General features: G+C 31.6%; 3 protein-coding genes across 4 annotated transcripts; all 3 read right to left on the bottom strand.

Annotated features, from left to right (window-relative positions):
- Nucleotides 1–14937: 14937 nt before the first annotated feature.
- LOC112714712 (U-box domain-containing protein 8) lies at nt 14938–16794 on the bottom strand. Its single transcript, XM_025766373.3, has one exon. The coding sequence runs from the start codon at nt 16448–16450 to the stop codon at nt 15320–15322; it is 1131 nt and encodes a 376-aa protein (XP_025622158.1). The 5' UTR covers nt 16451–16794; the 3' UTR covers nt 14938–15319.
- Nucleotides 16795–25743: 8949 nt separating this feature from the next.
- On the bottom strand, nt 25744–29338 carry LOC112714711 (G-type lectin S-receptor-like serine/threonine-protein kinase At4g27290). The gene is made up of 7 exons (XM_025766370.3): nt 27726–29338; nt 27502–27624; nt 27241–27401; nt 26934–27144; nt 26593–26830; nt 26347–26497; nt 25744–26251 (listed from the first exon to the last, which is right to left on the bottom strand). Exons 1-7 carry the CDS (start codon nt 29026–29028, stop codon nt 25943–25945), a joined length of 2496 nt encoding a protein of 831 aa, XP_025622155.1. The 5' UTR covers nt 29029–29338; the 3' UTR covers nt 25744–25942.
- Nucleotides 29339–32655: 3317 nt separating this feature from the next.
- Nucleotides 32656–36156, bottom strand: LOC112714708 (receptor-like serine/threonine-protein kinase SD1-8). 2 transcript variants are annotated; one of them, XM_025766367.3, is made up of 7 exons: nt 34683–36156; nt 34449–34577; nt 34151–34275; nt 33855–34065; nt 33494–33731; nt 33256–33403; nt 32656–33146 (listed from the first exon to the last, which is right to left on the bottom strand). In XM_025766367.3, exons 1-7 carry the CDS (start codon nt 35959–35961, stop codon nt 32841–32843), a joined length of 2436 nt encoding a protein of 811 aa, XP_025622152.1. In that variant the 5' UTR covers nt 35962–36156; the 3' UTR covers nt 32656–32840. The 2 variants fall into 2 exon arrangements, with proteins under 2 accessions (XP_025622152.1, XP_072060553.1); XM_072204452.1 differs by lacking the exons at nt 33256–33403; nt 33494–33731 and having other exon boundaries at nt 32958–33146; nt 34683–36129.
- Between the last annotated feature and the right edge of the window lie 22917 nt (nt 36157–59073).

Genomic DNA, 59073 nt, shown 5'->3' with positions numbered 1-59073 from the left:
GGGTGGCCTGGGCTGTTACAGATGGTATCAGAGTCGGAACCCGGATCGATGTGCCAGCGAGGGCGCTGAACTCCTTTAGGGGGTGGATTGTAAGGTCCCACATCGGTTGGAGAGGGGAACGAAGCATGCCTTATAAGGGTGTGGATACCTCTCCCTAGCATGACGCGTTTTGAAGAGTGAGTGTGTGGGGTTTCGGCTAACATCCCTATCGTCAAAGACAAAACCGTGAGGCCTTGTGTGACAAAGTGGACAATATCGTGCTAGCGGGTGGTCTGGACTGTTACACACATGGCTTCAAACCATATAGATAGAGCTTCATAGAAAGCCTCCCAACCTCCAAATATTTTTTCGACTGACTTCTACTTTGTCAACCATGCTTTGCGATAACTTATAATATAATTAAACTTTGATTGAACTTCAACGATGACAGATTTTACCTTTATGGATGGTTCAGCCTTTACCAATGGCGTAATGGCTTCTACAATTGTGATTAAATTCAGCTTGAAAGGGTCTTAAGAAATACTAGATCTAGTACAAGTGTCACTACCATTATATCTCCTAATCTCCCAACAATACTTTCTTTGGATCATACTAACCCTAATCAGCCAATCATAACTTGTTCGTACCGTGTATATTTGGCATAGAATGTTTGGGGTTTTGATTCATACACCCAATAATTTACACCTCTTCGAATAGCATAATCTTTATTTGTCGCAATCACAGATTTGCAAAAACTAAATTCCATTCCCACAACGAATTTACCATCTGCCACAACTAAAGGCTCTGCTACAACAATATCATGACATAAGTTCACAAAAATACATATACAAGTATATATAATAAATACATAAAATTTCATTAAACAAATTATACATATATAAATTTATAATAAAATATTAATATAAAAATACATTAATATATCCATGCACGTAAATATATAATTTTTATGTTAACAAAAGAATATAAATTATATTGCATCGATAACCGTATAATATAATGTAAGAATGTTATATACGATTATATAATAATATCAATATATTATATAAATTTAAATAAATATATACATAAATTTTAAATTTAGACATACATAAATAAATATATAAATATTCATAATATAAATTATATAAACATGTAATTCTTAAATACAATTTAACTTTAATATATATATATAATTTAAATACATACAATTTATACACATCAGGATAATAATAATCATACTAATTGTCTTCAATAATAAATATATAATAGTGCAATTTATATTTTAATTCTACAAATATAGTTAAACATCACTAATTGCATACAGAACTTAATAATATACTATTTAACATTAAATTTAACTATTTATATCATAAAGCTACTATATAGTTATCTAAATTATATACATGCATTAAAGTATTTAGGACATTTTAGTGCATACATAGCTTCTAGATCTAATGTGCGCATAAATTAAAAGATGGACCTTTCAACAATTGCTGGTTTGCTAGTGCATTTGTCACTTCCGTCACATCTGTCTCTATAGTGTCATCAGTTTCATCATCGTTTTCGTTTGGCTCAACAACCTTATAATTGCTTTCGAACTCATTCTCATTGTCACTGTTGTAATCTCTCCATTCGATATTTCGATCGACTTCAGATTACTGGAACTTAATGTACAACTCGATAAATGACACTCATTATCGACTTTCGTTGTAGACTGAAAACATCTCTTGCATGGTGCCTTCATCCATTACATACTTCATTTGGAAATGAACGAACCCACCAAACATTGATACAGGATACCGGTATAAAATACTCAATACCATCTTCGATATATGCATATCTATTCTTTCGCAAATAACACTTTTTAGTTCTTCAAATGGTATTGTAAAAGAAATAATAACATCACATGGGTTCTCGCATACAAAACTTACTCTCTCGGATGTTTATAATCATATCTGATCATGATAATATAATTTTAACATAACTTTATCTTCTATTTTTTTTAAAACAATGTCTGTTCTCTCAGCATTAGTTCAAAGTTGAAAAAATGAAAAAGAAACAAAGTGAACACAGTCTTAGAATGAAAAAGAAGAAAAAAATAAATTGAAGAAGACGAAATTTGCACAAGTGAAATGCGGAATATATATATATATATATATATATATATATATATATATATATATATATATATTACAAATCTGACCCGATTTTCAATTTTAATGAATTAAATTTTTTTAAAATTCAAAAAACCGACCCACAGATTTCAATTTTACATTTTATGAAAATTTTTTAATCCAAAACTTACCCTCCAATTTGCTCTTTCTAAAAAAAAATCGGACTCCACACAAATTGGAGGCACCGAAATGTCCATTTCCTAATTTGAATTTTACAATATTGAAATCTGACCCTAAATTTTCTAACTTCCTATAAAACTGAGGCTTCGATTTATATTTTTCAATTTAAAAAAAAAAATCAACTCCATATCTTTCAAAAACACACCAGCTCTCTATATTCAAGCATAATACGTATTTCAAATTCATAACTAAATAAATGAGCCAAGTCATATCTCTTGAAAGTTAGGCTTGGTTTGATAAATAAAAATATTTATGTGTTTATATTTGTAATTTTTAAAAATTAAAATTATTTTTAGAAGTATTTAAAAAAATTAAAATTAATTTATATTTATTAAAATTAAAAAATCTAATATAATTTTATATATTAATTAATATCTAAATTTTATTTTTATATTAATATCTATTATAATTTTAAATTTTAAAAATTATTTTACTAAATACACTTATTGTTATTTATGCTTATTAAAACTAATTTAATTTAATTTATCAAAAACACATATGTTACAAACTTTAAAAAGCTATTTTTAAAAAAGTAATTTTTATAAGTTATTTTTAAAAGATAAAAACTTTATAAAATTAAGTAAAAATTATTAGGCAGAGGTATGCAAATGTATCTATGTTTTAATAGATACAAATATGAATAACACAAATACGTAGTCAATTTTAGGGTGTTTTTGTGACATATAATTCTAGCTATGATATGAACCAAAAGAGTGTATAACTAATATATAGTTGATGTCATGGAAGAACATCTCGAAAACTGAACATTTAGGAAATTATATTTTAGATTAATATTATATATCTAAGTATCTATGTTAATTAAATTTAATTAAGTTGCTCTAACATCAATAAAAGTTATTTATGAGTAGTATTCTGATGGTGTTGAAATTGCAAATTACTTGCCTCAACAAATGCATGCATTAGAGAGTCCACTAATCTACTTGAATTTCTTTAATCCATAAACCACATTCTAAAATATAAATATTTGGAAAGAAAATGAGAAAAAAGAAATGACAAGGAAAATGTATCTAAATTTTTAAACCATAAGAGCCAGTTCAAACAGGAAAGATTTACAAAACGGTTTACTTCCTAATATTTTGGAATTTATTTTCTTATAGAAAAGAATGATCATAAACAAATATCCACTCATGAAATTTTAAGATATAATAAAATTTGAATTAAATTAAAATAGTTATATTTTTTAGTTTAAGAAAAATATTTAAAAATCATCAGAATTTATTATTTTTTTCTATCATTTTTAATCATTAACTTAATTTTTTTAGTTTAATAATTCAACAATATAGTTAATGAATAGTCAAAAATAATAAATTTTAATAAATTTTTTTAACATTTTTCATAGTTTAATTTTAATATACTGAAGTATAAAAAATAATTTTTTTATTAATATAATATTATATAATTAGATATATGTGTAAAATTTTACGTGATAAAATTGTATTAAAAGTATATTTTTTTAAAAGTTTAAATTTATTGGTCAGTTGCTAAATATTAGGGTTTAGGGTTTAATTCTTAATTCATCCTAAATAAATAACCCACAAGATCAAGCACTCCCTTATCTTAAAAGCCTTGAAATTACTGGAAAACATGAGGACGAGCGAAGAGCTTTTCATGAGGCGGTAACCACTCCCGTTGGTGGTCACCATCACGATCACCACCTGAAACTGAAACTGAATCGGGATCAAGCAAGAGGAGCCAGCTTAGAATGACGAATTCTAACGAGGTAGAGAATCACAGAAACAGCGTCGGCGTCGCCACAAAACAAACGAAGAAGATCAACAGAGAGGAGAAAGGCAATTCCTCCTCGATTTCCTCGTTCGTGTGCGAAATCTGCATTGTCACTAAAACCGAAGCGGAATCTTTCACCATAAGTGGTTGCACACACTCGTATTGTACGGATTGCGTGGTGAAGTACGTTTGTTCTAAGCTCGACGACAACGTGATCAATATCCGGTGTCCGGTGCCGCGGTGCCGTGGTCTATTGGAAACCAATGGTTGCCGCGAGATTCTGCCAAAGTCGGTATTGCATCGGTGGGAGAAGTCATTGCGTGAAGCTGCTGTTCTTGAGAGTGAGAGCAAGAGATTCCTGTATTCCTGCGTCACGTGCACGGATGAAGACGTGATGATGAAGTTAGCGGAGAGGAACGGGTGGAAGAGGTGCCCAAAGTGCAGGTTCTACGTTGAGAAGGATCCTTTGACGTGCAATAAAATACTTTGCAGGTGTGGTGAAGTCTTCTGCTACGGCTGTGGCAGTTCCACCTGTGTCACTACTGGATTCGGCCATCCCTGCCGTCCCGCCTGCCGTCTTCCATCATGGGCTATTGGTCTGTCAATTCTATTTGGATTTATCATTCCTTACCTATGTTCGGATGAAAATCACCAATGATATCTTTGCCGTTAGCAACTCATACAAGTATAAAACAAGTGATTTTGGTTAGCTAAGCGAGGACAATTTGTCTAAATAAAATGGTTGGGAGAAATTTTTACTCAAATGCAACAATTGCAATTCCTTTATTTATGTGTCTTAATTTATTATTATGTAAACCATTATTATGTAAACTATGGTAAGTTACCACGTTTTAGTTTTTTACACATAAATCGTAGTAGGTAAATGAGACAAAATGAGCATAAACAGCAGGAAGTATGAATAACGTGGGTGGAGTAATATAAATACAAAATTCACCTATCACATTAACTAAATTTATTTATTTACATAAAATTTGTTTATAGACTTAAGCAAACTTGTTTACATTTTAATACGATTTGAATTGTATTAGTATATTTTTATAAATTTTAATCAATTTAATTTTATTTACATAATTAGATTTTTAAATTATAAAATTTGTATTAATTTGTATTTGTATTAGACTTAAGCACCCAGGTTCCTCCCACCATCCCAACGCCAAACACAAAGTCCCAGAGCAGAGATCCCAGAGCACAACGAAGTCCCAGAACAGAGATCCCCCACCATCGGTGCACCACGAAGACGAAGCCGTCGCACAACAGGCCAGCACAGCACCACGCTAGTGAGACGCCACCACCCAGTAACATTTTTGGGTTCTGGCCACGATCAACAGTTCAACATTGCACCTCCCAGTCTCCCACCCAGCCACAGATTCAAGTCAATATGGAGTCAGGTAATGTTTACCAATTGCTATTTAGTGTTTACTGATGCATTGTTGCTATTTGCTGTTTGTCAGGTAGTGTTGGTAACTTGTATTGATGAATTAATTTATTGTTGGTATTGTTGCTGGTTGCTGTTTATTGTTCAGTTTATTGAAACCACTTTATTGTTCGTTTTATTATTCATATTATTGTTCAGTTTATGGTTAGTAATTTGCTATTGCTAGTTATTGATTTACTGTTCAATTTATTGAGATCAGTTTATTGTTCAGTTTATGTTTAGTTTATTCTTGGTAATTTGGTATTGCTGGTTATTGATTTATTGTTCAGTTTATTACTGGTCAGTTTATTGTTTAGTTTTTTGTTGATAATTTGGTATTTCTCGTTATTGATTTATTGTTCAGTTTATTGAGATCAGTTTTTTGTGTAGTTTATGTTCAGTTTATTCTTGGTAATTTGGTATTGCTGATTATTGATTTATTATTCAGTTTATTGCTGGTTTTTAATTTATTTGTTGTTGTGTTTCTGTCCTTGATTCATTGTATTTGTTTATGTAGTTTGACGTCAATTCAAGTGAGAATATGGGCGACACCGGATTGCCGCCATTTCCTCTTCCGAATGAATTAACAAGCATCAGATCTCCGACTGCATTGCCTACTGTGCCAGCTCCTCATTGAAACACAAGAAAGCTTGCTAGTAGAGGTCGAGGGAAAAAGCGGACTATTGAAGAAGTTCCCGTTGATGACTCCGCTGAAACTGAGGCCGACGAAGGTAAGAGAAAACCTTGTAGACCTAGGTCTTGGACATGGGATCACTTTACTAAAGATGAAAATAGTAATCCACAATATCGTAGAGCTAAATGTAATTGGTGTGGGGCTAGTTATGCTTATGATACACTTAAAAATGGCACTAGTAACATGAAAAATCACTTGTTGTCGCAATGCAAAAAATTTCTGAAGGAGGCATTAGATCCTACCCAAAAGATTCTTTGTTTTCAAGATGTGTTAAAAGATGATAGAAAAGGGATAGGTAGTTCACTTTCTGCCGTGTCATTTGATGTTGATCGTTGTAGACAAGCGCTTGTTAGAATGATTATTGTGGATGAATTGCCTTTTTCGCATGTTGAGGGGGAGGGTTTTCATTATTATATGAGTTGTTTGCAACCCAAGTTTCCAATTTCTGGAAAGCTCACAGTTGCTAGGGATTGTTGGAAGCTTTATTTGAATGAAAAAATTAAGTTGAAGTCTGTTTTCTCTCAACTAAATCAAAATATTTGTTTGACAACTGATTGTTGGTCATCTGTGCAAAACTTTAACTATCTTTGCCTTACTACTCATTATATTGATGCTAATTAGAAATTGCAAAAAAGAATCTTGAATTTTTGTGCTATCAAGAATCACAAGGGGAAAACAATTGGTAGAAACATTGAAAGATGTTTGTTGAGTTGGGGGATATCCCGGATTTTTTCTATCACTGTTGATGCTCATTACATTAATGCATGAGTCAATTTTAAAGATTAGAAATGTAGTTCGACATGTGCGTGCATCACTGGGTCGTACTGAGAGGTTTAAAACTATAATTAAGGAAGCTAGAATTCTGGAAAAAGGCACTGTCCATTTAAATGTTCCTACCAGATGGAACTCTACCCTTTTAATGCTTGAAAGTGCTTTGAAGTTTTAAAAGGCATTTAAACGATTGGGAGAGAGAGATTCTGAATATGCTATGATGGCTGGTGGGATTCCTAGGTCTGAGAATTGGGAGAATGCAAGGCATTTTGTCAAGTTTTTAAAAATATTTTATGATGTAACTAACATAATTTCTGGTTCAACGTTTGTGACATCTTCTCAATACTTTAATGACTTTTGTAAAATATTGTCTACACTTGAGCATTGGATGGAAAGCTTAGATACGGTGCTTTCAGGCATGACTGAGAAAATGAAGTCTAAGTATGATAAGTATTGGGAAAATATAAAAAATACAAACATGATGATTTTTATTGCAGTGGTTCTTGATCCTAGGTATAAGCTTCAATTGATTAAGTGGAGTTTTGAAAAGTTGTATGAAAAAGAAGATGCCAAATTTTTGACTTCAAAAGTGAAGGAGACGCTTTTCATGGTGTTTGATATTTATAGGCTGTTTGGTGGTAACTATCAAAGATCTACTCGGCAAGATCCTCCTGAAATTGGCACACAAGAGCTTGAGGCACATGAAACTTCTTTTGCTATGGAATTTGAGAAGGAAATACAATTCATTGAGAGTGTTAACAAGAATGAGGTAGAGTTATATCTTATATGGAGGCATTAGAGAAGAGTGGCGTCTAATTTGACATTCTAAATTGGTGGAAAGTGAATTCTACTAAATATCCAATTCTTGGACAGATTACAAGAGACGTCTTAGTCATGCCGGTTTCCAAAGTTGCTTCAGAATTATTATTTAGTACTGGAGGAAGGGTGTTGAATAATTATAGAAGTTCTCTAACTCCAATGACAGTTGAAGCGTTAATTTGTACACAAAATTGGCTTCGAAACTCTCCAAAACTTATCCTTGAGGAACTCATCGAGGAATTGGAGAAATTAAAATTAGGTATGGTTAAATTTCTACTTATAATTTTTTTTATTTTAATCTAGTTTTTATTAATATATATTATTTATTATGATTGTTTCTTGTTTTATATATTTTGTAGAAGTTGCACCCACATTTGATCCTAATGAAGAAGATTCTGGTGTTGAGTCTGATTGAGTATATCTTATCGTATGAATTGTTTTCTTTAGATTATTATTATTATTATTATTATTATTATTATTATTATTATTATTATTATTATTATTATTATTATTATTATTATTATTATTATTATAAGCATTATTGTTGTTGTTCTTATTATGTAACTGTTTTTTTTTTATTTCAGGTTGGTTTGCATTAAGAAATTTAGCTGTTTTGTGGGAGAAGACACCATAATTTTTCTATCTTTTAATGACAATTTATTTTTATTTTCAGTTGTGTTGATTTTTAAACTATTAAACTTCTTTAATTGTCGTATTTGAATTCTTTTTGTTGTTAAATTTTATTAGATAAAGACTTTGTTAGCCATTGTGTATTTGTATTTGTCGATTTCAATGTTATGACTTTGTGAAATAGTATGGTAGTATTTTTTTTGAGTTAATTGAAAAAACCGAACAAACTGAACCAAATCAAACCGATTTTAATTGGTTTGGTTTGGTTCGGATGGCTTTGATAAAAAACCGAACCAAACCGAACCGCAGTTTAATTAAACGATCGGATCGGATGACTTTTCCCTCAAAAAATGAACCAAACCGCATTGCGAATACCTCTTCTGAGAATTAAGTTGCCTGTTTCAGCGTGGGAGGCATGCTACTTTGCATGCTGCAGCACTTATACACATTAGACCAACAAGTTATCTTAAATCCTTTCCATTACAACTAGTTTGCGGTCAGGAGCCAAATATTTCTTATCTTAGAATATTTGGATATGCGGTTTATGTTCCAATTATTCCACCACAACGCACAAAGATGGGACCTCAAAGAAAATTGGGGATATATGTTAGTTATGAATCTCCGTCAATTATAAAATATCTTTAAACCACAACGAGTGATTTATTTAAAGCAAGATTTTCTGATTGTCACTTTAATGAAACATTTTTTCATAATTAGGAGGAAAAAATAAATAGTTAGAAAAAGAGATTACTTGAAACACATTATCTTTATTCCATTTAGATTTCGCACTAGACAATGTGAACTAAAATTACAAAAGTTAATTCATATGCAAAATGTTGCAAATCAATTGCCAGATGTATTTATTAACCTAAAAATAGTAACTAAATCTCACATTCCACCTGCAAATGCACCAAAAGTGTCTCAGAAGGACAAATTGTTAGTGCAAATAAAAACAAATTAAATGTGGATAAAGATTCATTTTGACCTTGTGAAAGTAACGAAGAGCTTCTTGGTCATGAAGTACCTTATCTTAGTGCTATTGGTGCACTAATGTATCTTGCTAATAATACAAGACCAGATATAGCATTTTCAGTAAACTTGTTATTGACATTTAGTTCTTGTCCAACTAAAAGACATTGGAATGGTGTCAAACATATATTAAGATACCTTCAAAGATCTATTGATAAGGGTTTATTTTACTTTAATGAACAATATTTCAATTAGTTGGATATGCACATGCAGGTTTTCTTTCTGATATCGATCCGCATAAAGGCAGGTCACAAATAGATTATATATTCACAAGTGGAGGAATAACTATATCTTGGCGATCAACGAAGCAAACTATAGCTGTAATCTCCTCAAATCATGCAGAAATATTGACAATTCATGAAGTAACTCGAGAATGTATTTGGCTTAGGTCAATCACTCAACGTGTTCAAGATATGTGTAGTTTACCGATGAAGAAAATACCTACAGTTATATACGAAGATAACTCTACTTGCATACATCAACTAAAGGAATGATATATCAAACGAGATAGAACAAAACATATCTCACCAAAACTCTTCTACTCTCATGATCTCCAACAAAGTGGTGATAAGCAAATTTGTTCTAATGATAATTTAGCATATTTGTTCACAAAGCACTACCTACCTCAACATTTAAAAAGCTAGTATACAAGATTGTAATACGCCAACTAAGAGATATCAAGTGATATAATTATTAAGGGGAATAATATGAGCTGTATTCTTTTCTTTAATCGTGATTTTTATCCTATTAAATTTTTTTGGTAAAATTTTTAATGAGGCAGTTACTTAACGTATAACCACTAGAAACATCTAAAAGAATGTGTTATAAATATATCATTTTTTTGGTAAGCAACTCTAGGAATTGAATGAATTTAAAAATGGATTCTTAGTTCCTCAAGAATATGAATGCAGCATACCGTAGAATTACTTAGAGTAGAGTCTATCCTATTATAGATATTTAATCTCCCTTTGAATTTTAAAATTCTAATATCTTATCATAAGTTATATCTCCTGGAAGATAGGCTTGGTTTGATAAATAAAATTTTTTTATGTGTTTATATTTGTAATTTTTAAAAATTAAAATTGTTATTAAAAATATTTAAAAAAAAATTGAAATAATTTTATATTTATTAAAATTAAAAATATAATATAATCTTATATATTAATTAATATCTAAATTTTATTTTTATATTAATATTTATTATAATATTTTTAAATTTTAAAAATTATTTTACTAAATGTACTTGTTGTTATTTATGCTTATTAAAAACTAATTTAATTTAATTTATCAAACACAAACACAGATGTTACAAATTTTAAAAAGCTAACTTTTAAAAATTAATTTTAATAAGTTAGTTTTGAAAGATAAAAGCTTTATAAAATTAAGTAAAAATTATTAGGTAGAGGTATGCAAATGTATCTATGTTTTAATAGATACAATTATACAAATATGAATAACACAAATACGTAGCCAATTTTAGAGTGTTTTGTGACATATAATTCTAGCTATAGTTGATGTCATGGAAGAACATTTCGAAAACTGAACATTTAGGAAATTATATTTTAGATTAATGTTACACATCTAAGTGTTTATGTTAATTAAGTTTAATTAAATTGGTCTAATATCAATAGAAATTATTTATAAGTAATATTATTTTAATTTTTATTGTTTAATTTAGTTAAAGTTGATTTATATATTAATATCTATTTTTGAGCTGTGGGAATAAATGATCAACATGTGAGAGATTGTATGTTTGGTTAGCTAAAATGGTAAATATCTAATTTTTTAACTAAGATTTTTAGTTCGAGTATTCAAAATAATCAAAATATTATTTTTTTAATATTATATATAATGAAGGACATTTAAATCTGTAAATCAAACACTTGCCATATTTCTTTTTATATAAACATTATTGCAAATGAAAACAACTAATTGTAGATTTTTTTATTAACAAATAAATATGTTCAAATAATATGATGCAAGTATTTTGTAAAATAAGTAGTAATAAAAAATAAAAAAATCTAGTGGGCCAACACTTTTATTAAAATCTAACTAGCACTTAATAAGCAAAAGAAAAGTGAGTCTCACACTATTAGATGAAATCTCACACCATTAAAAATATCAATGATAACTAATTGACGACTACAAATCACAAAATTTGCTGGCCCTAAAACTCCTTGTAAAAAATACATGTGAGAAGTCTCCGGCCCAAGACACTTTCATTGGAAACATAGATATGTTAATTGTGCATATTTTAAAGAAATTGTCAGTTCAGAGTATCCTAATCCTAACCAGTAACCATTCTTGTAAACAGCTCTCCTTGAGTTCACATGCGCAAAATTTGAATAACTCAAAGTCAAAACATTCTTTCTTCAACTCACCAAAACAGTTATTTATTTATTAGCTGGCCTCTGCCTCATTTAGCTCATGTCATTTTAGGAATCTTGCAGTGAATTAGTAATGATAATTAGAATTTGGAAATGGTATCAAAATTAAAAGCGTTTGGAAACAATTTCAAAATTTGAGATGGAAACATGCAACATGGCATGGGAATGGGAATGGAATAAATTTATAAAAGATAGTTCCCATGGCCTTTATTTTCCTGTATGTTTTTCTCTGTTTGAAAAGGAAAAAAAAAAGGTAAAGAGAATCTCATAGCTCCCAATCAGTAGTATTAACAAAACTTTCTGGAAACAACAAATATTTGTCATACACAAAAGAGGAGAAAAAGAGTAAAGAGACAGGTGGCTTTTGACAATTGGAGATAAGTCTTTTGAAAAGAGATAGAACTTCCCCTCCGTCTATTCCATTTCACAATTACGTGTTATAAAACTACTACATTTTGCTTATTTTCCCAACTCTTTTACATTTCATTTCAAATATAATTCACATCTTATGTTGATTTATTTACCAAACAACATAATAAAGAACACGACTGTGGAGTATGGCGTACGAATCTGGCATCAATTTTTTATTTTGAAGGGAACACATCTCAAATTACTTTATGAAAATTATACCGCAGTAAGAAAATTATACTAATTGCGTGGGGTGCAATAGTGCATCACACCGTAACTACATCCTTATACTGTTATACATATTTTTCTTTTACCAGCATCTTTTGGTTAATATTAAATGCTAAACTCTGTTAATTGCATTTCCATAGAAGATTATTTAATTAGAAACAAAAGTGAAAAAAAAATATTAGTAACACCTAATAAACATATATTGGCCAAGAAAGAAAGGATACCAAAGACATCAAAGATCAAGATAATGTTTTAATGTTAAAATAAAATACGAGGAACACGGGTGAGCGCACGGTTTGGCAGAACTTAGATTTGTCAGAGAAAACTTTGTAAGCAAATAATAATAATAATAATAATAATAATAATAATAATAATAATAATAATAATAATAATAATAATAATCACAACCATAATCCACCAGGAGTAGCTGTTTACGTAAACGAATTGAAATGTAGTTATTATTGAATATTAGGACTCGATTGTAATTTTTAATCTTTATTTTGCAAGACTACCAATACAAAACAAATCCAAGTCAACTTTAGTCACATGAGGCGGCTCTTTTCTAATAAAATATGTCTAATCCCTATCAGCTTCATTGCAATCTTCAATGGGTAAGGAATCAACCAACAATTAAAAAATAAATAAGTTAAATGCTTCAAGGAGGAAAAAAGATTGTAGGAACAGAATCAAATATATGAAGAAAGGTACCAGATAACTGAAAAGGTACGTGTTGACCAAACCAGTCTCGTGACATGTTTTAAACTAATCACGAAAGCATTAGATAATATGAACCACAAAGCAACCTTAACAAAATCAAGTGTATATGCATGTGTGTCGTTATGTTCTTCACATTTTGACATTAAAAACAACCAGTAAGGCAAATTTTGTGGAGGGTGCACCTAATTAACTGCTTCCAAATACCACATAACTAAACAAAAACACGAAAAACAATGCTATCTACGTTGTCAGAGATGTTCCTCATAGGGAAACAAACTCAAGTACTGGTGGGAATGTTCATATACTTGACTACTTTACCTTTTTTCTTTTTTTTTTCCCCCAAAAAAAATTAAGGCAGGCACATGCCTATTCACACTCAAGAGGCACACACGACACAAATTGGAATCCCTCATCAAAAGCAGCATCCATAGTAAGAAAAAGTACAAGGGGATCAAAGCAAAATTCAGGATGCAATTTTCTACCAAATTTGACAAGCATGGCCAGAGTGAATTTAACTTTTATTCAATTTAAACCACAAGACATATAAGCCTCCATAGGTTTTGCTATATTCTGAAGACCTGAACGCATTCTAGAAATTCAGTTAGAAGGAGGAATAAGTATACTGGTGAAACCTTAACATTAAAATAGAGAGAGCATCCACATTCCACAGCTTATCAGAAACTGGAATTGGACCATACATATTTATTCTGATTAGCAGTATATAGCATTTACTACATGTCATGTGCACATAGCACTCATAATAAAAGATGGAAGCCCAGGTGAGTTCACTTCAACGGCCAAAAAAGAAAAAGGTGGTTGTGCTAATACTATAGTGAGTAATGTTCACGTACAAGCCAATTATTCATAGCACTTGCCTTACTTGTAGACAAATCATTTATTGGAAGTAGAAAATGACAAAGGCCAACTTAATTGTAAGGATAAAGCCATCTCAATGCTATTGTTATTGATGCCAACTACCTATCCACATACATAAAGAAATGAAGCAGTACTAAACTACTACTCACGTAATGCAGGGTGATGTACTGCTGTACCCCAAAATTTGTAATTACATATCCTGTGATCATTTCAGAAAAAGTAGGGAATTGCTTCACAGACCAAACCATTCGTCCATCCCCACCCCATATCGAAAGCAGAGAGTCAAACAGATAACAACCAAAAAGTCATAACCCTAAGATTAAAAAGAGACACCAAAGGCCAAGCCCAGAAGTTTAGATGCATGTCTAGTTGTCTACAAAATCCTATGCATTAAATAGCTTGAATTAAAAAAAAACGAAGATTTTGATAGAAATTTAAAGTTAGACAGTTGAGACAGAACCAATTAAGCAGAAAGAGAGTTGATAAAAGTTTGATCTAAAATTCACTATCCCATCTAACTTCAGTGCAAAACAACTCCCGCATGTGCGGCTCCAAATCATACAAGAGTCAAAGACTAGTCCAGAGGATGAACGATATAGAAAGAACAAAATTTCATTTTGGTAGCTTTTATCAGCATAACAGAATATATAGGCATTTTAAATTACAGAATTCTGTATAAAACCGCTCAAAATATTCAATTATTCAAATTTTGGCAGGAAAAAGGGGGCATCCAATTTCATCCTTTTCATTTAATTTTACAGAGTAACAGAGTTAACATAACAGGATGATAAAATGTAGCCAAAACAAGAGTACAAATCAAATTGTCAACCCAGTATAGCAGAGTTAGCTGAACCCCAAGAGAAATTTCCAAAACAGTTCCACATTACATTTCAACTATCAAAGGACCAAATTATAAACTTTCTCCCTATAAAATCTAAGTAACAAGAGGAGAGCTAGCCTCTCCCACCTTTTTTTTTTCTTTCATTATTTCAATGTACACAACATACAAAAGAACCCTATGACATTTTTCTAAAAAAAAAATTGATCTTGATTTTGTACAGGAGGCAAGTACCCAACAATATAGAATCTTTTTTCCTTCAAAAAAAGAAAAAAAAAACAGAAAAATAAAAAAGAGAGAAGAAGAAACCCAAACTCACCTCCATAGAGGACAACAAATCTCCTTAACTTAAATTTCTGATCAAAACTGACTTTTTGTTTTTCTTTTTCATTCCCAAATCCACATTGATCAGCTGATCCTATTGTTGCCACGCAGATTCTGAAGCAAAGCGGAAGCATTCCTTCTCACTTTCTCGTTATCATCTTCCAGAAAGCCAAGACATGTTTCCAAAAGGCCTTCTCTGATGGCTTCCATAGAAGCAACTTCACTGCCACAACACAACGAGTTAAGAGCCAAGAGAGCATACTGAACCCCTCTTGAGCTTCCATTCCTCAGAACCCGACTCAGAATCTGAACGCATCCATGGAACCTCTCCATCTGTTCCCTCCCTTCCTTACACTTTGCAAGAACTCCAACAACCTCAACGGCCCTTTCCAAGCCGCAATCCACGCTCCGAAGAAGAACAGGCACCGCGCCGCACTCCACCGCCCTCCGCCGGTTGTCCGGGAAGGAGCAGAGAGCATAGAGCGCCGTCGCGGCTTCCTTCTTCTCTCTCCCCTTTCCGTCCCTTACGAGTGCCACGAGTGACTCGATCGCGTGAGGGTACGCGCCGATTGTGGCCTTGTTGACCTCCACGACGGCCAGGCTTGTGAGTGTTGTGGCTGCGAGCGCGCGGCAGTCCGGGGATGGATTTCCGGCAGCCGTTCCGGAGATGACGGCGACGAGGCGGGCAACGACTCCCTCGGCGACGAGTCCAACCTTGTTGTGGTCGTCGAGGCTGAGAATGAGAAGCAAAGAGAGAGCGTTCTCGCGGAGGGAACCGTGGTCGTGGGAGTCGACGCAGGAGAGTAGCGGCGGGACGATTCCCGAGTCGGTAAGACGGCGGCGGAAGAGCGAATCGCGCTTGGCGAGTCGAGTGAGTTGGTGGAGCGAGTCAAGCTTGGAGGAAGAAGAGGAAGCGGAGGAGGTGAGGGAAGAGATTAGGGTTTCGGGTTGGGGGTGGGGAGGTGAGGGATTGGGAATTGGAGTTGGAGTGAGAGGGGTAAAGTTGGAAATGAGGCTGCGGAGGGCGTGGTTGGGGATGAGGGAGGCATGATCGGGGAGGGGCAGTTTGGTAATTGGGCAGGTGCGGTGGCCTGCATCGAGCCAGCGCTGTATGGAGGAGCGGTCGAATGTGTGGCCGGAGGAGAGTATGACTGGGTCGGACATTATTTCGAGTGAAATCGGACACTTGAAGTGTTCTGGTAGCTGAGCCGCCATTCCCTTACTCTCCTCTCTCTCTTTCTTTCTTTCTGACAGTGATGAATGGCGGAAACAAGAGAGTGAGTGAGGGGTTTATGGGGGTTTTTGCTTTGGAGGAGGAGGCTGCTCTGCTTTCCTTTCCTCTGCTTTCTTTTCCTTTACTATGCTAATTGTTATTCCCCTTCCTTCCTTTGCCACTGCTACGCTTTTGGAAATTTTTTATTATTTATTACAACAAAATATTGAAATCGCGATTCTGATTCCTCTTCTGGGGGCTCTCAACCCTCTCAAAATACATTTATACCCTCCCCGAGTGACCCACTTCTTCATTCTTTTCTTCTTTTTAAATGTCATTTTCTTTGAGTTCTGAATTTTATTCTCAGCATTCGTCATTACATATCAAAGTCTACATTATTCAAATAATAAATTACTTGTATTGTTTTATTTTGAAAATTTTAAGTGTCACAATACTTGTCTTAGGTATCTCATTTATTTGTATTTGTTTTGGAATTTATTGTTTTTTAGGAAACAGAATTTTATTATTAGTTAAACAGATTGATATTCTAATTCTATATCTGAATTTTATTTTGTCATATAACTAAAACTAGTTGTTAGTAAAACTCTTGTTTAATATAAAAAATGGCAAAATGCAAGAGAAGTTCTATTTTCACACATTGATCGTGAGTTTTAGGAGTGTAAGCAAATTAAATTGGATTTGATATAGACAAAGTTTTTTATATTAAAAATATGGGATCAGATAGAATATTTATATTTTGTTTTGAATTCAATTCACAAATTTGTGGACTAGATCAAATTAGATATTAGATATTACTGATAAAAAAATTCAAAAATATTCTTAAAAAATTGAAAAATTAAAAAATTTGATTCTTTTATATTTATTTATTTTTAAAATATTATTAAATAATAGAAATAAAACAACTAAACATATAAGAATAATAATAATAGAAATTAAACAACTAAATATATTATAATTTTTTTATTTTTTATTTGGATATGAAAATCAGATTAATAGATACATATTTGATAAAAAAAAATACTAGATGATCATAAAAATTTATTATTTTTTGTCATTAATTAGCCATCGTCAATATTTAAAAATATAAACTAAAGCATATTATTAGATTATTGAACTAAAAAAATGGATTGATGACTAAAAATGATGACAAAAAAAATAAATTTTAATAATTCTCTAACATTTTTTAAATTTATTCAAATTTACTATCCATCCTATTTATATGAAAATCAATTAAATCTCGTAGACTTGTGGGTAGAATCATAACGGTAAATTTTATATTAGATACTAATAAATATAAAAAAATTTTGTGATTCGGATTTGAATTTGCATACTCCTAGACCCTAGTAAGTTTAATTATTCTTTTAGTTTGAAGTCTCACTCCTAATCTATTAAATAGAAAGTTAAACTCAATTATAATTGATAACAAAATTGGAATAAAAATTCATTTAAACTCATTTTCTTTTGATGCCAGCAATGTGGTATTTAATTTTTGTAATTTTTTAAGTTTATGTTAATTAGCATTTTCAATATTTATTTATTAGGTGATGAATGTAAAAAATAAACTAAATTAAATTAAAATTCGATATATTGTTATGGTAAACCATGTTTAAATATTTTGTACAGACATTTATCTATATATTGTTATTATATTATATTAATAATACAACAATGTTAGTGGGCATAAACCCCATTATTTTTCCGCTTTTGATTTTTTATATGGAGGAGAGAATGTAGTAATACAACAATGTGGAGAAGAGAGATATTTTACATATATATGGTATTAGCAGAAAACGGACCCTCCGTTTTCAGTTTGAAAAAAATAAAAAAAGTTAAAATTACAATACGGACGGTCCGATTTGTAATTTCAAAAATAAAAAAAATTTAATGTTGAAATCGGACCGTCCGATTTTCATTTCAACAAATTAAAAAAAAATAAAAAATACAAATCGGACCCTCCGATTTCGTGTTTATTTTATTCTTCAAGCAAATCGGACCCTCCGATTTGTAGTTTATTTTTTTATCAAACAAATCGGACCGTCCGATTTGAATAAAACACCATATAAAAAAAACACCTAATTTTCCCATAACAATGTATTACACCTATATTTAGCCAATATAAAAAAAAATTAGCCTTATTTTTCCTCTATTCGAAAAGCAAAATGAAAGAAATGCATGCAAAATGATTTACTATATGGTGTTGTTTTTTTTTTACCAAAAATAGAAAATTCGAACTGACAACTTCTTAATTAAATATGGAAAGACTATGTCATTTGAGTTATTACTCATTAGCTACTATATGGTGTTGTTGTTATATTAATTGTTGGTTTTGTATGTATTTTATGAATAAATATAAATTATTTACAAAATCTAGAATTTACATAATAAATGGAGAACAAATTTATATTGGAATTATTTTTAAGACAATCAGGTAATTTTGTTTTTCAAATGATTTATATAAGTAAATTACTCAAAATTATATCAGCTCATCTTTAGAGGGACTTTTATTTCATTTAAAAATCATGTATTTATTATTTGTAATAACTTCAAAATTAGATGTATGTTAATTTACTTTGTGTCAATTATGACATTCAATTGTAAATTATGAAAGGATGTGACAAGGAAAGCATGATGTTAATTAACTACAAATTTTCGCAGGCCTCTACCAAAACGTAGTTATAAATCCAATAAACAAATTTTAATGGTAGAGTGTTCGTTCACAATTTCAACCATTCAATAGCATTATCAAAACAAAAAGTCTATGGGCATTTTTGGACATACAATAATATTTTATGAGTTGTTGTGAGGTGAGAGTTTATTTTACATTAATTTTGAGTTGAGTCTGACAATATATCTTTGTATATTGAATATATTTCTTGTCCAAATTTTGTTTTGGTTCTGTATTAGTATAAATAATTAAATATTAATATTAATGATCACCCTATTTTTATTTTTTGGAGAGAGAATAATATAAATATTAAGTCATATATTACCAAATCTATTTATAAAAATATGTGAAAATTTAGGTGCAGTTGACTTCATGTAAAGTTAATAATTAAGAATCGTTAAATTATTTGACTAATTTGATTAAATTTTCATCTAACAGCTCTCAACAATCAACTTCACTTAAAGTTAATTATACCTAAATTTTTACAATAAAAATATTTATCTTTAAAAAATATTACACTATTAAATATGTCTGAAACGAACAGTAGAACTGTAAATATAAAGATAAGAGTCAAGGATCAAGACTGAAAACTACAGTAAAACTATTGCCTTTATTCTAAGATGAATATTATGGTGCTTATTACTTTATACTTAAATTATTATAAAAAATAAATAAATAATATTTAATAAATTTGATATGATTTACTTTTTTTTATTTTAAATATTTTATTTTTTATTTTAAAAAAAATTAGACAATTTAAATATTATAATAAAGACACCATAAAATTCACCTACTTCTAAATGCTATCATCTTCTGTGTCGGTTACTTTCCGCAGAAAATGAGAGGGAAAGACGAAAGATATATGGAGATAGAGTGGTGTTTGTTTTCATTAACTTTTTACCTTGTTAACAACAACACTACCAAAAGTCATCTACGTTCACAAGTAATCGCAACTTTAAACAATTAATCCGGCATCATCATATAATAATAAAGTATATAGATAAGGGGTATATATATGTATTCATATTTAATTAAATATATATGAATAATAAGCAGTTATTATCATTTATAGTTGATATTAAAAACTGTTAAATAATAATAAAATACTAGCGGGGCAAAATAAAATATAAGAATAGAAAAGGAATATGGGATATATTAGAGATGCCATTATTCTAAGGCAACATGTCTAGAGAGAGGACAAAGGGATTTTATTTGATGCGGAAAAAATGAAGCCGACCCCCCCGCCCCCTCTAAAAAAAATGTTGGAAAGTATGTTTCTACTAATAATGTATGATTGCATCAGGTATCAAATAAGAAAGCATGGCGTTAATATTATCGTTGAGAACGAATGTGTGTTAATCTTGAAAATGACACATGAATGTCTTCCCAGCATCCAAGTGCCTACCAAGTTTGTCATCTCCAATCTCATGTCAATTTTTTGTTTCTTGTTACAATTTGTGATCTTGATTGTTATATGCACGGGACTGTCTATTATATGATTGAACATCATCATGATGATAAGTGCAGTGTGCATGTTTTCCCGCCACTGTTTTTTTTATGTTTTTCACCGTATTCTCCAATCCAGTAGAACTATGATTAATACGTCGCAAATTCGAGTTTTATTTAATGGTTTGTTGCTGACTAATAAATTATTGCATGCACAAGACGATATTCGAATCCTATAATATTTACTTAAGCGGATTAATGAGTTAATTTCTAAATCAACCCAATTTAATTCCCGGGCCACTGATGTTAGTTTCATGGATTTGATCCATTCTTATTTCATCTTCTACCCTACTTCCAAAGCTAAGCCTAATTAACAAAAGAGTTTTTAAATTTCATTTTTTGCCTCATTCATATTCATACTTTTTTCTCATCAATCTTCTTGTCTCTATCACCATGCTTTAATTTGTTGGAGATGACTCTACCAAAACCAAAATCGAAAGAGATTTATATCTCAAACATTTGGAAATTCAATCACACAAATGCAAGTTATGTAAGAAGATTCGTTTTTATTTCTTTTATCCAATATCTCAGTTGTTATAATTTTACTACCAAAATATGATATCTTGATTTTATTTCGATTTTTAGATTAATTCTTTAAATTCAGATAATGCGAAGCGAATTGAATTAAAAAAACTCTAAAAGAAAAGAATGGTTCAAAAATTTTATTTTAAAGAAAGATAATTGCGCTTATATTTATCATTGTAGGAATTGGGTTTAAGCCCCTTCTCATCAATGGACTCCTGACGTATATGAAAGAGTGCGGTTCGTTCGATAAATTCTTACTTCTCTATCTATTTCTGAGGAAGATAGAAAATAAATTAAATTTAAAAAGTAAATTTTAGTATTTATACAAAAAAATAGATAGCTATATTTTGTTTAGATTAATTTGTCATTGGTAATTTGAACAGAGCAGTGAAACATAAAAAAACAATCAATTTATGCTAGAGTAATAAATTAGCTTCTATTTTGTCATGTAATTTATAAAATTGTATTTAATAAGCCATTCTATATTAAGTATTAACAGATTTTTTTCCCTTTTCATTCTCATGTATTATAGATGAACACACTAAATAATGTTAACAAAAAAAAAAATTAAGTAATGTTAACCAATGACATAATATTAGCAAATTCACGATACGTTATAGATTAATGTTACATGACATATCAGTTAATAGTAACTTATTAAAAAAAATATTGATTAATTAAGAATTGATCGATTAAATACTAATACAAAATACAATTTTAAGAACTAAATTAATACTTTAAAATATTTGGAAACTAAATTATAATAACAGCGCTTTACAGTTTAATTTCTTTACCCTTTAATTTGATGTTTTCAAATGGTTGAAGTCTATAACAAAACTTTTTTCATGCACAAATTACCGGAGAAAAAACCACGGCCGTTGTCAAATGACAACCAGAGAATATCACTATGTGAAAATTGTTACAACACATAGACTTCTTTCTCTCACCGGCACCCCAGTACACCCACACTCTTTCAAAGCAAATATCTAACTACACCTCACAACACTCTCTAATCAAAGAGTACAGAGGAAAAGAAAAATCAGATACAAGCTTAAAGTGTTTCTGACTGGTGCAAAAACAAATGAAGAACTTAGCCTCATATTTATAGCCTAGGCCACCCACTCCATTTGCTATCCTAAGCAATGTGGGACTAATTCAACCAAATCCTAACAATCTCCACCTTGATTGAAATAGTCACACATCTTCAGCTTCCATTGTCAACACCGACAATTCTTTGCTGCCATTGTCTATACCGACAATCATAGTTCAGAGAACTATCATACTCCACCATGAAAGTATACTCACTTGGAATTAGACCACTCCAAGCATTTCGCCTTGGTACAGATCGAAACCTTGCTGAAAATTCATGGTGCAACTTCCAAATTGGCTTTTCCTGGAAGTTCTTCAGCCATCGACCTAACTCCGCCACACACCTTGCATCTCAACGCCAACCAATGCCCGTGTGCAATTGTGGACCTGATTGCCACAACTCATCCTTATCCATGGCAGTGCGGTAATACCATGAGGATACTTCTTGTCTTCTAGAGAACATCATCTTCTCTCATAGAGAGAGCAACCAGAGATCTTCTCCTTCAACGCCTTGTGCAAACCTGATTGTATCAACACATCCTTGACTTGTACTTGCCACAAGCCAAAATTGATTCTTCCATCAAATTTCTCTATTTCAAGCTTCACAGCACTTGAATATCCTGACATTGTTGCAACCGTATACTGGAATATTATAACTCAACTGTAGACCGTGCACTAGGAAGGGTCCCCAGGAAAGAGAGGTGGGTCACAATGGACACACTTAAATACCAAGTCTTTCCTTAGCCAGAACCTTTTCCAAACTGCACTCTCACAGAGTCACACTGCCTTCCAGCAACAACAACAGCAACCAAAGATCAACCTCAAGCCACAGGACAAAATTCTTTTCTGATGTGGAAGGTCAGACTAGGCTGCAACCACAGAGCATACTAAGAATAAATCCCACCGAACCGAAGCTCTGATACCACTTGTTGGGAATAAGACACAATTCCCCCTTGAGAAAACACCTTTGACAGAGAAATAAAATAGACACAATCACAACACAAGAATTTAACGTGGAAACTCCAATTACCGGAGAAAAAACCACGGCCGTTGTCAAATGACAACCAGAGAATATCACTATGTGAAAATTGTTACAACACATAGACTTCTTTCTCTCACCGGCACCCCAGTACACCCACACTCTTTCAAAGCAAATATCTAACTACACCTCACAACACTCTCTAATCAAAGAGTACAGAGGAAAAGAAAAATCAGATACAAGCTTAAAGTGTTTCTGACTGGTGCAAAAACAAATGAAGAACTTAGCCTCATATTTATAGCCTAGGCCACCCACTCCATTTGCTATCCTAAGCAATGTGGGACTAATTCAACCAAATCCTAACAGTGCTTAGGACCTACATATCCAATTATCCATCTACTATTAACACTGTAGAGATTTGTTAGAGTAGTTTTTTGGTGCATTGAACAGAGTCATGCATGCTTGTATTGTCTCAGTTTTAAAAGGGTGAAAATTAGACTTGATGGGTCTCCGTTTAACAACGACTCAATGATTATGTTATGGGTATATTAAAATTAGTTATTATTATAAAATATATATTAGAATATGTTCCGTTAAAAGATATTTTTTTTAAATTATAGTTCGGAAACGCGCTTACTTAGCAGACTTTTTCTAACTCAAAAGGTGAAAATTAGACTTGATGCGTTGGCGTCTCTTTTGCATGTTCCACGTCAAGATCGTCCAAGTTTCGAGGATCACCTTCCGAGTTAGAAGAGGTCTGTTGAGGAAGCGCATTTCCTAACTATAATTCGAAAGAAATATCCTTTAACGGGACAGAATATAAATATGTATTAAAAATAAATTAAATCATATATGTATTTACACACAAATATATTGATGTCTGATTTTAGTAGTTAATTTTGATGTATGAATAACATTTTTATTATTTTACCAATTCATGCGTAGGATAGGAGTAGGAGGCAAGGTCTGAGCACTTTGTTAATTTGTTTAGCTACCCTCATGATTATAAAGTATAAACCATAATAACAATGATGTTCACACATGACCAACTTGTTCAAAGTTCTCCTATTCTCGATTAATACAAGTAGAAAAGTGTTGGATGAACATTATGTTGAAGCAATAATAATTATTGGTGAGAAGGGGGGAAAGGAACTCAGCCTCACCGGACCCTCCTAGAAAAGAAACAAAAGGGAAGGAAGAAACACAAGATGCATCCGTACAATCATTGAGTGACAGCTGTCAGCTGTATGTGCAAGAAAATGATGGACTTTTCAAACTGTTGCGACGGAAAGAGTGTGCATTTGTGTTTTGATCATTGAATGGATGAGAATGGCCCTCAAATCTCTGCCTCAAACACCCCTATGCTAGCTTAATTAATCAGCACACCACGTACTACGTACAAGGAAATATTCAATAATGTGGGGTTTTGCTTTGTTTGTATTTGTCACAAAAGACGGCAACGTGATTCATGAGAAGGCCAAAGTGCCACGTGTTCACCCCTTGGACTCTGTTTATACCATAATTTTTCCTTTTTATTATCTTGTGTATAAAAATATAATAACATGTATAATAATATCTTGTATATTTTTATTTAGTTAGAGAATTGGTCAAATTCTTCAGAAGAAAGTTCATTATGTTAGCTTGGTACAATGATTATAATTGTGATGAGTGCTTTAGGAAAATACATGCAGGTTACTTGACCTTTTATTACCCTGAAATTTCATTTATCTTCTGTACTTTGATGCTACATACCCTATTTGTAATTAAGATGTTTTTGTGTTATGGAAGCGTCACAGCAGTATCTCTGTTCTTCTGATCTCTATCTGAAAATAGGGCCCTTGGGTCTCAATCGCCAATGAGGATGGCATTTCAACATAAACTTTCACTAATAATAGAAGAATTAATTAATATATTTATGTACAAATCCAAATTCCAACATTGTGTACCTAATTTATTCAATTAGTCTGCTATATAATGGCTTTTGATTTGAGTGATGAAGGTGCTTGCAGCCTTGCAGGTCACTTCATAATCATATAGCTCATAGTTACCGACTCCGTTGACTTTCATCTTAATTAATTTTGTCACAAGATATTATTTTCTTGTGATTTTTTTCTTTTTTTTTGTGATTTTCTTGGTTAATTCTCAGTACTAAAACCTTGGGCATATTATATTACTCAATTTAAGCCCAAATTCTAAGCCCTGACTTGTAATAGGCCCAGTGGCCCTCCGAGCTGCTGTATGTGGTCAACCCAAATTTTTTTCACCAAATAAAAAAAAAAAGTCCCAGTTTAGACTTTAGAGTTTTTAAATTATATTTACGGGTTGTTACAGTATTTAATTTATTAGTCTACTTAAATAAGTATTAAGAGTTCAAATATCAATTTGTGCATGAAATAATTCATTGACCAATAACAAACGGTTAAATAAAAGCTCTAATCTGCGACGGATTAATCTTTGTTTTGGTGAGTCGAGGGATACCATGAAAAAAAATCTATTTACATTCACTAAAATGGAGATTCAAAGATATTATATGATAGATTAAAATAAGATTTTAGTTAATAGTCTTTTTTCCTATTGCTGTAAGTTGTAACTACTCTTCCAGAATGTGCATAGAACAAAAAGAGGCTAAGCATGATTCTCATCATTTAATTTGGAATAAGAAAACACAATTTCTTGCATGCAGATTCATATGAATGCTGAGGGAAATTCTTAACGACCCTCTACCAAGGTGACATTGATGTGATTGGAACTAGAGTTGAGTCTAGCAAGTGAAGTTGAATCTGTCTCTGAAAAAAATCTCTCTGAATATAATCCTGGTCTTCCAGGTTGTGGCAGCACTGCACTCTCACTATCCAACATCACAAGAACTAGTGACATTGTTGGCCTGTCTTCTGGGCGGTGTTGAACGCATGAGAGTCCCACTTGTATACACCTTAGAGCTTCAGAGCTAGGAAACTCATTCTCAAGTAAACCATCCATCAGCTCTAATGCTTTACCTTCATTCCAGAGCTTCCATGCCTACCACATTAGTCAGGTTTTGTTTTGAAATACATAGATATTAAGGAAAAGAACCAAATAGATATAAGTTCATATATGTTCACTTTCATACTCACATGGCCTAAAAGATTGAGTTTGTGATCTGGGTGCAAGAATCCTTTGTTTCTCTTGCCGCTCAATATTTCCAACAGTAAAACACCAAAGCTAAAGACATCTGATTTAAAAGAGAATTGACCGTCTATTGCATACTCCGGCGACATATAACCGCTGCAATAGTTGAAAAAGATATATAAACTATTTTAGTGATCAAGTTCAAGAGGGGGAAAAAATGTGAAGATTAAGTCACTAGTCTTTGTGCATACTAGGTTCCAACCACTCTCTTGGTCATTGCTTCAGTCTGATCTCCACCAAACATTCTAGCCATTCCAAAGTCAGAAATCTTTGGATTCATGTTAATATCTAAAAGAACATTACTTGCTTTTAGGTCTCTATGGACTATTCTTAGCCTTGAATCTCTATGAAGGTAGAGAAGCCCTCTCGCGATACCAATGATGATGTCTAGCCTCTTTTGCCAATTGAGGACAGGACGCTTGGTTTCATCTGTCACAGAATGTTCCATAAATTACAAGGTATTTTATTATGTCAAATAATGTTTGTGCCTCTCTATATATAAATATGATTGCAGAGTAATTGAGAAACCAACCAAATAATAATGAGTCCAAGCTTTTGTTTGGCATGTATTCATAGATCAACATCTTGTCTTCTCCATGAATGCAGCAACCAAGAAGCTTTACAAGATTTCGGTGCTGAAGTTGGGAGATCAAAATCACCTCATTCTTGAACTCCTGCAGACCTTGTCCAGAAGTTTCCAAGAGTTTCTTCACTGCTATTTCTTGTCCTGATGGAAGTTCACCCTGAAAGTTCCAACTCATATAATGCATTGTTTGAAAAATAAAATCCTTCATAATTGAGGGCAAAGATCAGTGGTGGTAGTAGTACTAGTAATTTACCTTGTATACAAGACCAAATCCACCTTCTCCAATCTTCTTGTAAACAGAGAAATTCATAGTTGCAGCTTCAATGATGGCAATCTCAAATAATGGGAGTTCATATTCATTCCTCTCACTCCTACTACCTCTTCCATCATTAAATTGAAGGTCCTCTTTTTCAACTGCTAACACCACCAACAAGCCAATTATTAATTTCTATTACTAATTAAAATAATGAAAACAAACAACTATAAAAGGTATTACAAGAGATCTTATGTATACCTCCATTTCTTTGCCATGTCTTAATTATGAACCACAAAGCTAAAACAACAATTGTTGAAGTTAAGGATACTGCCACAGGAAGCAGTATGAATATCTTCTTTTTGTTTCTACCAGCATTTGAATCTAATATCACAAATAAACACATATTAAGAAAGAAAGAAAAGAAAAGAAAATCATGATTCATGAGTTAACTGATTTATTGAGAAAGAAGGGAGTTAATATACCTAGTTGTGAAGCTGAAACTCTGACATAGAGATCTTGACCATACACAGGAGCCTCTCTAATATCAAACAAATCTCCAAACCAAGTAACACATCCTTTGCCACTTGCATTCACATCTAATTTAGCATAAGCTACACAAGAACAATTCTTCAAGCATTCTGCCTCACAGTGATTAATGCTAATGCTATAGTTTGCATGAAACTCTGCAGAATCTGGTAGTTTCAACCCTGTAAGCTTCTCAAATGAGTCTCCTCCACTTTTGCAACCCTTTGAATCCTCCCTCACACATCCACTTGACCAATCTTGAGCTTTTCTAGGCTCAAAACCCTTCAAACACTTGCAACTAGGGGAAGAGCTCTTAACAATGCTGCAACTTCCATAAGCACCACAAAGGGCATAATCATCACAATGGTCCCCTTGGACTGAGAACTCAGAAACCCAGCTTGACTTGTGATCATTCCAAGAGAAATGGCGAATGGAACCGGATGGCGTAAGCACGAACCTCGAGATCATGTTGTCCTTAGCCTCATATGAGTAAGAAACTTCATCAGAATCAAAAACAAATACTGCTTTGAAAACCGGGTTTGAACTGAGAACTGGATCACCTTTGAACTGTTGCCCATACCATGGTCCACTTCTGAAGATTTTCTTGTTCCTCTTGTTTAGAAAAAGCTGAGGAATTCCACGAGGGTCAACACTGTAGGTGTAGTCACCATTAGAAGGATCATCATAGCTCTTCCAAGAACTCAAATGTCGGTTCAAGCCGGTTTTGAATCTCCAACCAAGTCTCATCCCTGGCACCAATGTGTCACATGGATAATCAAAACTCTGCCATATATATTTCTCAGAGCTTCTTCCATCAATATCTTTAAGAACAAGATTTCCAGTGTCTAGAAGCTGTGCCACTGGATTTCTTGCAGGTCTAGAAGAATTTGAAGACCAAATAACATTTCCTTTGTGGCTGTGAACTATGAGTTTCCCATCATTGCTGAATGTTAAGGATCCATCATCACCAAAATCATGAGCAAGTGGATTGTCTCTGTTTGCAACCCAAATAACAGTTTTCTTAGGAACATTTTTGTACCATATCCCAAGATATCTACGAGTGGAGTTGCTACCAAGATTAAAGAAACCTAGTTCAAAATTCTGGGAAGGTGAGACTAGTGTTTTGTTGCCAGTGATGGTTTGTGGTGGACTTAAGGTATCATATGCTTCCAAAAATGTTGCAAAAATGGCTATGAAGAAGTAGCAAAAAGTGACAAGAAATGAAAATGAAAGGCTCAAGTGTGTTCTTCTTCTCTCCATTGAGTTTTACTACTGATAGTTCTTCATAATACTACTTCAGAAGTTTAATTAAAAAGATAAAATGCATGCTAGCTGTTAAGTTTGTTGTTCCCAAAATCCAAAGTTTGATGACTATAATTGACACAATAAATTAAGCCAAAAAATTGTGCAATTTGGAGTAGGTGTAACTTAGGGACCCCTTGTTTTTCCTTTGACAATTCAGTAATTCACTCATGAAATATTGAAATATACAACATATACTGTTTTGTTTCTCTTATTTCAGTGTGACTGTATTTGTTGAAACTGAAAATTCATCTGATCAACACTGACTGAAATACTAGGTGTGGGAATTTGATTTGATAACGTTTTTTTTTTTTAAATAATAACTCTTTATTTAACTGTTTATAAATGTGGTTAGACAATAACCATACTGATCTTTTCAGTAAACTTCAGCAAATGAATAGGTAACTGAAATTAACAACTTGGTGAAATAATGTTAGAAGTCAATTATATGTTAACTTTTCATCTATTGTCAACTTTAGGTCATCAGCCTTAAGAAAACTATGTTTTATTGGTGGGATAACTGTGACTTTAATAATACTAGAGAGTTATATTATATTTATTTATTTTATATGAATTATTGTGCTAATTTTTCAATTTCTAACTATTATATTAAAGTTTAATAGAATACATATTTTTATTGAATACTATATAATTAATAAAATCACTGTAATATTCTATATAAAATGAGCACATTAAATATTTGTGAAGAATGAATTAAAGACATTGAAGCTAAATGGAGAAGTAGGAAATAAGAAACATGGTTTGAAATTTCTGACCACTAAGACAAAACCACCTTATTGGAGGCATTACAGCTTTCTAATCATAATCTAATCAGTAATTAATCACTGTGCATGAGGAAATATTACAATATTGTAACATCACATGCCCACTGAGAGTGACAGCAAGAAGAAACATGGTCAATAAGAGTGGTGGATGATGTTGACACTTTGCAATTGCTTTTTACCTAACTCTTAAAGCAAAGGCAATGATAGAATGTTTAAAGTCTCGATATCACATTCTACGCTCCTATGTTTTTGAAGTTTCAACTCTCTCTGCACTATCTATAATCTAGACTTCTAGTAACATTAATAGGTGGAGACTGGAGACATAAACCTAAGAAACATTGGAACATTGTATCCCTATTTCTTCGTTTTCCTAAGAGATGATCACATGAAGTACATTGGTGACAGCTTATAATTTTGGAAGAGTTTCAAGTGAGAACGCAGTGTTTTAATTGTTTTAACCAGTTAAAATAACTGAATGCTTTTGGTACATTTAAAATTTTTTCTATAATTTTTTTTCGGACAAAGATATATGTATCTTAAGAGTTTCAAAGGTCATCGGGTCAATTATATTAAGAGTGGACAATTTTGACTAGTATATTTTTTTTTTTACTAATATGTTATATGTGATCTGAAATACTTTTTGGTATTGGGCCATTAATATCCATAAAGGCTCAATACATGAAACCTGAGGTGAAATAGAAGAAAAATAAAAGAAATTGTCTGAATAAAATACCTGTCAGAATTACCAATCAGATAAATAAAAGATTGCTAAAGAAAGGGCCAGATGAAGAGATAAAAAAAAGTGGCTTTTATCATGAAATTTTTACTCTCCTGTTTGTTAGAGCTTGTAGTGCTGTTGCGGAAGTCACTACCAAAGGAGAGGAACTACTGCCACCGTTATTTTGCTGTGTCCTTCACCGTGGACACTGGAGACGGTCACTAAAGCTGCTGATGTTCCATCCTCTTGTTTCTTTTGGTAAAACTAATTTTGTTTTGTTTTGTCTTGTCTTGCAGTAAAATTATACTATTGACTTTATCCTATCCTATTTGATGTTTTTTTCTGTCTTTGCTCAATTTTAAACTATAGTAAAATGTTGGATTGGCTACTATTGTTATCGTTGTTGTCCCATGTTGTTATTACTACGGCTGTTGTTAATGTTACTACAGTGACAATTATTGTTGTTATTGTCCCTGTTTAAAATTTGTGCTCTTTTCATTCTACCAACCATCCTCACTTTTTAATTCCATACTCAGGATTTGGTCTTTTGAGATCATATTGTGAGGAGATTTTATATTTATACCGTTTAACTTTTTAGTTTATACTATTCGAAATTTTTAATTATATTTACAAAATTATTATTGAAAATTTTTGATTTGATTAGAATAATTGATTTATTATAGTTGAATAATTATTTTTATAAAGCTCATACTTTACAAATTTTATATGAGACTATATATATATATATATATATATATATATATATATATATATGATGAAACTTATATTATTTTAGAATATTTGGTTTTACTCAAATATATATTTTTAAATTATTGAAGTATTTGTTGGTACTCGTTTATTTAAAAATTGTGAAATATGTTTAAATTTTTTTATTGAAAAAGTATAATTGGAAAAGATTTCTAATGAGAAAGTATTATTTCATTTGAGTCGATATCTTATATATAAAAAGATTTGTTGTATTTGAAATTATATATTTTGAATTGGTTTGGGAGGCTCGTATTAGAAAATCGTAGTTAACGGTGGTTATGACTTAATTTATATGCATCTAACTGAGATTTCAGCTAGCAAGCGGGATGTTGCTAGCCTAATGTATAAGTCACACATTAGATCTGTTATTCTGCTAGGATACATAAAAAAAAATTACCTATAGAGATGGAGCCACCCATGTGTGGACTTTTGATTTGATTTCTGTATGAGGACTCTCTTATTGATTCACTTATTATTATTAATTATTATTTTCTAATTAAAATTACTTTGATAATAATGTTTATATAGTCTCATGTCGATTATGGATGCATTGTCTAGTCACTGAGTTACAAAATTCACTCCTTTTTTTTTAAATATATTTTTCAAAAACAAATGCTTGACTATGTCAGACATTCTATTTAAGAATAACGATCTGCAATGAGTATCTATTCTTTGTCGAGTTTCTAGATGAATATGCTCCATATGTCATAAGCAAGATCTAACCGTTCTTAATTATTTTAAGAGGAGTGCTAGAGAGCCAACAAATTTTGTGATTTGTAACCATCAATTAGCCATTATGGGTTGTTTTAATGGTGTGAGATTACTTTTCTTTTGATGGCTTAAATGCTAACAAGATTTTAATAAACGTGCTGGTTCTAAACTTTCTGTTATTTTAATTTTTGTTAAAAATATATAATTATTTATTTTAAAATTTGTAAAATATTTATAACTTTTTTATTTAATTTATATTTAAATATATTAGGCTTGCTATATAATTATTTTTTTAGCACCGGTCATGACTCATTTTAGTTCATGACAAAGACCAAACAAAAAAAAGCAAAGCCATAAAATTTGCTTGAATGTTTATAGTTACTAGGTTGCCTCCTTATACACTGAGGCCTTTAAATGTAACATTTTAAAAGAATATAGTATTTATATAATTTTTGATGAAATAAATATTAGTTTCTATTTAATTCATAAACTCTGCAACTGTTAGACAATAAACACAATCACACAACTATATTGCAGTGAAAAAAAAAATAAAGGAAGTTTGCAATAAATATTTGTTAAAATGTGTGGATGACATGCATATAATTTGAACTAAGGAGAATATTCAATTTTTTTTTCCTATCAATGAATTCATTTCATGTATATTACATCAAAATAATATCAAAGTAGATTTAAAAGCAGCCACAATTATAAAAAAGACAAAAAGGAATTTAAAAAAATCATTCTTTTAAGAATACAAAAATATATTGTATGAATTTAAATTTCTTTTACTACCTAGCATTTAGTAATGTAACACTAACTTGATTTACACTCTCTGTTTTATCTTGATTTCTTGAAGATGTTTCTGCATGATTCCTTCTTAGAAAAAATCCAGGATTTTTTGGACATGGCATTAATGCAGCTTCACTACTCAACATTAAAATCACTGAAGACATTGTTGGTCTATCTTCTGCACATTCTTGAACACATAAGAGACCAACATGTATGCATCTTAAAACTTCTGATTCTGTATATGAATTGCCCATGGATGAATCAACCAATGTCAATATAGTTCCTTCATGCCAACGTCTCCAAACCTACAAGAACATACAATGTAATAAACTAATAATTGGAATATATGAGCTAGAATGTTTATTTTTGTTTAATAAGAAGTACTCAAATAAAGGAAGAAATTTTTTCACTTACATTTTCCAGAAGATTCAATTTGTCGTTATCACCGGAAAATCTATTTCTTTTTCCAGTTATAATTTCCAATACCATGACTCCAAAGCTATAAACATCAGATTTTATTGAAAAGTTTCCATCCATAATATATTCAGGAGACATATAACCACTACAAAATAAAAAAGTGCCTAAGTTAAAATTGAAGACATCATATCGAATTTAAGAAAAAAGTTAAAAAAAATTATCAGAGTATACTCACTATGTTCCAACAACTCTTGCTGTTTTTTCTTGTATTTGATCTTTGTCAAAAACTCTGGCCATTCCAAAGTCTGATATCTTTGGATTCATTTCAATATCTAATAATATATTGCTTATCTTGAGATCTCTATGAATAATTCGAAATCTTGAATCTTGATGCAAATAAAGAAGTCCTCTAGCTATTCCATATATAATATTATAGCGCCTCTCCCAATTAAGCAAGAGATTTTTTGATTTGTCTGTAACATCAGTTATTATTAATACGTATAGACTAATTAAGTTTAACAAGCAAAGTAAGTATATATGATAATTAAATAAATTAATGCATAAACATACAAGATATTGAGAGAAACAATGCTTACCAAACAAAATGGAATCAAGTCCCCTATTTTCCATATATTCATAGACCACCATCTTCTCATTCTTCTCAATGCAGCAACCAAGTAATCGGACTAGATTTCGATGTTGGAGTTTGGCAATTAATTTGATTTCATTTTTAAATTCATTAATTCCTTGTCCAGAATTTTCTGATAACCTTTTTACAGCAATTTCTTGACCTTCAATCAATCTACCCTGATATTGTCATAGGCACAATCTGTTAGTATATATAAGTATGTTATGATAGTTGTGCTGTGTTTAAAGTATTAAAACAACTTACCTTATAAACACTACCGAAGCCTCCTTCTCCAAGTTTATTATCTTGAGAGAAATTATTTGTAGCCATCGATAGGGTATCAAAATCAAACATTGGCAATTTCAGATCATCCATGTTCCTTTCGTCACCTAGAAGACACAATCTCATTCATTAACCAATCATAACTTCTGTGGACAAAACCTGGAATAGCGACTATTGATAATAACCAAGGTAAATTATTTATTTATGCAGCACAAAAACCATATACACTACAGTACGATACTATATAAAGAGACATCTGGGGAAGTTTATTATACATTACCTCTAGAACTTTGTCGTCTCTTCTTCCTTAAGTAACGAATAGCAACCAATCCCAAAACTAAAACAAGTGCACCAAGTGTGATGCCAATAGCCAGAACTGCTCTGTGATTCTTGTTGGAGCTAGTAGATCCTGTGTGTCACTAAATTCATCAGAAAGAACTACTTAATCAATTAAGGAACCTGCAATATCATCATCCTTGCAAAATGTGCAACCACTAAATCAATCAGACAGTACCTATATCAGCAGCTGCCAATCTGACATATAGATCTTGGCCATCCATACCGTTGACTCTCATGTCAAAGAGTTGGCCAAGCCACATGACACAGCCACTTCCTCCATTTCTGATATCGATGTTTGCATATGCAGTGCATGAACAATTCCTCTTACACAAACTCCCACATTCATCAAGTGTCATACTCTTATTCATAAACACGCTGCTTGTCTCCGGCAGCTTCATGTTCTCAAGATGCAAGAACTTGTCAGTCGAACAATTCAAACCCGTGTTCCTCACACACCCGCCAGATCCATCTCTCAGATTCCAAGCCTGAGGGTTCTTAGGACTGAACCCTTTCATACATGTGCAAACCGGCGATGCATTACTGTCACACACTCCGTACGGACCACACTCCCTGTAATGGTCGCATTGATCCGCCGGTGCGTACCAGAACTCGTTCCAAGATTCGCTGCTCTCTGTCCACGTCCACCGTTGAAGTTCTCCGTCTGAATCTGAGGTCACCGTTAGCCTCGATAACAAAGAAGCGTTCCCGATGGAGAAATAGTAGAACACGCCGTGCGCGTCATCGGAGAAGCTGAACACAATGGAATGAGTATCGGCGTTCATCGTTGGAACCCCGCTGAATCTCTCACCATTCCAAGGACCAGTTCGGTATATGATAGTCTGCTTTCTCCTGAGAAAAATCTCAGGTAAACCGCGGTAATCTAGCTTGTAAGTGTAGTCACCGGAAGAAGGGTCTTCACCTGTGACCTTCCACGATGTTAAGTGCTTCTCAACTCCTGTGTCGAAGTTCCAACCCAATTTCATCCCAGGTAGCAAAGTATCTGTTGGGTAATCGAAGCTCTGCCATAGGTAGTTATTGCTCTGCTCTGAATCTTTGAGAACAAGGTTACCGGTATCGAGGAGCTGGAGAACAGGATTCTTGGCGCTGGTTTGGTTGGAGGACCATGCGGGGTTCCCGGATGAATTGAGGAGGACAAAGTTTCCGTTGTCTCCGATCTTGAGATAGCCGGTAGAGTTGTCAACAGGGTTGTCTCTGTTTGCAACCCAAACTATGGTTTGAGGAATGATGTTGTTGTACCATATTCCGAGGTAATAGTTGGTGTTGGAATCTCTAAAGAAGCCTAGAACGAAGGTTTGGTTTTCTGACAACAAGGTTTGGTTGGTTGTGAGGATTTGTGTTCCGGTTAAAGCATCGAAAGAGGTTGATGAAGTGATGAAGAAGAAGCTAATAAGAATGATGATGAGGGAGTTAAGGTGAGTGAAGAAGACTCTCATGTTTGCGGGAAGTTAAGACCGTTAGACCAGTGTGTGATTGTTTTCCTGATCGTTTGGAGGATAGCATAGAAGAAGTTAAAGCTGTTGACGAATTCGTTAATTTCTTGATGGAATTGTTCATCAAGGAAGCAGAACAAGCTGACCGGCATTCATTTGCCTGTTTTATATAATTCCTTTACATCATATATCTGTGTTGATTTTGAACCAAGAGTCAGCGTTTTTCATAATTCAAAAGCTAATTTTTTTTAACCTCGATCCCGCCACCTTCGCTATTTGAGCTATAATTTAAGAAATTATCTTCCACAACCATCAATCAAATAAAAATACATTAGAAAAAGTTTAGGGGCCAGTAGTTTTGTTGAATTTTGGCCAGTATATAACCAGCAAGAAAGATGAGTCATTGAATAAAATCTTACACCAATCTCACACCATTAAATTATCATTAATAGCTATTTGTTGGATACCAATCACAAACATTACTGACCCTAACATTACTCAATACATTATACTCTAATTTAATGTTATTAATTAAATTTACTCTTTTATTCTTATTAATTCACATTATTCACACATTATTAAAAAAATTATTGATTATGTATACTTTTTCATAATTCAAAAGTTAATTATCCTCTACTGCATCAAATAAATAAAACTCTTCGATGACAACGACGGGACTTGAAGATTAATTTTTTTTTTCTCATGCAGACGAGGATAGAAAGAGAAAATTTTCCATGACAACGACAGGACTTGAGCAAGAATTTTAACTTTACTTAATTATTTTTAATATTTTAAGAGTTATTATAAATATTTTAATAATTTTATTTATCATATGTATATAAATTTATTTTATTTTTTTTGTATTATGTTGGGTTTTTTTTACTTGAATGTTGAATTTTAATTTGTTATTTTAGAATATAAATAAAATTTATTTTACAGTATGATAAAATTTAATATTCAATTAAGAATTATTTGATACAAATATTTGAGAATGAACTTATAAAAGAGAAGATTTATATCTTCTCAAATTTAAAATTGATGAATCAAGTAAAATTTATCTTTCGATAGAATAACTTTTAAGAAGGAGTAATGTATAGTAAATATAGTCGATGATCATAAAATTATATACTAACGTTGATATAATATTGTTTCAGGTTGTTTATTTTGAACTAATTTTGATATGTTCTTACTTGATAGTAAATTAACATAAAAATTTATTAGTGGGTGTAAGTATTACTAGGTTATTTATGACCATATTAAGTATATATGTCAGATTTATCGAAGAAAATAAACTACTAAAATCAATTAATAACTATTAGAGTTAATATACTTAACACTAAATTAAAAAAAAAACAAACAATACATAATATGTTAATTTTTTTATTAATCAAATTATTATAATTTAAATTAATCTTAATAAAACAACTTAAAATTATAATTTTAATTTTATCACATATATGACACGAATTATTACACTTGTTATCGTATAATTACAGGGTTATTTGTGTTGTAATTAGGAGAGTTCACAATAAAATAGGTAATAATGGAGAGATTCTGGTTTCTTTTTTTTATTGGTTTGATTTTTAAGTCTGATATAAAATTCATTCAATTAGCGAATATTTTATTTAAAATAAATAAATAAATAAATAATCTAAAAAAAGTTAAGGATAAAAAATTAATTTTTGTATATTATGTATTGTATCTTAGTTTTGAAAAAAGATATTAAAAGTATATATTTTATATGTATTTATATATTATTATGTTTATAAAAAAATTGTATCTCAACCAATAAATAATAAACATATATCAGATTGTGTCTTATGTCTTAATATTTTTTATTTTTTTAAGATTATATTTATTTATCGGTATAATAAGATACTGAAATAAGAACACAAAAACACAAAATTATATTTAATAAATAAAATATAGACAGAAACATTATATTTGAAAATATTGAATTAAAATATAATTTGTGTCCATTCTAATAAAAAATACAAAAATACTAATAAAAAATATAATTTATTTTTTATTATTTTTAATAATTTTTTATAATTATATTTTTTATTATTATATTTTTTTAAAACTTTTTTAAATAAAAAATATGAATAAATTAAATTTTTATAATTTATTTTATTTTATTGTTAAATAAAATAAAAAATATTAATTTTTCAATCTCTATTTTTTATATTATATATTTATCGTCGCAGCCTAAGTTTTTTTATTTGTTGGTTTGCAATCTAAATTGGATAGTAATTATTATATAGAATAAGAAAAAAAATTTCGAATGAACGGATACATTTTTCACTCAACGCAGCCTAAGTTTTTTTATTTGTTGGTTTGCAATCTAAATTGGATAGTAATTATTATATATAATAAGAAAGAAATTTAAATGAACGCATACATTTTTTGACACACATGCATGATATTTTTAATTTGGCCAATAATAAATTCTAGATACACATGGCGCAGTCATAATAATATTATATGAGAATTTTAATCTCCTCAATATATGGCGTTATTCAGGTTAGAACATGTGTGGATATTAAAATTGATTGGCGTACTTTATGTATCACGATTTAAAGTCAAATAGGCAAGCAAGCAATTCATTATCTTATTCCATCTATTTATTTAATATATTAAAATTAGATTTTTTTCAATTAATTAAATTAAGGTATCAATTTTTTATAATTTTTTTTAAATAAATTTATTATAATTATATTACGATTAATATTTAACTAGTATTTAATAAATAATACATAATTATACTTATATCATATCCCTTATATCTCGAAAAAACGAGTTATACCTCGGTTGGATAAAAGGAAATTCAAATTAAATTAAACTTATCATCGTAATCCACTCCCCTCCAAAATTCTCGGCCCTAGTCGTCCATGACCCACAGTCTAACTTCTCCCTGAAACTCGGTCCTAGCCATCCACAACTAACGGACCGACGAATAGTTCAAACACAAAAGACTATAAATCAAATAGAATCAACGATAAGCGAAACAACGTAACAAAACACAAAACAACTCTATCAACGATTTTATACTCGATCGTCTTAGTTAAAAAGATCAATCACTAACTTGAGCATCAAAGTCCTTTTTGCAGGTACCACACTCGGGTTCAAGTTTGCAAAGGTGCTTCGCTCCTATGCTAAGACACTGAGTTTCCAAGAGACAAGCCGACCAAATACTTCGGAGAAAAATATCCTTGACAGAATATTTGATGCCCACTATGGGGCCGAAATCATTTAAATCTAACCCCACATATATTTCGCTTTAATTATTTCTTTGTAGGATCATGGCCGAAGAGGTTATATCCGCAACTCCTCCTCCCACAAACGAGGAGCTAATAGCTATGATTACTACCCTCTTGGCCGAGGTTAGGAGAATGGCTGATCTCCTAGAAGCATCTCACAATGGAAAGTCAAACGCAGAGGATCCTAAGAGCGCAACCTCGAACGGGGCGAGAACTCTGGACTTGGGCTCCCAAGAAGTCACTCCTTTTCAGATGCCGAATAATTTCATTCTGACCACAGCACTTAAGGCATATGAAGGGTTCGAAGATCCCTGTGTACACATTAAGAAACTCAAGTAGAAAAAGAGTTATCTTCCAATATACCCTAATCCCTAAGATGAAGAACGAAAGCGAATCCTTGAAATTGGAATCAATACATTAATCAACATAGAGTGGCAATGGTATTAATCCATAAAATAAACAGAGCTTCTAACCTTAACAAGGGAGGTTTAGTTGCTCATAACTCAGAGAGAAAACTAGAGTTCCAAGAGTATGTAAAAACTGTAATGAGGTGCGTGGGATAGAAGAGGGTCCGAAGGACTGAATCTTTTCCCTTTTATATCTAACCTAATTTGATTTGAAACTAAAATAAAATAATAAGGTCTAGATCTAAAAGATTTTTTTAAAAATAAAAATAACCAAAATATAATAATTAAAAGCCAAATCTAACTAAAGATGCTCCTTTAAGTGAGGTTGATCTGCATGTTTGGCGCTAAACGTCAGAATCGACGTTTAGCACCCCAGGTGGCAGTAAGCTCCAATTTGTTTTTGACTTCCTCGCATTAAACGCCAGGTTCAGCGTTTAGCGCCCTATGAGGCAGAGAGCTCACACACGTTACGAGGTACTTGGCGCTAAACGCCCAGGTGTGCATTTAGCACCAGCTTAACAGAATGACTGCACGCAATCCAAAGTACTTGGATGCTTAGCGCCAGCTCAAGAGAGTTGAAATTCTTCTCTTTTCTTCTACATAGACTCTGTCAAACTGATCCAAACTTTGCCTGAAATAATCAAAACAATAAAATGACTCAAAGTAGCATCCAAATAGGTTACAAATACTAAAATCTCAATAAAAACTTAATAAATTCATAGCTAAAAAAATAAAAAATAGAAAAAAGATGCTCACACATCAATAACTACACAATAAATGTGGTATATAGAGAACTTTTTGAGAGCTTATAATGAAAAGATAATTTCTAATTCTCTTAATCAATTATTAATATTTATTACTATCAATTAAAAATATTGACAAATTCTAGGTGCTAATGGATAATACATTCTTATTTTACATTTATAATTTGAGAATATTAAAATTATCATAAAAATCTTTATTATTTTATTCTCTTTATAAACTATTTTAAAATTACTTTAATCATATAATTTTGTATACTAATATTGATATAATATTATTTCAGGTATATATTTTGCAGGCATTAAAAGAGAGTGTTGAGTTATTTTTTAGTGGGTTTAAATTATTTATTGTTTATTGGAGAAATTTGTGCATTAGAATTCTCTAATAATTGGTTGTTCATTTTGAGCTGATTTTGATATGTTCTTATTTGACAGTAAAACAATATATAAAAATTTGTTGGTGGGTCTAAGTATTATTACTAAGTTATTTATAGTGACATTGAGTATATATGTCTAATTTATTGAAAAAGTAAATTACTAAAACTGATTAATAACTATTTTAGAGTTGATACACTTAACACTAGATTAAGAAAAAATAAACAATATATAATGTGTTACTTTTTTATTAATTAAATTATTATAAGTGAAATTAATTTTACAAAAATAACTTAAAATTATAATTTCAACTTTATCACGTACATGGCACGGGTTATTATACTTGTTATAATGCTAGATCTTAGTCATGGACTGATATTCTTTCTCTTTTTATTTTTGTCAGACAAAAATGCAACGAATACTATTATATGTATTTGTTTATTAGAAAAAATATAATTTCGAAGACACCAAGGTCGAAGTAAAATAAGGACTCTTTCAAAAAAAAAAGTGATCCTTATCAAAAAGGATTTGTCGAGAGGAAGAGGTAGAAGTTAATCGATAAAACTAATCGAAGGAAAGGAACATTTAAAGCTGATTGTTGGTAGTTACCCACGTTGCGCAAAGAGAGTGGGAACATGTACTCACTAATGTTATTTTGTTTGAAAATAATTTTAGCTAAAATGATATTGTTTGACTTATGTATGTTTTTGCATATTATATAGATGTAAACTTGCTTATTAAAATAGTTAATATATTAGTTAATTTAAAAAATAATTTAGTAAATTATGCATGCAATTTGTATTAAAAAAAAGTTGTTACAAAATAATTAATTTGCTTTTGTAACTAAAGAAAAAAATATTACAAAATCATGTTACATTTTGTAACAAAATTTGTTGATAGAAAAAAATAGATTGTCACAAAAAATACCTTCAAGATCAAAATTTGTTACCACTTTTGTAACAATTTTTGGTTTTTTGTTTTAAAAAAAAATTGTTACAAAATATCATATTGAATTGTAACAGTTCCATTTTTCGTTACAAAAACTTTTTGTAACGGGACTTACTGCAACGGCCCCTTTTTTTGTTACAAAAAAATTTTGTTTCAAAATTTCGGCGTTTTGTAACAATTTTTTTGTTACAAATACGCTTTTTTCTTGTAGTGACAGTTATTCAAGAATTAATATACGTGGGAGTTACATTCAAATATGATTGGTGGAAGATTTCTATGAATTGGTAAAAGATCGAAGAAACAAGGGTTAGAATCTTTTATCAGAAAACAGTCTCGCACACTCATATCCGCAGTGAATTCTTGAGTCTGCTAAGAGCTTTTTTTTTTGTAGAGTTCCTTACACTGTCTTTATTTTTCATTTAAATCTTTTGTAACTTTTATTTTCATGCAAATTTACTTTTCAAGCAACATTTACTTTTCCTGTTTTCCTTTACGTTTCAGCACTTTGTTTTTTATTTCAAAAACCCTTTCACCTCATTGAAGGTAGTTTACCGCTTTATTTAAATTTAATGCAACTTATTTCAATTTCAGTCAATTTATTTTCAAATCTACTTTGTTTATCTTTTAGATTTTCTTTTATTGTTTTTTATGATCGAAAGACCCTTTTGATGCACTTTTAAAAACTGGTACTCACAAGAGGAGTATGTTTCACTCCCAAACCACTAGATATCGAACCAGTTTTGATTTGTTGAAAATCGATAAAACAAATTAGCACGTCCGGCGGGACAGTTTTAAAATTACGTGTGTCAAAAAGTGTTTTGAAATGAATTAGTGCATGCAACTTAGAAGCGGCAAGATTATTCGAATGATAGAAGAAGTTTCTAATACCAATAATTTGGAATCATCTGTAAGCGATAACGTTACTGTACTTGCACCGATTTCGGCGAAAATGTCATTGCGTGTGGAGAATAGCACAATTGAGGAGAATGTAGCAGTGACTAATCCTCTAATTGAAAATAGTGGACGAAATTTACGTCCGTGGATTTCTATAACACAACCACCAGTAACTGCTGGTTGGCCTCCATATGGCTTTCCTCCAGGTTATACTCCACCTGGTTATGTCCCTCCAAGATTTGGAAATTCATCAAGTTTTAGTGGTAACCTAGATTCTCCATTGTATTTTGAATTTTTCTGGGATTACCAATTGGGTTCCACATCGAATGCTTCTAATTCAATAGCTGCTTTTCGACAATATGTCGATGAAAGTCATCATGATTTGGTCAATTTATTAACCCAACAGATGACTACAATTTGAAACCCTATGATGGTTGATCATGAATCAAAATTCAAATACCTTGCTAGGCAAGTGGAGAGAATTGCTCGAATTGTTGATTATAATGAAGGCGATCAAAATAGGCAAATGAATTAAGAAGATGGGAGGCCTAAAAATATGGGAAATGGAATATATTTTGAAGGGGATAATCCTCGAATTGTTCATCGAGACCAAAATACGGATGATGTGTTGGCTCGGATGAGGATTAATCAACGTGGTGAGAGATGATCACATGAAGTACATTGGCTGTAGCTCATAATTTTTTTCTAGACAAAGATATATGTATTTCAAGAGCTTTAGAGGTCATCAGGTCAATTATATTGAAAAATGTTGAGCCATCTAGCTAACTGCAAATTTTGACTAGTATGTTTTTTTTTGTTGTATAATTTTTTACTAGTATGTTTTTTTTTACTAGTATGTTATATGTGGTCTAAAATACTTTCTGGTATTGGGCCATTAATACCCATAAAGCCCAATACATGAAATCTGAGGAGAAACAGAAGAGAAATATAAGGGATTGTCTGGATAAAATACCTGTCAGCCAACCAGATAAATGAAAGATTGCTGAAGAAAGTCACAGATGAAGAGATACAAAAAGTGGCTTTTAGCATGAATAGTCTAAGGGCTCCTAGTCTAAATTGTTTGAAGAACAATTTTACCAAAAGCATTAGGAATTTTTTTGGAAAGAAGTCAGAGATGTGGTTAGAAAATTCTTCGAACATGATGAGCTGTCCCAGGAGGTGAACCAAATCCATATAGTGTAGGAGGTAAATTTATTCAAGATAACATTCTTATAGTGTAGGATAGTAATCCTTCATCTTATAATTCGATATTTATTGTGCATTATGAATTATAACTTGATTTTATTTGTCTTCATTCTAAATTTGTAACAAACGATCTTAATAACCATTATTCTAACTTAATGACCAACGGTCATAACATTCACTCTATTCATCACCTCTATGCCTATAAAGGCACCAATTTCCATATCTGAAAGAAGATCACATGATAAGTTCTAATCGGCCACCTTATAACTCGGTCTTTATTGTGCATTATGAGTTATAACTCGTCTTTAATTATCATTCATTCTTTGCTTGTAACGGACACCTTCATTACTGACTTAATGACCATTATTTTCATCTTAATGACCATTATTCTGATTTAATGATCAACGGTTATACTATCAATTCTATTCATAAACTCTATGCTTATAAAAGGCACCAATTTCGATATCTCGACAGACAACACATAATGACTTCTATTTCATGTCTTACATTGTATATTCATAGAATTATTATAGGGACAACACACAACACATGATAACTTATATTTCATGTCTTACATTCTATATTCATAGAATTATTCTTATACCTCTTAAACACTTACTGAAATATTATTTTGCAGGTACCTACCCTCTTGTTCTCTCATTGCCGACGTATAACTCATCTTGATGGAGAGCTTACATGTATTCACTGATGGACAAGCTATACATTGGCCAAACTCAACAAGAACAATTGACGCTCACCGTGGGACTGGTAAACTAATTTCCTGCTCCACCGAATAGATTCAAAGAATTTGAATTATATTCAAATACTTGAATTAATTTTCAAATAATGTTTACATATTTTAGCAATTTATGTATTCTATTTTTTTTATTTCTCAATCTCTATTCAAAAATCACTTTCATAAGGCCAAATAATATTCATTGAGGATTTTACAAACAATTCATTTAGAATAATGAAATGACTATTGACACTAATCTTTAATTTGTTATACTTTCTATCAATCATTCGAAGCCTAAAAATATGCACTTCAAACTCCTAAAAATTTAAATAAACTAATATATGTTACCTACAAAATTTCTTTAATTTCATATTCTTTAATTACTTGCCATGTTCTATCTTTTCATTATTTTCGCTTTGGTCAAGAATACAAAACCTGCTATATAGTCGCTTATAATTTTGTTTTCAGCTCTTGGGATCATCTACTACATAGTAGCCTCATCTTTTATATTTTCCTTATCTATTGTCATGAGAAGTGTTAATAAAACCTCTCCCTATATATCATTGTCATTTTAAATCCAAACGTAGTGTACTATGATTCATTCTTTGCATTAGCTATTCTTATCCATGTGTCACACTTGTTGAACATGTTTTGCTTTCTATACTCTAATTGCGCAAAGACTTCTTTATACTCAAAATATTCTTGAATAATTATTATTATTCAAGTTTCATTAAATTTGCTCTCTATATTCTAAAATCAAGGTTTGCATATCTATAAAATTGGATTCTATAAAAAATCAATTATATATCAATTAGTCAGTTGTATATAACTGTTATACTATTCACTTTATGCTATTAAATTTTATGTTACTATCTGTTTAATGTAGAAATTTTAGTAAAAAATAGTTACAAACATACAAATTTACTATTTTTGTAAAAGGAGTATACCTCATAGCTAAGCAAAATTTATTATATTATTAAGTGACTAATTATTTTGTTACTTTATTAACAAGTTAATGCATATTCTATGAAACAAAGTTATAATATTAACAAATAAAATTAAGTAATTCACATTTGGTATATATGACATTCATATGTCGTCTTCTTCTCTACAATTATTAACTTTCAAGGTATATTTTTCTACTTTAAACTCTTTTTACTTTTATAATATATATTATTCAATATATATTGTGATTTTATACATATTTATTTTTTCAATTTATCTTATTTATATCATATGACCTTCATTATAAATTATAAATATTCAATAACTAATTGCTTTAAGCGATAAATTCATCAATAAATTATTTAGGTTGAAAAAATTTTCAAGACAATTGATCATTATATTTTCAAATCAGACAATCGATTCCGTCAACGGATATAATCAAATGCTATATCCATGCTATGAAAAATTATTCTCAAGTGAAAAAGTATCTTCTACACAATTGTCTTGGTCACATAACTCTTATCATTAAATTATATCATTATTCACTTTAAGATATATTTTTTACAATTATTTCTTTTCTACAATGATCAATTTTAAAGTATATTTTTTTACTTTAAACTTTTTTAGTTTTACATAATATACTGTAATTTTTTATAGATTTATTATATCAGTTTTTAATATCATATTTAATTCAATAATGTGATATATAACTTGATTAATGTCAAGACAAATTGCTATTTTTATCTTTTTCACATCACTTTCATATTGAAAGCTTATAGAATTTTTAATATTTTTCAGAATCAAATACATATATACGCTACACATGCATAGTTCTATATCTCTATTTTTCTCTATATTGTTGTCACATAAATTTATCATCCAAACTCTCTTGAAACCAAAGTGAACAATGCTCTTTTTCAAAAATTTAACAAAATCATATGCTCAAACTATGATCAACAAATTTTCATCTATTTAGGTGATATCAAACTAAAATGACAATTTATTATATATTTTCAAAAATTATAGTTCTTGTGCTCTATTTTACAAGATTTTTACCATTATAAAATTATCATTCATTTTTTTTTGACTTTGACTTTATGTAAAACTATAAATTTCTTCCATTTGATTTATAATGTCACCAAATAATTGCACACAATAAAATATTATGATGATTTCAAATTTTTTATTCCATTAGTTTATTTGCTTTATTTTCGTTCTTTGCGCAGAAGAACAACACCACCATTATTGTTATATTACTTTTATCTTCGATTGAGTCTTATTTAATCTAAATGTACAAAATAAAAGACCAACCATTATTAATTTATTTTTAATATTTTGCATTACTATTTAGTTTTATATTTATGAAAATAAATTCAAACAATATAAAAATCAAGATTTGAGATCATCCTCTATTAACATTATAACCGTTTTTAAAGTCAAAATTACTATTTGTTACCCTAAATTTAATTAGGTACCAAATATGAGGAGAGGATAAACTCCAAAAAAAAAAAAAACTAACATTCATGACCAAGGGATCAATCTTAACATTATTTATATTTCTATTCTGGAATATTTATTCCTTTGTTTCTTTGGTAGTATTTGGTGTGCTCTTTACGTTAAGAGTGATGATTAGATGACTAATATTTATTCTCGAATTTGAAAAGACAGATAACTTCATATTTATTCTAATGAATTTGAAAAACTCTAATTTAATTTTGATGATGAACAAACATTATTAAAATATTTAATTACAAAATTATTAATTTGTTTTTCATCTAACATATGTTAATTAATAATTTTGTGATGCAGAATTTTAATTGGGCCGAAAATAAAAAGAAAATGTTGCTAGCCCAATGTTAAAATATTCAGCATTAATATGAAGTTAGTTTCTTATGGCTGAATGGGAGATATATCACTCGGGCCAGAATGAATTTTGTTGCTCCAAACCCAATTATGATCTATGCTAAGTGATCCATTGCTTGATTCAAAAATCCATCAGGAAAGTAAATGTTATCATTTGCCTCAAGCATTCCAACGGATCTCAATTTATGGCATATGAATGATGGCTGAAATATTTCATCATTTGGGCCAGTTTACTTTATCATTGCTACAAGCCCAAATTAAAATTGTTGCTAAAGATCCAATGCTTGGTACGAATCATAACGAAAGAAAGCAAATTGGCTCTATGTTTACAACGGATTCCATTTCTCACTTTGGGATGGATTTCAAATTTTAATTTGCTAAGCATTGGAAATATAAGTGAGAGAGTATGAGTGACATGATTGATTTGATTAATGCAGCACGCCACTCAAGCAAGGGAAGTAAAAGCAATCACATTAATTTGTTTTATTTCAACTAATTGCTTTTACTTTAATTTTACATTCTCTCTCATCTTTCCTTCTTCTTTTTCGGTTATTATCCAGGAAGCCATGGAAGCTACACCTACTCACCGAAAAGAAGATGGAGCACGTCTCAAGACCATCATGATGATGGCAAAAAAACATAACAAAATAAAAGTATGCTGTGACTGAGATTTTCAGCAAAAATGGTAAGATTTGGTGAGGTAATCTCGAGCTCTTCATACTCAAAAAGAAAGAAGAAGATTCGGCCAGCAAGGAAGAGATTCTTGGAGGCATGGCTTGTCTTTGATTTTGCTCAACCACCACAGGAAGTAGCTAGAGTGGCGAAGTAATGGAAGAGGCAGGGATTGGAGCATATGAAGCCATCATCATCGAGAAGCATCAAGAGCTAGAAATCCATCTTGGAAAGCAAGCCAAGGATGGAGCGCTCGAATTGTTGAAGAGTGATGACCAAAGAAGAACTAGAGGTATTTGCATGTTGGGTTTTGCATGAGTTACCTCTTCTCTCTCTGTGGCCGAACCGGTTCTGTTTTGAAGGAAAAGAAGTTAAGCTTGGTTTTTGTTTCAACTGTGAAGGCTTCTCTTCTCTATAAAAGGGGTGAATAGTCACGGTTTGATTCAAGGAGAAAGTGTGAGAGTGCAAGGCACAGAAGTCTCATAGCTACCTAAACTTACAGATTTTCTTCTCCTTCAATATTTTCTATTTAGTATTTTTCTGTTTAATTTTGTCATGTCTTGAGTCTCATGGAAAAAGGCAAACAGTGAGGTTGGTATGAAAAAGCCATAGAGTGGAAAAAGGCAGAGAGTGCAAAATTAAAAGAAAAAGCCATAGATGTCTTAGAGTTCCTTTGTTAATCTATGTTGTGTTTCATGATTCTGTGGGAATCCCCTTGTAAGTTGGGTTAGCACTTTATAGTTTGTAATCAGGATGATTATAGTGAAATTCCATCCTAGTTGTGATGGAGACTAGATGTAGGCTGCATTGCCTTAGCAGCTGAACCAGGATATATCTAGGTGTAATCTTCTTTCTCTACTACTCCATTTCTGTTTCTATTACACAGGAGCTAAAACCAAAAATATCTCGTGTCAAGTGACGAGACAAAAACAAAAAGTCTCGTGGCTAGGGATGAGACAAAAACAGAAAAGTCTCCTCAAAGACCAGAAAACGTAATCAAGCAAAAAAGGGCTTAAGATTTAACCCCCCCTTCTCTTAGCCACTGAAACCATCAATTGGTATCAGAGCCTGGTTTCAAAGAGATCAAGCTTTGCAGCTTGGAGAAAAGATCCTCATGGCAGAAAGAAGTGGCTCAAATCTGGTGTCATACAACCTTACAGAAGGACAGTCAAGCAACAGACCGCCTCTTTTCAATGGGAAAAACTATACCTATTGAAAAGAGAGAATGCAGATCTTTGTGCAAGCAGTAGACTACAAACTATGGAAGATTATCCTGGAGGGTCCTCAATTTCCAATTAACACAAGTGCTGAAGGAGTAGTCACTCTTAAACCGGAAGCAAGCTGGACCGAAGAAGATAGAAAGAAAGTAGAGCTAAATGTCAAGGCTGTAAATCTACTCAACTATGATATCAGTTTTGAGGAGTACCGACGGGTATCACGATGCACAACGGCAAAGAAAATCTGGATAAATTGCAAACCACTCATGAAGGAACCACCATTGTAAAGAAGACTCGGATAGACATGTTAAACAGGGAGTATGAAATGTTTACAATGAAGGAAGGAGAATCCATTGATGAATTGTTTGAACGGTTTAACACCATCATTGTTGGCTTGGATGCTATGGGAATAACACATTCTGATTCTGTGCTTGTGAGAAGAGTGCTGAGATGTCTCGCTAAAGAGTGGGAAACAAAAGCTTTAATTATTTCTGAGAGCAGTAACCTTGATTCCATGACACTTGATGATTTGAGAGGAAACCTTCTTGCTTTTGAAAACACTTATTTGAAAAAAGAGTCAAAAAAGAAAGGAATTTCTTTTTCTTTCGTAACTAACCCCCTGGATGATGAATCCAGTGATAACTCCTCTGAAAATGAATTTGTGTTGTTTGCCAAAAAATTCAGGAAAATGGTGAAGTTCAAAGGCAAAGGCAGCAGCTCAAGAAAAATGAAGAAAGACCTTAGCAAAGTAACTTGTTACAACTGCAAAGAAATGGGGCATTTCAAATCTGATTGTCCCAAGTTGAAGAAAGAAGGGAAGAAAAAGGAGGGAAGAAGAAGGGTCTAATGGCATCATGGGAAGACTTGGAAAATGACTCAGACAGTGATGATGAATCTAAGACCAAGTCACAGCCTTGTCTCATGGCAAATCATGGATGAAGGACCAAAAGTTTACATGATTGATAAATGGGATGATCAGGTTGGAGTCGCACAGCAAACTGTCTTGTAACACATATGTGCAAATCTTTCTGGATTAGATGGATTAATCCCAACCCATTGAGCACTCGGTCCTGAGAACTCACTATTACACCGGATCATCACTCACATCCTCACTCCACAAAGTGGTTCTCATCACAGGTAATAGTTTCTGACTCTATTATTCTCTTTGCCCTTGTTACGTCTTCTCCAATTTCATTTGCTTATATTATGATACGTCATATGTGGGAAGTAGTTAAAAGTACTAAAAAGGCTAATCCTTCTTATGGAATGTTCCTCACATGTATCTTTGAGTATTTTAAGGTTGATTTATCTAATGAGGCTGTTGAGAACAAGGTTTCGATGATTAAAGGAGGAGGAGTTTCGGGTAAGAAAAGTAAGCGCTCAATGCCCTCCAAGCCGTCACTCAGCGATCTTGAGAGTCGTCCCCCTGAACCTTCCAAAGTGACTGCATCAATCAGGGAAGTTCTTAATGAATTCCTCAACATGTCAAATTTAATGGTTCAATCCCACAAGGCTGCCCGAAAGTTAGCATATGAAAATGAAAAGGCCTGGAAGAAATGTCACAAAAGGGTGGGCTTCATGGTTCAAAGCTTTGAGAATGAGATGGGGACAGAGGATAAAGAAGAAGATTCTGACTCAGAGTTCAATCTTTCAGACGATTGATGACTATTTCTTTGTTTTCATTTGATATTGGCATCTTTAGGCTCAATCTTATTTTGTAGAGGCAAGACTTGATACTCACTGCACTAAGACACTTTGACACACATTTGGCATTTTATTATGGATATTTTGTTGTGCTGCCAATACTTTCCTTTGCAGGTGCCCCTTGATGCCAAAAGGGAGAGGAAAATGATTTCAAAATTGAAACTGGAAAACAGGGGATGAAACTCTCTTTGAGAGTTCATGATCACCTCTGTTGATGATTGAAGATAACACATGCTAATAATGCATTTGCTTTATGATGTTTGATAATGCATTCGGTTTATCCTGATTACTACCATTATTTGATGTGTGTTTATCTTGGTAAAATGTGTGTTTACTGTGTTTATAATACATTTGACTTACCTTGATAAAATGATTTATGTTGGATCTATTTTTGGCAGTTCCTTTAGTTCTTAATAATGAAAGTTGCTGTATTTGGAAAGACTATATCATGATTGAAAAATATTTCCGACGGATTTTATCCCACTGAAATACAGACGGAATTTCAGAGGGATTTTTTGTCGGAAAACAAAAAAAATAGATTAGCATAAATTACAGACGGAAAAGAGAATCCGTCTATAATTTCGTCGGAAAAATTAATTTTTTTTCCGTGGAATGGTTACAGACGAATTTTCCGTCTGTAATTAAGTTGACAAGATACGCATTTTATTAAATTATTACAGACGAAAAATCCGTCTGTAATTTAAATGAAATCCATCGGAAACATTGAAAACCCTAGTTGAAGACTAACCCATTCACTTGCATTCACACCATTCACTCGCCATTCACTCCATTCACTCGCCAACTTCGCCCTGCACCCCGCCGCCCACAGCCACCGCAGTCTCTGCCGCCACTGCAGCCATGCAGCCCCCGCATCAGCCCTCGCAGCTCCCCGCAACCCCCACAGCCTCGCAGCCCCTCAGCGGCGCAGCCACCGCAGCCGCTACACAGACACAGCCTCCACCGCCACCGTAGAAGATCCGTCGCCGTCGGATTCCGAGCTTCTTTTCGTTCCAGATCAGCGCTTTCTTTGTCAGATTCCCTTCGCGCAGCTAGTAGATTGCAAACCCTAACTTTTCTATTCGTTTGTATTTTGTATTTTTCTTCAGCTGAAGCTTCTTTTGCTCATTACTCTCTCGAGGTTGTTGATTCTGATGTTGTAAGATCAACCATCCGGTTCTCGAGGTTGTCTTCTGCACTTGTTGAAGCTGTTAGCTCTCACTCACTTGGAAGATTCCTCAGCTGTAAGTGTCCATTTCCCTCAATCGGATGAATCTCAGCATGCTCTATGTTCTGGGTTTTTCCTCAGCATGCTCTTAATAAGTTGTTTCCTGTTGCATGCAAGTCGGCTTTCAAATGTTATCATTATAATGAAAAGGCTTGCTTGGCTTGAATGATTTCATATTCTCTTTAATGAAAAATATTTAAATAATTGATCAAAAGTTCATGATATTAATTATCATTACAAGTTACAACAGTGTGACTGATACTGGTTTGAAGTACTTACAGTGTGAAAGAATAAATAATTGGCAATGGAGAAATGGAGGATCTGTTAATTTTATTAATAAGTCCACCCATATCCTGTTTCATTCATTTAATCTCAAGTGTTGGATTTGGAGTATATGTATGTTTATTACTGAGTGAATCACAAAATGCCTAGCTGGGTTTTGCTGTTCATTTTGATCATGCTTAGGTGTGTTTATGTGTGCTTATATGGTTTCATGATTTTTGTCTTTTAAATATCAATTTGAGGATCCATCAAATATCAATTTCTGCAGTTTCCAGTGTGACAACAGGGGATTATACATGTATATCTACGTTTGTTAAGAAAAAAAAGAGTAATAATATATTTTTCAATATTTTATTCTTTTATGTTATCTTTTGAGTGGCTTTCTCAAATATGAACCATACAAATATCTAATTTGCTTCCAAACAGATTGTCCTGCCCTTCAATTACTCCTTTTGTTCTTAGATTCAATTACTCCTTTTGTTCTTAGAAGAAAATAAAGATAACTCTGCATAAACTAATCATGGCTTTACCTTATTCATTTGCTACTACTACTAAATCTTCAGTTTTTTCAAAGCTTCACAACACTTCTTTCTTCCAACACAATCAACTACAAAGAGCAAATGTTGGAAGGTACTTCAAACTCTTTCATTCCATTATTTTTACAGAGGCTCCTAAAATGATTAAGACTGCTGCTTCTGTTCCATGTCTTAGGGTTAATTCTGGTTTGGTCAAGCCTGGTGATGTTGGAAGGTACTTCAAACTCTTTCATTCATCTCTGCTTCTTTTAACTATTAATTTTCTCTTTTTATTTTTTATTTCTATGAATTGTCCAGATAAACTTTAGTTAATGATATTAGTTGGATAAAACTCTTTCTAGTGATACTGAATAATTTGAAACATACATTGAAAATAAAGCTTGTCAGAGTTTGTAGTTTAAGTTGGAGAAACAAGTAGTTAGAGTTGATAAGCTGGCAGTGTAATAATTGTGAAATACTGATGAAAAACTCTTAGAAAAAAGTTGAAAATCAATTTTAATTTAATCAGAAATCATTCTATTTTTTCAAAAATACTGAAAAATGATTTAGTTTTTGTTTTAAGAGTTGGTAATTTCATTAAATTTTTACAAATATTAAAAAGGTGATTTTTTTAATTTATTTTTTAATAAACACACCCCTCTCTAATCATTCATTAGCTCTCATTATATGGCTTTGGATTCTTTTCTTTTCATGTTTTTTGATGAACATTGGCTTTGGATTCTTGTTAAGGCTAAACGGGTGTGTTATATATTTTTAATTTCCAAATCTTAAAAGGGTAATGTATGTCACACATATTTTGCATATAGGGTAGTAATGCCACTAATGTGGGTGTGTCATATAATTATTGAGCATGTATTTATTTCATCATCACTATCTTACAAAGTAAGGATATAGATATGGCTCCACTATGTACTGTGATAACTTTTCATTGATGAAATAGAACACATAATAGACTAACACAATATATATCAGGTCAGCAAATTGGAACATTTTATAATTATAACCCTTTTAATAATTAAGCTTTTAGATGTTTCAATTTTTAATGGAATAATTGTAGATAATTAATAGCAAATATGGACATGTGATGGCTTGAGAAACACTCTTTGCACCTGCTGTCTAATTTTTAAGTTTATGCTAGATTAGAACTTATGCTGTGATTTGGGGCCTCTATAGGTTGAGCTTGCTTTGGATTCAAAGAATGAGCCATGGCTTTGTGTCTCTCAACGCTGATGTGCCTATATATATATATTTTTGGCAGGGTTGACATAGTCACAAGTTGATTCTGATGTTGTCGATCCATCTCTTGAGCCACTAATACTAGTAGAAGATTCCACTATATAGCTTGTAAGATCAACCATCCGGTTCTCGAAGTTGTCTTCTGCACTTGTTGAAGCTGTTAGCTCTCCCTCACTTGGAAGATTCTTCAGCTGTAAGTGTCCATTTCCCTCAATTAGATGAATCCTTTCCAAATAATTTGGTGATGTTGTGTCTTTGTCCCTCTGGTCCTTGGCTGTAAGTGTCCACTCATTCTTCACAAAGATAGTATGTTATGTACTACCCATCACTCCTCCTTATCTTGGTAAGATTTTAAAGGTACATGCATGGAAAATTCTGTTTTCCTTGTGTTTTTGAATTGACACCATTTATTCTTATCTTCTTTTAAAGATGTGTCAACTACTATGGTTGTAAAGCCTGGCCCTGTACTGGACTTCCTTTGTGAGAATCAGAATGTGAAGCATCCAGATTTTATTGATTGGACCAAGGTGATATTGCTATCTTTATTTTAATTGTAACAAGGTTCTGATTTTTATGTTTATTGAACTGTGATGCTTTCTTTTTGTTTACTTTCAGGCAAAAAGTGTGCTGAAAAACCTCAGAATCAAGGTTAATAATCTTGAGTTCAAAATCAGTGGACTCAGTGATAATACTTGCAGGACTCAGAAGTAAGTAGTTATAAACAATATGGTTGCTTACTTGTTGAAGGAAGTCTTAAAATTCTCTATTTGCTTAATCCATTTTCTTTGTATAGTTTGTTACAGAGATAAGAAGTTAGGATAGTTATAACAGAACTAATAACTTTTCTGCATACATTTATTGTTAGTTACCATGAAGATATCAAGCTCTAATTGGCTGAACATGTTCAAGTTTTGTTGCTTCACTGCTTGCATTGGATCTATCTTCATAACCCTTTTTCTATGTAGATGATGTAATAGTGCTATTGAGTGTGTGATTTACATATAATTAGCTTTACTTAATGGTAGTTTTTATTTATAAATGGTTGTATTTAGTGATTAAGAAACAATGAATTGTAGAAGCAAAGGGTTTTGACATAGCAAATTGGAGAAGGAAAGGAAGCAAAAATTAAGGACCACACACGCCCCTGACCTCAGCACATGAAAAAGCTTTTAACACATCTTCACTCTCTACTTTCATGTTTCATCATATCATCATTATTATTTTAATTTATTAATTTTATATAAAATTACGTTGGTGTCATAGTTGCCTTCTTTTTAAATAAATAAAAAAATTATATATTTACTACTTTACATAAAAATACAAATATTTATTATTTTATGTATTATTCTTTAATTTTGCAGCCACCTAATTTTGTAGCCACTATCTGTAAAATAAAAAAAGAAAAACTTTTATTTGCAATCTTGTTCTGAATACCTATTGCTTGCTTCCTTTTGAATACCCTTTTTGTTGTCACTTATTTATTTTATGATCAAATTATTACAAGGAAAGAGTAATTCCTGTGTAGCCTCAATCCAGTATGTGTTCTGATCTTTTTGTGTACTTCAGATTTTTGGGATGCTTTTGGATGAAAGCCAGGTCAGGTCCATTGTTGACGAGATAAAACAAGTGATCACAGCTAGTTCAAGTAGAAAAAGAGAGAGGGCAGAGAGGACCAAAGTTAAAGATTTTGATGCTAAAGAGAGTGAGCTGATTAAAGAGGAAAATGAACAAGAGGGAGAAGTTTTTGATCAAGTTAGTTGTTTAAATTCGTTTTTAAAAAATCCAAGTTATGTTGATTGCTGGGCTACTGTCTTTGTATTATGTTTGTACAGATCAATTCTTTGGTCATCCTTTCAAAACATTTATGTGTCCCAGGTGGGAGAGATATTGGGAACTTTGATTAAAACCTTCAAAGCCTCCTTCTTACCTTTCTTCGATGAACTGTCATCATATTTGACACCTATGTGGGTATGTTCCTCCCAGAAGCTGTCACTTCTCTTCTCTAATTAGTTTTTCTGTTGATATTAACTGCATTTTTATTATTGAGCTGGTCATTTAGCATTTTGATTTGGGTACTAGATCATACTTGAAGTATATGTAACTGTTTATACTTTTCTGTTTTCTAAGTTTTAGCTGCACTGAATTGTAGTGATGGCTCTAAAATGTAGGATCTGTGTGATAGCAGCAATCTCTGACCATATAATTTTTGGAATATTCCTGAATTCTTCAAGTCACACTGTTGAAAGCTTTAGTTCAACAATGAATATTCATTCTTGCTTTAGTTTACAGGTGATTCCTGCATGGTTGAACTATTTGCCAATAAAAGGTGATTTGATTGAGGCCAAAGTTGTCCATGATCAACTTTGTTCCATGGTTGAAAGGTAAGGAACTCAAATTTTCCTTTTTAGTTTCCTAATGCAGTCCCGCATTTACTCTTTTTGTTCTAATTCTTATTTTTGTTTACCTGTAGGTCTGACAGTGAACTTTTGGGTCCAAACAATCAGTACCTTTCTAAAATAGTTTCAGTTTTTGCTGAGATTAGTTTTTATCAAGCATTTGCTGCTTTGATGTGCTAATACATATTTGATTTTATTTAATTTGATTTTCTATTAATGTTGCCCATTTTTTTCATGCATTTTTCTATTTAATGTTGCAATTAGTAATTTTTTTCATGCATTTGGTTGACCATGTTGCCAATGGTTTATTTTTCTTTTTAAATTGATTTCACAAAATTAAAGATTAAATTATAATATTTTCTGTCTTATGTTCAGGCTAATCAAACACCAAGGAAAAGAAACTGTGAGAGAACACCAGCCACTAGTATGACTCTGTTCTTCACCAAGTGTCATATCTTGATGAACAATAGAGTTGTCCTGGGAACACAATTATCTTTCTGATACCATCATTGCACTAATTTTCTCGACCAGTTAATTGAGTAGAGTCTTTATTAGTCTGATGTCAGATTATTTTAATCTGTAAGTTAAGATAAAAATTTACCCAAAAGTTTGTGATTAGTTCAATAAATGCAGTTCACTTTAACATGGGATTTTGCATATGATGATGAAGTTTACCCAAAAGTTTGTGATAAGGTCTATGTTCTCACTCTGGGCATTTTTATTGAGGAACAAAAAGGCAAAGTTTTCTTGTGAGGAAAGCAGTGATGATGAAGAAGAAGCAGCAGCAGAAAGAGCAAGTGAAGAATTTTGCAGATGAGATAAGTGGAATTAACACAGGATCTCCTTCACCAACTTCATCTATTAATTATAGAGCAGCGAAAATTGTTCAAATAAGTTAGGAAATTGAATAGGAGTTGCTTGCAACATAGGTCTTTTAATTTACTAGTATGAGGAAAATCATTTAGAGCCCTTTGGATACCCATTAACAACTTTTAATTTACTCAATAGACTTTGTTGATGTAGGTTTGTTGCTTATTATTATAGTTGATGTATCAATACACTTTGTTTATATTTTGAATTATATTGACTTGTTTGTTTATAGTACTTTTCTTTTAGTTTGATAATACGATGAATTTGTTTATTTTTTTAAATATTATAAATATTTGAATACACATTAGATAAAAATTTGTATTAAATTTATATTTATTTTGTATGAAAATAAGTTTATTTTGTAATTAGAAAAAAGTAAAAAAAATTCTATTTTACCTTACAGACGGATTTACAGACGAATTTTCTGTCTGTAATCATGATTTTCCAAAGCTTAAATTACGGACGGAAAAATCTGTCTAAAAATCCGTCTGTAATTACAGACGGAAAATTCGTCGAAAAATCCGTCTGTAATTACAGACGAAAAATCCGTCTGAAAATTCGCCTGTAATTACAGACGGAAAATCCGTCTGAAAATCCGCCTGTAATTACAGACGGAAAATCCGTCTGTAAGTTTGTCGCCTTCAAGAAATGGAGGGAGAATTTACAGAGGGAAAATCCGTCGGTAAAGCGTAAAAATCCGTCGGTAATTTTCCGACGGAAAAAAAATCCGTCGGTAAATAATTTCCGACGGGGCTTTTACAGAGGGACAAAATCCGTCGGTAATTTCGTCGGTAACTAAAAATTCGTCTGTAATAAAGACTAAATCCGTCTGTAAATCTGTCTGTATTAATCCATTTTCTAGTTGTGTATATCCATGCTATGAAAAATTATTCTCAAGTGAAAAAGTATCTTCTACACAATTGTCTTGGTCAAATAACTCTTATCATTAAATTATATCATTATTCACTTTAAGATATATTTTTTACAATTATTTCTTTTCTACAATGATCAATTTTAAAGTATATTTTTTTACTTTAAACTTTTTTAGTTTTACATAATATACTGTAATTTTTTATAGATTTATTATATCAATTTTTAATATCATATTTAATTCAATAATGTGATATATAACTTGATTAATGTCAAGATAAATTGCTATTTTTATCTTTTTCACATCACTTTCATATTGAAAGCTTATAGAATTTTTAATATTTTTCAGAATCAAATACATATATACGCTACACATGCATAGTTCTATATCTCTATTTTTCTCTATATTGTTGTCACATAAATTTATCATCCAAACTCTCTTGAAACCAAAGTGAACAATGCTCTTTTTCAAAAATTTAACAAAATCATATGCTCAAACTATGATCAACAAATTTTCATCTATTTAGGTGATATCAAACTAAAATGACAATTTATTATATATTTTCAAAAATTATAGTTCTTGTGCTCTATTTTACAAGATTTTTACCATTATAAAATTATCATTCATTTTTTTTTGACTTTGACTTTATGTAAAACTATAAATTTCTTCCATTTGATTTATAATGTCACCAAATAATTGCACACAATAAAA

Source organism: Arachis hypogaea, chromosome 10 (genome assembly GCF_003086295.3).
Source record: "Arachis hypogaea cultivar Tifrunner chromosome 10, arahy.Tifrunner.gnm2.J5K5, whole genome shotgun sequence".
In the NCBI taxonomy this organism is placed as follows: domain Eukaryota; kingdom Viridiplantae; phylum Streptophyta; class Magnoliopsida; order Fabales; family Fabaceae; genus Arachis; species Arachis hypogaea.
The sequence above is the reverse complement of the archived record's forward strand: the minus strand, read 5'-3'. Positions and strand labels throughout refer to the sequence as shown.

What these genes read in the sequence shown, in the direction of transcription:
- LOC112714708 (XM_025766367.3), bottom strand. Translation starts at nt 35,961, where the DNA reads ATGAGAGTCTTCTTCACTCACCTTAACTCCCTCATCATCATTCTTATT. An exon ending in ACTTGATTCCATTTTGTTTG is followed by an intron (nt 33,732 to 33,854) that starts GTAAGCATTGTT and finishes CTGATGTTACAG; the next exon opens with ACAAATCAAAAAATCTCTTG. An exon ending in AATTGAATCTTCTGGAAAAT is followed by an intron (nt 33,147 to 33,255) that starts GTAAGTGAAAAA and finishes ATGTTCTTGTAG; the next exon opens with GTTTGGAGACGTTGGCATGA.
- LOC112714711 (XM_025766370.3), bottom strand. Translation starts at nt 29,028, where the DNA reads ATGGAGAGAAGAAGAACACACTTGAGCCTTTCATTTTCATTTCTTGTC. An exon ending in GATTTGGTCTTGTATACAAG is followed by an intron (nt 27,145 to 27,240) that starts GTAAATTACTAG and finishes TGGAACTTTCAG; the next exon opens with GGTGAACTTCCATCAGGACA. An exon ending in AAGAGAGTGGTTGGAACCTA is followed by an intron (nt 26,498 to 26,592) that starts GTATGCACAAAG and finishes CAACTATTGCAG; the next exon opens with CGGTTATATGTCGCCGGAGT.
- LOC112714712 (XM_025766373.3), bottom strand. Translation starts at nt 16,450, where the DNA reads ATGGCGGCTCAGCTACCAGAACACTTCAAGTGTCCGATTTCACTCGAA.